At 41.4% G+C, this 60,948-nt stretch overlaps 1 protein-coding gene and 1 pseudogene across 8 annotated transcripts; one reads left to right on the top strand and one right to left on the bottom strand.

Moving 5' to 3' along the window:
* Positions 1-3,026: 3,026 nt before the first annotated feature.
* LOC147458745 (uncharacterized) lies at positions 3,027-26,899 on the bottom strand. 8 transcript variants are annotated; one of them, XM_086510181.1, is made up of 5 exons: positions 26,816-26,899; positions 26,612-26,689; positions 24,946-26,496; positions 4,027-4,079; positions 3,027-3,873 (listed from the first exon to the last, which is right to left on the bottom strand). In XM_086510181.1, the coding sequence occupies exons 1-5, from the start codon at positions 26,882-26,884 to the stop codon at positions 3,618-3,620; spliced, it is 2,007 nt and encodes a 668-aa protein (XP_086366307.1). In that variant the 5' UTR covers positions 26,885-26,899; the 3' UTR covers positions 3,027-3,617. The 8 variants fall into 8 exon arrangements, 4 of the variants coding, with proteins under 4 accessions (XP_086366307.1, XP_086366306.1, XP_086366305.1 ...); XR_015187793.1 differs by lacking the exon at positions 26,816-26,899 and adding an exon at positions 24,785-24,865 and having other exon boundaries at positions 3,791-3,873; positions 24,946-26,809; XR_015187795.1 differs by lacking the exon at positions 26,816-26,899 and adding an exon at positions 24,785-24,848 and having other exon boundaries at positions 3,791-3,873; positions 24,946-26,809.
* A 30,685-nt stretch (positions 26,900-57,584) lies between these two features.
* Positions 57,585-58,324, top strand: LOC147458744 (oxygen-evolving enhancer protein 3-2, chloroplastic pseudogene; annotated as a pseudogene).
* The last annotated feature ends 2,624 nt before the right edge of the window (positions 58,325-60,948 follow it).

The raw sequence follows: 60,948 nt of genomic DNA, 5'->3' as shown, positions 1-60,948 counted from the left end.
TTGAGACAAATGTTGCAATGAACTACATAAAGAAACCAATGTGACTATTTCAATATATATTGGGATTTTAGAGTTAATATCGACATTGAAATATGATCAAATGACATAGATCATTAGATTATAAAAGCATCTCTAAGAAATGATAGGCCTAAGTAATTTTGTGTGAAAATTTAAATTATTAATGATAATATTTCATGAAGATGGCACTAATTAGTCTTATTTTGCTTCTTGCACGTTCTCTTTATCAAGTGTTACTTGTGACGTGTATATATATATTTTTTTAAAAATATATATTTTATCAATATTTGGAATGTCTAAGCTTAATCCCTAACAATAATACATATTACACTATTAAAGTAACAAGGTGATATTTGAATATTAGAACCAAAAGTCAAAAAAAAACGTTGTGAAGAAATTCTTTCATTTAAGGACAATTTATAATCTTTAATTTAAAAATTATTTGCAAATGAAAGAAAAAATTACAACTAAGTTTGTATGTTTTAAATCAAAAAGTTGAAAAGAAAGTCGTTAGATTCTTTAATGAAGGGACCCATTTACAAACTAAACAAAGACAAAAGAACAAAAATCAAGCGAGTATTGAATGAATTGACCGAGTTACAATGATGTAAAGACCCATTTATATTATAAAATGAAGATATAATTTTTACAAAACTTTTTTTAAGGAAGAAAACAAGGAAGTCAATGAGCATTAAAAGAAAGGGACCAAATTACAATGATGGAAAGACCCATTTACATTATAAAAGAAAGATATAATATTTATAAAACCTTACTTTTAAACCAAAGAGGGCACATGTCCACCATTGGCAACCTCTGCATCAACGGCTGAAAATTGTATCATTTTCCCACCACAATCTTATGGCCTTATATAGGCCAAAATAAATTCACTACCTCGGTATGCAAAGTGCATGGTGCAAAGAAACTCTAGAGAGCAAAAAATGCTAGAGGAAAGGAAAACAAGAAGAAAAGTACAAATATATGAACGCACATTCCAATCACCTCTTCATATGGATATGAAAAGTCTTTTGACTTTTTAGTGTCGTGGATACCCTTCCCTTATTCATTTGAGATGTTTGAAAAGGATTTTGTTTTTCAAAAATTGGGAGACCCTACTAGGTTGCTTCAAATTTACAACATACAAACATTTCTTACAAGGCAATCAAAGAAAAAAATTTGCATCCGTCCATCGCCTTCACGGCGTTCTACTTGGCTACCCCCATGTGCATGTCTTCTTACTTGACTACCCCATTTGTCCATACGTGCCCGCACTCCCCGCTGGCTGCCTACTACCTAGAGGCCACCTTCCCACAATGGTGCTTGCCTCAAAAGGCCTTTGGCCTCAAGCTCTTGCTTAAAGCCCTATCCCCAAAGCAAAAGAACCAAAGACTGCTTATCAAGGAAAGGCTTCCCACAGCATCAGAGAAAAGCTTTGCATGTGTAAAATATGTGATATTTTAGCTTCAAGTCTAGAAGAGCTTGAAGGTAAGAATAGTTTTGCATGTGCAATGTATGTGATGTTTTGCCATAAATGGAGCCACGTGTAATGCCAATAGACGAGGGTGGAATCCACAACTTGGAGATGCAACTTTATCGTGCATACATGTGCAGGCAACTAATATTTCCTATTTCTACCCTAACTCTACTGAGCTGTGCTACTAACAGTGAGGCCAATATAGCAAAAAAAGACCTACATGTGTGGTCAAGGAAAAAAGAAAAAAGAACAAAAAAAAGGAACATGTCCTAAACCCTAAACCCATTTATGTAAGCCTCATAGTTAGGCATCCCTTTGTAGATCACAACTTGGGCTTACTCCAACAATTGCCCCCTTCCACCAACCATGGGCCTTTTTTAATTTACCAGCTAGAGTTTTAGGTGTACTCTCAACCATGAGCTATTGGTATACACAAACTGTTGGTTTTAGGTTTCCCACAAAGAAGGGTTTTAGGTGTCATGGCTCTTGCCCAACAACATAAAAATGCATAGGAAGCTAGCTATTATTTTGCGTAGATAAGGCTTGTGCCTAGCTCTTGCCATGATTGTATAGAAAAGTAGCTATCAATCTTTCTATGCCTGTCTAAAAGCAAGGCACATTAAACTAAAGCAAACTAGAAGCTTTACCTAAATATGGTATCTCGACAAATAAACATTAATCTAAACTCCACCTATGTTTGCTTATAGTCCATCATTTAATAGCTTGTAGTTACAAATAGGGGGTATTCAATTGTTTTTAATACTTAAATAGTAAGATGATGTTCGGGGAGATTTAGAGGAGGGTGAGACGGGGGTGTGACAAGTCATGCCTTTCTCTTCCCAACTTGGGATCTCTCTCTCTCTCTCTCGCTCCCCCCCCCCCCTGCTTGGTCGTCGTGCCACGCCTGCTTTGCCCCATGTTCTACCCGCATCTTGCCATGCCATCTCTGCTCACTCTTGCTAACACCACAGATTCTATGGGGGGTGTGGGGCGAAGTGGAATACGTTGCCATGAATTTGAAAGAGGCATGGCACTGGTGAATGCAACAGTAGGCGATGGCAAGGGTATGGAAGAAGGGAAGCAAATGGGGGTTTGCAAGAGCAAGCCAACGAGGAGAGGGGGCGATGGCAGGAGTATTGAGGAACAATGTAAGAGGCGTTAAATGACGCAAGAGAGGGGGTACTGAGGAAAGGGGGCATCGGGTGATGAAGGCCAGCACATGTGGGCCGTTGGAATCAGCGAAGAAAGTAAAGTCGTAGCAGGATCTCAGCTTGTGATTCTTATTTCTCTCGACTTAGCAAGGAAGCTTGACATTCTTTGTAGCGTTAGCCAAAATGTATCAAGTCATGAATATCGGGTTTGGTTTGAAAATGACAAGAAAAGATTTTTAAAAAAACAACAAGAGGAGGTTTCCGTTTCTTATTATTTTTAGGGCAATCAGCGATAAAAGCAACCAATCTTTGATTTGGCCGTATCCAATTCTTACGTCTTTTTGGTACCAAACAATAACGCCTTCAGCCTTGAGTTGCCATGACACTAAATTTCAATCATTTTGCAGCCCTTCCAACTTGGAAAAGCATTACCAATCTTTGCTGAACCACACACAAGAAATTAGGTCGGCATCACACAACGCAACATAAAGCACCTGGTGCGCCTCATGCTTGTATGATACTTGAAATACATTATCATGTCTCCCGCCCACGAATTGGGTCGGCAACCTACAAACATTCTGAAAACCCTAGTAGTATCAGGCTTGGTTGTTTGTACTTGAAGGCGTTTCGCACTAAAGCAGGGGGGGGGGGGGGGTAACCCCTGCTGCGCACGTCACAGCTGAAGGTCTCTAGAGATCCCCGCCCTCTCTAGGTAGCTCTGCCAAAAGACGCGGAGTTCTGCGGTTCCATCCGTAAGAAGACAAGGGAGATGCCGTCACCTCTACCGCCACCCTGCTGTGTGCGAAACACCCCTTATATTTCTGTACACTAGAACAAAGTATAGTTTTTCTATTTTGGAACTTGGGACAATACAGATAGTAAGGAAAAGGAAACAATAGAACCCCTGGTCCCTGGAGGCTGGGCCCGATCCCATACGAGTGTAGATATTTGTCTTGCTTGCAAATCCTGAGGAGGAGTCAGACATGATCCCACCCAGAAAATGCTGTTTCCGCTCGGCATTTCTCATTGCTCAAGCACTCTAAACTAGACGACCACAAAAATGCCAATTTACTTAACGTGGAGCTTGAACTTCGGGGTGAATCCCCTTGGATTAGTGTACAACCTTCTTCACTAGCTGCGAGTGTGTTATCCTTATCAATCTTTGATTGAGGAGAGTCCAATTCAGCGTCTGCTTCTACTAGATTTGAGGCTTTTGTGAGGCAAATCACAAGTCTGAAACAGAAGATATGACAAAAACCAGTTTAAACTTTATTCAGAGAATAGGATCTCCATAAACATGCAGTCAGGTAATGACAAAATCTTCAAGTTCCATTACAAGTCCATTAATATTCTTGTGATTGAAAACAGAAACCATCAGGTACTCACTCGTGCAAGATGTCTAAAATGTCACAGCCCAAGCCTGTAAGGAACAAAAATTCCTAAACAAAACAAACTGTAAAGTAATTAGTGACCAATCCAGTAAAAGTAGGGACAAAGCTTCAAATCTTCTTCAACCTATACTATAACAAACTTGTGTTACTACTACTTCAAAATCTCTCAAGCAATTTTCTCACGGAGTCATGGAGATCGATTACCACCACCGCCCCCACCCCCCAGAAAAAAAAAGATCCTAAAGGTCAAAGTGGCCCTTTATCGAAATAAAACCTGTACAGATAATCATCATGTCCCAATGGATACTTAATAAATACAATAAGATGCACTACTCTGAAGGATGAGTCCTCTGTTGGGGGGAAATCAATGAACAAAATAACTATGTGGATTAATTAAAACAAAAAAGATGAGTGAGGAATAAAACCATCAAACTCCATCGGTGTAGAATCTGTCACGAGACAGGCACCACGTGCCAACGGAAAAGAACAGACTGAACAGACTTTTAGCACTTCAACAACAACTGAACTGAAAGAGAGAGAGAACAGCGCGACACAAAGTGGCGGAATCCCACCCCAGAGAGTATTGGCCCCAAACCTTGGTGCCCCTTTCTATATTTCTTTATATTACTTGAACTCAGCACAATGCAAGGACTCACACTCTACACCTTCACCCAAAAGAGTGCCAGAGAATGAGCCCTCTGCACATATTTAAAGGCCCTTGGCCTATGAAAAGCAGTTTAAAAGCTATCAACTCAAAAGCATCTTGTTCAAAAGCAGATGCCCAAAAAATGCCAACGCAAAAACAGAAATCCGTACAGCTCTACCACGTAATAGTCAGCGTAAACGCGGAAATCCGTATAGATCTACTACATCAGCATGTCAACGTAAAATCCGAAAATCCGTACATTTCTGTCAATGCAAAATCCGGGACTCCGTAATGCTGCTACGTCATCACAGCCACGCAATCAAGTGTGTGTGTGTATGGGCTTGCTTTACTTTAATGTTTTTGGGTCACTTGCGCCCCATCGGACGGGGTCCCATAAGTTGGTGGGAACTTCTCTTAAAAAATAGGCCGCTCGGTAAGACTTTGCAAGTTGGTAAAACTTCTTATGTTGCTTCTACTTCTTCACTTAGGGTTTAGGCCCTTGAGCCGGGATCTGCAGGTTGGCTCCGTTCTTCAGTAGCTTGACATGTCAGTAATTTGTGACATCCTCCCTTCTTTAAAAAAAGTAATTGTCCGCAATTACAACAAATCTGCAAAACAACTCAAGTTAGCTCAAAATTTTTTGAGGGTCATTCCAAAAATTTTAGTTTTCTCATTCCAAATCCGAGCTCTTGATTTCCTCGGTTGTTGGCTTCCCAGAAGAATCTCATCCAATAAGGAGTCTCATTCCATATCGGAACTCTTGATATCCTGGGTCGTTGACTTCCCATAAGTATCTCATCCAATAAGGAGTCTCATTCTAGATAGGAACTCTTGATTTCCAAGGTCATTAGCTTCCCAAAAGAATCTCATCCAATAAGGAATATTCAGTGGTTGGCACATCACAAATGCTCACATATGCATGTTACAAGACATAGAAACATAAAGTCGCCGATGAACACTCCTCCCGCATAACCTAACAAAGTCCGGGCCGAGAGATATCAACGACTCCCTCATCACTCCTCCTGCATAACCTAACAAGGTTTGTGGCGGGAGACATAGAGGCCTTTTACAACCAAACGCCCCCCAGACTATAGCCTGCATTGTTTGGAGGTGCTGAGAGTAACCACTGCTCAGACTTCTTAATACTCCCCTCGTAAATAACCATCCAGGTCCGGGCCATGAATTAAAAAACAACACTTTTTAAACATTCAATAATCCCCCCACAAGTAACCACAAGGGTCCGGGCCATGAGTATGAACAAGCATTCTCAAACGTCATTTCTCACTACTACACCCGGAAGTAAAAATCACCCATCATTGAAACTAGTATTAAAACTAGAGTCAAACAGAGGTTCAAAACAGATACCTTCCATTTCAAACAAATTCCAAATAGCATCACCAAACAAGTTCTCAAACAGATTCAAACTAAAAAAGCAATCTCGACATCAATCGAGCTCAAAAAGTCGAATGACTTTCCATCCTAAAACCTGCACTAAGAATTAGGGTTAGGAACCTTTTATAAGGTCGTAGCCGATTGTAGCATGGTCCATTAGCTCTTGGATAGACTGTCCCCCTGTGGCGGTAATGATAGTCCCAAGACATAGCAATCTCACTGGACCTCCAAGGTTATCAGCTCAAGAAGAGACACCTACTAAGAGATGTCGAGAAATTTCAAATTAATGTGCTAGGGTTTCCATGGCAAGCATTTCAGGATACCCCACTCTACCAGAAGTTGCACTACGAAGGAAGAAGTCAGAAACCATATAACTTCTGGCAAAGATTTTCTTAAAAGCTTGCCAAGTCCTTCAAGCATCCAGCTTGGTAGCTATAAAAATCCACCACTGCATGACACTGCCTCTGAGAGAAATGGCAGCTCGAAAAAGAAGTTTTGATCCTTCTCTGCAAGTGATCTTTATGGCTTATGCCCTGTAAGACGAAGCGATGAAGACAGAAGCGCCCCGATGCGCGATGAAGTAAGGGCGGGAGTGACTAATAAGTCCGGGGTCTGGACTGAAGATACTTCAAATAAAATTCTTAAAATTCCAGTAGACTTTGAAAGCGCCAGTTTTTGCTCTGTCTGCTCTTTAGTGGGACCGATATGTTTTCAGAAAAGCACACGCCTAAAGCTTTGATACCACTGTCACGAGACGGGCACCATGTGCCAACGGAAAAGAACAGACTGAAAGGACTTTTAGCACTTCAACAACAACTGAACTGAAAGAGAGAGAGAGAGAGAGAGAGAGAGAGAGAGAGAGAGAACACGCGCGACACAGAGTGGCGGAATTCCACCGCAGAGAGTATTGCCCCAAAATTTGGCGCCCCTTTCTGTATTTCTTTATATTACTTGAACTTGATACAATGCCGGTACTCACGCTCTGCACCTTCACCCAAAAGAGTGCCAAAGAATGAGTCCTCTGCACATATTTAAAGGCTCTTGGCCTATGAAAAGTAGTTTACATGAAAAGCTATCAACTCAAAAGCATTTGGTTTAAAAGCAGATGCCCAAAAACTCCCATCACAAAAACAGAAATCCGTACAGCTCTGCCACGTCAGCAATCAACGTAAAACGCAGAAATCCGTACAGGTCTACTACGTCAGCATGAAAAGCGGTTTACATGAAAAGCTATCAACTCAAAAGAATTTGGTTCAAAAGCAGATGCCCAAAAACTGCCATCGCAAAAACAGAAATCCGTATAGCTCTGCCACGTCAACAATCAGCGTAAAACGCAGAAATCCGTACAGGTCTACCACGTCAGCATGTCAGCGTAAAATCTAAAACTCCATACAGTTCTGTCTGTGCAAAATCCGGGACTCCGTAGTGCTGCCTCATCACAGCCATGATTGAGTGTGTGTGTGTGTGTGCGGGCTTGCTTTACGTTAATGTCTTTGGGTCACTTGCGCCCCATCGGACGGGGTCCCATAAGTTGGCGGGAACTTCTCTTTAAAAACAGGCCTCTCAGCAAGACTTTTCACGTTGGTAAAACTTCTTATGCCGCTTCTACTTCTTCACATAGGGTTTGAGCCCTTGACCTGGATCGGCTCCATTCTTCAGTAGCTTGACACGTCAGCAATTTGTGACAGAATCTCAGGCGTTGGATGCTGAGCAAGGTATTTCCCACTCTGTTCTACAACAATTTGTGGTATCTCAGCTATACGCTATCTCCTCAAATCTCGTCATTTTGAGTCCAATGAGTTATGGTGGTTGAGGATGTCTTCTCGAATGAAATTCCCTAGTTCTATCGATCTTTATCAGTCGCCTTGCTAGTAGATGTGATCATCACAAATCAAGAGCCAACACAGCCTTCCTAAGTAGAGTAAAAGGAGCAATTTCTGGCTGTCATGTCGTGTAACTCCTGTTGTAGAGCCCACTGTTGTAACTGGCCCCATAGGAAGAGCTGCATCAACAATGAGAATGCTGCATTACTCCAGCAGCCAGAGTCAAATCTCTTAGCAAAAAGAGATTCACAGCCTTCCCAAATCTTATGATAAACCCATGTATGTGTTGGTAAATCTGGAACTGACAAGGTTTCAAGAAAGTAATGTTCTGTAGCTGTGAAGTTATATCTCCTGCTGTAGAGGTACTGCTCCACCGCAAGGCTCTTCAAACATCTCCGATTAGGACGATAAGTGTGCCAAAACACTTCCTAGAGGGACATTGATATGTCCCCTACCTTTCCCTGCCCTCAATCTTATACCAAGCAGTGGATTAGAGTATATGTAGTCCTCCAGACTCCAGAGTCCAGCTGCAAAGAAACAGAAGTCTGCCAATGCCCTTCGCCCCACAGCATATGGAGCCCTCTGCAGTCCATCTGCAGAGTGACAACAGACAGGCAAGAATAAAGAGTCAAGGCTACAGTAGCCACACAGGGCACACTAGTGGAATGGACACACCCATCCTGATACAGCGCTCAAGACTAACTAGACTTTCGGGGAGATCACTGCACTGATACTGCCTACTGAGAAGGATACAAATATCATTGCCAGAGATTAGGGGAGGCTTGCAAGCCTCTTTACTATGAAGGAGATAGATACCATAATGCAGAGACCCAGGCAACAGTTCATGGGATGTCCCCCATTGTTACACCCAATGTAGGTAATGTATCCTTCCTGGTTTTAGACCATCTTCCTTCCAATTTTCTTTTGAACAGTTGTATCACATATGATGGTTGTACTCATTCTGTCGAAGTGGCAGTGGAGAAGCGAATCAGATAATGAACACAGCAGCAATTGGTGCTAACAAACCTCTCTCCGAATATGGACAGCCACCTAGACTCAAAAAAATTGCGACAGATTTCTCTCTGAATCGGCCCCAAACAGTGGGAAACCCTCTAAGCTTGTACAGCAACAGTCGTCGGCAGCCTGTATGTGGAGAGGGTCCCTCTAAATCTGCAAGTACTAAAAGATACAGAAGAGAAAGAGAGATGATCAGAGATAAAGAGATCGCAGATAGTGGTGGGTGACAGTAGAGAGAGAAAAAACGTTGAGAAAGAGAGTGGGAGAGAAAGATCAACCCAAAACCCAAAACACTGGCAACTCTGATGAGTAGAATGTGTGGAAGGGCTAGCTCTAGGGTCCCTGAACTCCTATATAGGGGAAGGGGGAAGAAGGGGGGGGGGGGGGGGGGGGGGGGGGGGGGGGACTATTATAATGCCATGAAAAGGCAATGATCCAATAGGAAGGGATCCGCCTCTAGCCAACCTACCTGATAAATATTCAAAAGGCTCGCTACCTCACATATAGAGACACACAGCCACAAAACAGCCAACTCCCTAATCTGCTCCTAGATGATACCAGATAGGAGGTGAATTTCTTAATACCCCCTCTTGGCTCTTGGACGTGGTACAAATCCAAAAGAGCTGGAGTGAAGATTTAGTGCCTTCTCAAGAAGAGGGTTGGGGAAGATAACAACAACATTCTCTTAAGTCAAACAATAAACAAGAATAGTCCACAAGTTGAACAATACCATCAAGAGTGATATTTTCACTCTATATGCTTCATCCTGGCATGTAACACCTATACAACTCTCATTGTTCCAAGTAATTCATGGTCATCGCCAGTGGTCTTCAAAAACAATCACCTCACACAAACAGACTGGAATGTAGCACAAGAAGCAGCACGATACTCCTCCTTTGTAAAGACAAGACTATAGTGGGTTGCTCCTTATTGCTTCACAAAACTGCTCTTGCCCGCATTCGTGAGACTTGTACAATCCTAAGGACGTCCAGAACGCGGTCTTGTATACATCTCCAGGAGCAATCCTAATCTGATGATAGCCACTTTTCAGGTTGATTTTGCTAAAACATGTAAAACCCTGTAGCATGTCCAGTATATCATCGATCTTGGGTATCGGAAACCTGTTCTTGATGGTGATTTTTGAAACCACCCGTAGACTCGCTAGAGGGCATTAGACTTTAGCTTTCACCCGAATCTTCAATTGGATTTACGACACAAATCAAATACTCAAGTTAACCTGTGACTGGAACTAACACTTCAAACAAACCACAGCTTGGCACACAATGACATTGCGTTGGCCCCAAAGGTTAGCGTCCCTTTCGGTATTTCTTTATCCAAAATTTGGAGAAAACCTTTAAATTCCTACAAGCTGTCCCACTTTTAACGGGCTGAAAATGACCTACTCTAGCCCAATTTCAGTAGCATAACTACAGTAGGAGGCTTCACAGACAAATCCTCAAGCAAAAGGTGACTTTCCCAACGCATTTGAGCACTTTTCCAAACCTATCGAGAAATTACAGCACGCTGAACTCTCTGTTTTTAGCCCCAAAAATTCACCAGAACACCTGTACAACGATCCCCTAGTTTCCCCGAAGCTCCTAGGGGTATTAGGGATCAAAAAAAGTGTCAAAACCCTTAACATATGAAAATACACAGCAAGCTGTAATTCTTGTTCTGTTTCGCCTACCGATCGCATCCGTAGCAAGCCCTCGAGCGCCCGCACCTGTATGGCTACTTGCCCTTTGAATTGGATGAGATTTCTTGCGTTAAATCTATCCGAGTTTGCATGTACCTACGGGAGGTTAGCATTTAACTAATCCAGTACCAGTGGCAAATGCGCATGAACCCACACAATTGTACATACAAATGAAAAGCCCTTGAGCTGGGCATTATGTTTCTCTATTCAAAGGGGGAGACAGGTCCGCGAGAGCAGAATCATCGTGCTACATAGAGCAAGGGAGAAGGCAAGCTTTTCATTAAAGCTGTGATCACCTACACCCACTAATCACACACACTGGAGTTCACAATGAGTCAAAATCAGCCACTCCACTCTCCTAGATCGATGTTGGGCACCCCTTGTTTATGTTGAGTCTGGCAAACTGATCTGGTGCTGCCATGTGTCCCATTTGCTTTTTTGAGTTGAATTCCTAGTACCCACCAGCTTATAAAGTGTCGCGTGGGGCCCAAGTGACTTTGAAATGAGCCTAGACATCCTTTTCCAGCTCGGATTTCAGTGCCGATTGGCCCTCCAACTCGTGGAGACTTGACCTTCACTACTGCAGGTGAAACTGTTGGCCATCGCCCATTTCACACTAGCCATACAATGTTCAGCCTTGTGACTTCAAAAAGAGGGTCCCAAAAATTAAATAAAAATCATGGGAAAGAAACCAACAACTAAGGTTAGTGGTTGCCAAAGCCTTGTGACATACCCCCCTCTTGAAATCGCAAACATCCTCGATTGCATGCCAAATATACATGCCATAGATGATTTAGTGTGATTAGCACCCTTTTATCATCACATGGATCCGCAGGAAAGGCCATAAAATATAGATACAAATAACTTAATGAAACCTTCATACTTTTGTCATTTCTGTCTAATATAGAATTACACTTCTAAGTTCTATGGCACTATATCCGTATATACATTTGATGTGCTAGCTCCATCATCAACCCTCTTTTGAGCACGTTGAGTTGGGGCATACGTAGGTTGTAACCCAAAGGCCTAAAGGTAAAGCTGCAATGCATTCGGTGACTCTAGCAGGTCGTTCTCTTCCATCCACTTTGCATTCATACGTGGATAGTTCTTGAACTTCACCAGATACCAGCGTGCAACTTTCCCTTAACTTTTCTTTCCTTATGTGCCAAAATCTGCTAAGGTACCAAGCTCTCATCAAGTTCCTCAAATTTTGGTCGATCCTCATCTGCCACATCACCCACGAAGGGTCTTAGAAGACTCACGTAAAACGCATTATGAATCTTCTAAGTGTCGGGCAATTTTAGCCTATAAGCAACATCGTTGATCTTGTCAAGTACTTGAAAAGGCACATAATAGCGCATGCTGAGCTTAGAAAACAACCTTTCCTTGCCCTTCATTTTCTTTAACCTTGCCTTTTCAAACCGCAAAAGAACCCAATCACCAGGTGAAAACAACAATTTCATCCATGTTCTCAACCTATTGATCTGCTTCAAAAATCTTTTCCTTCATGTGCAAAATGGAAAGAACCTTTTTGCCACCCTCAAAAATTTCAAAAGATGCCTTGCTTGTTGACGAATGCACCGTATTATAGTATGCATACTCAAGCATAGGTATATATTATTCCCACTTGCCCTTATTATCTGACACACAACATTTCATCAAATCTAAGAATGTCCATCAGTTTGTGGATGAAATGAGGAAGAAAACTTGAGCGTAATGTCCATGTTTTCAAACAAGCCTCTCCGAAATAGGCTCGTCATACGAGGATCACGATCACTGACAATAGATTGTGGCATACCATAGTACTTAAACAAATTGTACATGAATAACCGTGCCATCTGATCAGATTTTATCTTTTTTCCTAACAAAAATAAAATGGGCATGCTTGCTAAACCTGCAAATAATGGCCCATATACCATCATTCTCTATCAGCGTTCTTGGAAGGTCAAAGATAAAATCCATAGGAATACTCTCCCATGGCTTATCTGGAATCGACAGTGACTGTAACAACCCTGGTGCTTTTGCCTGTCAAACTTCACGCATGCTCACACAAAGGCATCCACATCTCCTCAAAGTAGGCCAATAAAAGAATGTCTCGATCGCTTTCATTATCACATCTATACCACAATGCCCTGCATACGGTGGGACATGGCTTTCTACCATAGCTATATGTCGCAATGACCTAGTGACACATAGTCTACCATACTTAATGATAAAATCGTCCCTGAGGAGATAGAGCTCATGACGTTGCCCATCTTGCAACTGTTCAAAGATCCTTGCAAATCTTCAGCAGTAGCATATTGTTCTTTCATGTCATCAAGCTCATGATGATAAGGAATTGACACAGCTAAAATTTGTGGCTTTCTTGATAACGCATCAGCCACAACATTCTTCTTGCCTTCCACATGCACAATCTGAAAGTGGAACATAGAGAGAATGTTTGCCTATCGCATATGCTTTTTGGATAACTTTGATTCTGTCAAAAAATATCGCAAGGTCTGATAATCTGTCTGGACAACAAAATCAGCACCTAGCAGGTTGTGTTTTCAACTCGAAACTGCATGAATCACGATCAGTAGCTCTTTCTCATAGATTTGCATAGGGTCCTTGTAAGATTCTGCTTTCATCATCTACTACCCGACCATCCTGCATTAACACTATCCCAATACTATTACCACACGCATCGCTCTCGACCACAAATGACTTCCTGAGATCTGGTAAAACAATTATTGGATCCGAAGTCATCTTTTTCTTTAAGAGATTAAAAGCTGAAATCTCTTTGTGTCCATTTGAAAGTGACCTCTTTCTTTTGCAAAGCCTGTAGGGGTCAGCAAAGTTCCTATCATAAAATCTAATATCTAACCAACCCAAATGATTTTCTCGTATTAAATTGATCACTGATATGGGAGATAAACGGGAACAAGGGTTAAGATATAAACATGTGCTTATAGATCTATCTCGACACGGGCTCAATAATAAAGGGGCCCAAATAAGAGATGGTCTATCAAAGAGCAAGGCTACCAATGGAGCTTAGAAGACCTTAGGGTTAGCTTCATTAAAGACCTCCAAAGGTTAGTGTTTAAAGTCCTTTGACCTAAGATAGGGCTGAGCTTGAGGTAACCCGACCCAAGCTCGAGGTGCTTGTCCTGATTGAGGTGCTTGTCATGCTTGAGATACTTGTCGTGCTTGATTAAGGTGCTTGAGGTGCTTGTCATGCTTGAGGTACTTGTCGTGCTTGATTAAGGTGCTTGTCCTGCAGGATGATTAAGGTTGATAAGTGAGGAACTAATTCTTTCTCCCATGAAATGTTTCTTCTTCCTCTTCCCTACCCTCATTCCCTGCTAGCTCTCTCCACCTTCGAAGGTGTTTGAGGTCTTTGGACTGAGGCTTAGGATAGTTAAAGCTTTCTTCAAAGTTTATGTTATGCTTGTGATGCATGAAGCTTTCCATCTTCATTGCATCACCTAGGTCACAAGGAACACAAAGATTGTATTGTAACAAGTCTGTCTTTTATTGGGAGAAATCATAATACAAATGTCTATTGAAGGGGGGACCAGCTCCACATAAATCCGGTCCTCAACTGTTGTCATGTTCTTTAAATTCTCTCTCTTGCAAAAGTATTGTTCATGCCAAGTTAACTGATTGCTATGATTATGTTGCTATCTTCAATTATGTTCACCCGCTATGCTCACAAAGTAATTTCTCAAAAATACTCTCATTAATTTCCGCTACTCTCAAGTTAAATAGGCCAACTCCATTACATTGGTATCAGCGCATTTGGTTCACTTTTCTTGCTTAAAAAGAGAGGCCCTTAAGTAGCCTATGAATGGTTGGTGTTGTTAATTATATTAGGGTAAGTGGAACTGGGATCTATTATCGGCTTTGTTGAGCCCACTATGTGGGATATGGTACACACCTCGGGAGCTTTGGCCTTAATAATGGAGTCTTTTAAGTTTTTAGACTTGCCTACGGCTTTACCATTATTGAGCCATAAGAAGTCCGAAAGGAGCTGGCCCTCGGCAACTCTGCTATGTTAGACTTACTCCACTACTCTCTATAATTAACCACTTCGAGCTGTGGGTGTAGATACTTAAGCGCCGATTTTCAAAGGCTAAGAGGAGTGACAACTAAAGTTTTGAATTGCCAAAGCATACACTAAGTACATACATAAATTTTGTTAACATGGTTGACAATAACCAAGAGAGTAGAATGAACATTGATAGCTTTGATTTTGCACATGAAGGTGCTAATAATGATGTTTCCATAAGGAGAATCTACTTCACCTACAGGGGAAAGAACATGTATATAGATGCTAGTGAGCGTGGTTGCACCATTCCACTTGTAAATTCTCCTGCTTTTGATAAATCAATGAAGAGCTCAGTTTCTACGTACATGATTTTTGTCAAAGAGTCTCTAAAAGATCCTAATGTTTCATCAAATGTAAATGGTAGGAATCAAGAAGAGTTAGACTTGTTTAATTTTCTAAAAGGATTTCAAGATGTATTCATCGATGATATCCCTATGGACTTACCTCCAAAACGAGGGGATGATTACCATCGCATTGAGCTCCTTCCAGGAAGCTCACTACCTAACAAGCCTCCTTATCGAGTCTCACAAGCTCCACAAGAGGAGATCATGAGGCAAGTACAGGAATTGGTAGACAAAGGGATGGTGAGGCCTAGTTCCTCTCCCTTTTGTGCTCCAGTCCTTTTAGTGCAAAAGGAAGATGGTACATACCGTATGTGTGTGGACTATCGAGCACTAACCATATCACTATCAAAAAAAGATTTCCCGTGCCTCGGGTAGAAGATCTGTTTAATAAGCTACAAGGCTCTATCTACTTCAGTAGGATTGACCTTAAAAGTGGCTATCATCAAATAAGGATAGTGGATGAAGATATCCTAAAAACCGCGTTTCGCACAATGTTTGGTCTTTATGAATATCTAGTCATGCCTTTTGGCTTGACTAATGCACCACCTACGTTCAATCGTCTAATGGGAAAAAAAAATTAGACCTTACCACAAATTCACTGAAGTGTTCTTTGATGATATCATCATCTACTCCGAGTCTTTGGAGGAACATAAGCAACATCTCCAAGTGATTTTTCAAGCATTGAGGGAGAATAAGCTTTTTCCAACCAAAAGAAAAGCGAATTTTTCCTTCAAGAGATTCAATACCTAGGTCATATTATCTCTCAAGATGGTATCCGTATGGATCTATCGAAGTTAAGAGGTAATAAATATGGCCTAATCCAAGGAATCTACATGAGCTAAGAAGCTTTATTGATATGTGCGCATACTATAGACGCTTCATAGCAAAATTCTCTCAAGTAGCAGGACCACTACATGACTTAACTAAGAAGAATGTTAAGTATGTATGGACTGCTAAAGAGCAAAATGCTTTTGACAAGCTCAAGGAGAAGCTTACCTCTCAACCAGTCCTCATGCTTCTCGATCTCTTAAAACCATTTGAGGTCCAATGTGATACTTGTGGTGATTGCCTTGGAGCAGTTTTGCTTCAAGAAGGGCATGCCATAGCATATGAGAGCCGAAGGCTCAATACTGATGAACGAGTCTTGGGCATTTATGAGAAATAACTTTTAGCTGTTCTACATGCCCTAGACACATGGAAGCACTACTTATTGGGGACTCCATTCATTCTACAAACCAATCACCAAAGTCCCAAGTATTTCATGACGCAAACCAAACTCTCTAACAAACAAATGAGGTGGGCAACTTTTCTTTCGCAATTTAATTTTCATATTGCTCACATTGCTGGTAAGCACAATCAAGTGGCCGATGCACTTTCCCAACGACCAGAAGTTAATGTGGTGTCTACAGCTACTCACAATGATTTATCTTCTATGATAGATGAGTAAGCTACTGACCCTCACTTTAAAGACATGATGTCAGCCCTCGCTTTGGGGAAGAAAGAGGAACCATTCACCTTGCACGATGGTTATCTTCTCCACGACAATAGGCTATGTGTTACCCTTCCCTTCGTGAGACTGGAGAACGTGGTTGATGCACGGATTGCTCAGCTTTTCGACGTGCAAAAGAAGGACAAAAAGCACGGAAAAAAGCAGAAGAAAGACACTGACTTCCCGGGATATTTGGGTCGTCGATCGACATTTGACAAGGCAAAGAAACTGAAGAAGCGCGTCAAGTTTGAAGGCCTACCCAGTTCTTCTAGCTCTTCAGACTCGAGCGAAGAAGACAGGAAAAGCAAAAAGCGAAGCAAGAAACAAAGCTTCGGAAAGGGTAAGAAAATGGCAAAGAAGGCTACATCTCGCCCAGAGACTGACAGTTCTACTGAGGACTCGTCTACAGACAGCTCAGATTCCGATGACGGAAAGTTTTATGCGAACAAGAAGAATTTTTACAAAGCCAACCAGTATGACTTTCTCGAAGATGAAAGCAAGAAAGTCCGAGAGTTTAAAGAAGGTGGCCACTCGATCAAGTTTGATACTTTTTGAGGATACTGAGATGCTTCGAAGGCTTTGTCTTTTATACAGCAGTTTGACATCGCTTTCATGGGAGGACGCTATTCAAAGCACTCCAAGATTCGGAGAGCTGCCTCTTATTGTAAGGGGAATGCTCGCACTTGGTGGTCCACGCTTCTATTAAGCAAGACTGTGCCAGTTACATGGCTGAAATTCAAGAGGCTTTTTATTTCTTCTTGGTTGACTCAAGAGTTTGAGCGAGATATACGAGCTGCTTGGAACCATCTTCGGATGACCAAGAGCGATACAGTAAATACTTACTGCGAAAGATTCTCGAGCTCTTTTGTACCCGCCTCTTCATTCAAGAAGATCTCGTTCAGAGAACAGATTGAGCGATTTACCTTGGGTCTACCTACAGAGATCCGAGATCACTGCTTGGAACAGAAGTCAACTTCTATTCAGGAGTTGATAAGTCATGCGAAGCGGGGCTTTGCCATTCTCTCTGGCAGTTTGACCTACCCCACAGATGAGGCCATGACACAACAAGCCGAACAGACTTCTGGGAATGAAAGTAAAAAGAAAAAGAGCAACCCAGCGAAGAAGGATGCACGACCCAAGCTTACTCCTAAGGAGAGAGCTCGCTTCATCAGAGAGGGGAAGTGCTTTGGATGCGGGGAACATGGACATATCTCCGCGAAGTGCCCTAATAAGGCACAGAAAGAACAGAATGATAAAGACGACGACAGGTCTGAGAGTTCGAGAGCAGTTGAGGAATGTGGCAAAAAAGGCAGATAGAAAAGCAGAACTGGTACCACATGGCGTGGAACCTGCACCGAATCTAATGATAAAAGTACAAACTTTGCCGCTTTTGGGACAAAGTGAAGGATCAGGAAGCCCTTTTGAAGGAGCCAAGGCCAACTTCTTTTCACTTGGAATTGGCGGCTCGATTTGGAACTACGCCCGACAGACTGACGCCACAGGCGGAGGTAGTTCGACTGGCACCCGGATGGGATGTTGCCATTACACCGAGCATTGGCAAACTTCGTTTGCTATGACAGGGGTGTTCAGGGCACACGAGTGACGTTCTACTCAGGATCCCTTGGTACCACAAGAACTACGCCGTGGTTGACTACCGGGCCGAGAAAGCGACTTTGATAAATGAAGGGCTTAGAGATTGTACTTGATGAACTTCAATTTCTTACTCATTCTTTTGGAAGAGAACTGAACGCTGGATAAAGGTAGAATATGTTTTGACCTGATCAAAAGAACGCCAAGATTTTTCTCCACACTCATGCCGATTGCTTTTCAGAGGGCCTGAAGATCAAACCATTGATCTGATACCTAGAAGCACGCCACTGAACCGGCCACCCTACCGTGTGAGCCGAGCACAGAATGAAGAGATTATGAACCAAGTGAAAGACCCCTCTTGGAAAAGGGTCTTGTCCAACCTACTACTTCAACGTATTGCTCTCCAGTGTTGTTGGTTTTGAAGAAAGACGGATCTTGGAGAATGTGCATCGATTATAGATCTCTCAACAAAATCACCATCAAAAACAGATTTCCGATTCCTAGGATCGATGATATACTCGACAGGTTACAGGGATCCTCGTGCTTTAGCAGGATTGACTTGAAGAGTGGATATCATCAGATCAGAATAGCGCCGGGAGACGTCTACAAGACAGCTTTTCGAACGACTTTTAGGTTATTTGAGTTTTTGGTGATGCCTTTTGGCTTAACCAATGCTCCTGCGACATTTAACCGGATGATGGATAGGATTTTTCGAGAGTACAAGCTATTTGTTGGCACTTTCTTTGACGACATCATTGTTTTCTCCAAGAATGAGACAGAACACAGAGATCATCTGCTTCAAGTCTTTCAGGCATTACGAGATCACACGTTAGTGATTAATGCAAAGAAAAGTGAATTTTTTCCTACCAGAGATACACTTTTTGGGACACATTGTGTCAGCAGCAGGAATGCAAATGAACCCGGCCAAGATAGAGACTATTCGTGATTGGCCCGATTTGAGGAATGTCCATGAAGCTAGAAGCTTCTTGGGACTGTGTTCGTACTACAGGCGGTTCATACGAAAGTTTGCAGAGGTTGCTTCCCCTTTGCATACCTTGACACAGAAAGGAGTACCTTTTTCGTGGGGACCCACAGAGGTGACTGCCTTTCGGACATTGAAAGAGAAATTGACTACGAGACCTATTTTGACTTTGCCGGACTTGCAGAAGTCATTTGAAGTATATTGTGATGCTTGTGGTCGTAGTCTGGGTGCGGTCTTGATGCAAGAAGGCCATGTCATAGCTTACAAGAGCCATTTGTTCTCTAGGCCGGAGATGATAGCACAGATCTATGAGAAAGAGCTTTTGGCGGTTATCCATGCTCTTACTTAGTGGCGGCATTACCTACTCGGAGCGGATTTCACTGTCTTTACAAACCATCAGAGTTGGCGCTACTTCTTGTCACAGAAGCAGCTTTCGGAAAAGCAGATGCGGTGGGCGAACATCTTGTCACAGTTTCACTTCCAGATTGTCCATGTGCAGGGACAGAAGAATGTGGTGGCAGATGCTTTGTCTCGGAAACCGTTGGTTCTGGCTATTTCCGCGATACATCATAGGAGCTTCGAGGATATGGTCGATCAGTATGCCACAGATACAGATTTTGCAGATTTTCACACGGATACGGGATGGGGAGACAGTAGCGGGATACTCCCTTCAGAAAGGCTACTTGATGAAAAAGACTATGTTGTGCGTTACACAGCCGTTGAGGGAAAAGGTTATGACTGATTGCCACTGTCCACCTTTTACGGGTCACCGCGGCATTGCTACCACCATGATAGGGGTAGAGAGATATTTCTTTTGGCGGAGACTCAAGAAGGATGTGGAAGAGTTTGTGCGCAGTTGCTTGGTATGCCAGAAGGTCAAGTTTGAAAGGCATAAAGCACAGGGATTGTTACAGCCTTTACCCATATCCACCCGCCCCTGGGAAAATATTGAAATGGATTTCATTTTTTTGATCTCCCGAGAATACAGAATGATCACGATGATTTTCCGATTACATGGCACGTCTGAGACGATTCTCTCCGATAGAGACCCCAGATTTATGAGTTGGTTTTGGAAGGCAATTTGGGAGAACATTGGCACGCAATTGTAGTTCTCGTCATCGTTCCACTTGCAGACTGACGGGCAATTTGAGATTGCCAATTCAGTGATTTTAGATTTATTCAAGTCTTGGATCTCGGATCAGAAGACTCAATGGGAAAAGAACTTACCTTTGGTGGAATTTGCCTACAATAACACGATACATTCTTAGACGGGGAAGACGCCATGTGAGATTGTTGAAAGTGCTGCGAAGGTTCCATCCTTCCTGAGCACGAAAGATTAGATATTGGAAGTGGATGAATATTCGCGAGATTTGGATGCGGCTTTTGCCAAGGTTCGCGAGACTTTACAGGAGTCTCAAGAACGACAGAAAAAGGCAGCGGATCGCCATCGTCACCACTTGAAATTGAAGGAGGATGATTGGGTGCTCTTACTTTTGAGAAGGCACGCCTGCGAAAGAAAAAGGGAAAGGAGAGGCTTTTTCCAAAGCTTAGTATGTGATACTTTCCAGATTACTGAAAAGATAAATGATGTCTCCTTCCGATTGAAACTGCCAGATACTTGGAAGATTCACAATGCATTGCATGTGAGTCTCTTGAACCTTGTTAAGGGTGATGTGCCTGATGATGGGGAGCCTGATGAGCAACCCGCATTGGAAGAAAACGAGGAGATCGTTGTTCCTGAACAGATTTTGGCACATAATGATACAAAGAAAGGTAAAGTCCGAAGGCGGTTCTTGGTTTAGTTCAAGAACTTTCCTGCATTTGATGCGAAGTGGATGGAGGAGGAGGACCTAGCAGATACTCCTCGGATTGTGAAACTTTACCTCGATGTTTTGGTTTAGCATAGTCTACTCCAAATGGAACCCAGAATTCAGCTTGGCCGGAGATCTAGTGCAGTGGGATGCACAAGAGGGGAGTCACTCCACTCCTTTGTCAACAGATGCCTTGATTTTGATACTAAAGTCACTGATGTCTCTTTGAGCTTCAGGGATACTGAGAGCTGACAGTATTCTGCTGGATGACTTTATGAAATGGAATTCCTGATTATGATACTGATTTGTTCTTGACTTCTTGTGAGTGCAGGAACTGATAGACGAAATGACTGCAGCATTTTGGTCTACTTGATCTCGAATAGACATGGTTGCAATAGGGGTTAGTCAATCGGACATCGATGAGGTCCCGATTGGACCTAGATGTGATTGCTAGCTACATTGCCGATAAATCATGGTCTAAGATCCGAATGAATGTTGAATGTCATGTGATGTGACTGTCGATTTTGTACATGTGCTAGATGTGTGTTCCTAGTACGTAGGCACTAAAAGTCAGTGTCTGCTAAGACGGTTTATGGCTTTTGTCGGTTTTGCAGGTGTAATCGCGATCGATTACAATGCTTTCAAGAGGGGGGTATGTCACAAAGTGATGACGTGGCGGATAGCAGAAACCCTAAAATTCCTGCAAACCCTAATTTCTGCCAAAAACCCTAATTTTCGAAAATCGCGGAGGCGGAATATTATTTTTTTTAAAAAGCTTGCTTTTTACTGACTCTCATTGAGAGAGAGAGAGAGAATCTGCTTTTGCTTTCAAGCTTTTGGGGCTCTGCTTTTGGGCATCCCTTGTAACCTTTAAATTAGTGGTGAGGGCCTCACTTCTCAGAGCATCTAGACGCAGAGTCTGAGAGTGAAACCCTAACCACTCTCTTGTACTTTGATGATTGATCAATACAAAAAGAAATACCGAAAGGGGCGCCAGTCTTTGGGGCCAATATCTCTAGGCACGGAACTCCGCTGGGCCAATGCAAATCTATTGTGATTTGTGAATTGTTTGGAAGTGGTTATTTGGTGTTGTCGCGGTTGATTCTTGACTTGGAGTGTCCAAGTCTGTTACAGATAGTATGAACCTTGTCAATGCTACATTAGAGTAAGCAAATGTACAAATTTCTTTTAAATGACCAATGTTTTTCTCTTATAAAACTAATTCTCTTTTTATTGTGCACAAATTTAAATAGTATGCATGCTTAGAATCATGTTTGTAATGACGACGTCTCTCAAACACCAAGTAGCCCAAAGCAGGCTGAAAACAGCGAAAAACAACAGTGGAAGTATGGCTGAAAATTGTAGTAGATGTAGAGGAATCTCGACGGCAAGGCATCGGATGCCGAGCCATGTAGGAAAGCAAGATCCAATGAGCAAGGCCCAACGCTCCCCCTCTGTGCAGCAAGCGTTGCCTTGTTGTCCAAAAACGCAGCTCCCCAAGAAAAACGCAGGGGCAGCAAAAACGTGAATGGATGACGGGAGTTTCCGGCGAGGAAAAGGGTCCCAAACCCTAGCGCTAGTGGAGAAATCAGCAGATCTGTAGGTTCTTGCAAAAAACGGACGTAGCATGAGCATTCCGTCGCGAGAAATAATGTCCAGAAGATGGCGCCACCCCCTCTTGGAGAGATCGCTGGCTGGTTGCAGAAACGCTGGCTAATCTCATTGTGGAAGGAGTAGTTGATGCGGATCATGTAGCACCCAATCCATGAAGAGCCTGAAGCTAATGATACCATGTGAGAGTGCGCGTGTGCGGAAGCGTGAGAGAGAGAGAGAGAGAGAGAGAGAGAGAGAGAGAGAACACAAACGCTAAGTGTAGGGAAGAGGGGGCAATCAAACCCCCCCATGACTACCATCAACCACAAGACCTGAAAATACAACGTATGTCAAACTGTGTAAGTGGGTACCCCCTGGCTCCCTATATAGGTGCCCAAGGGGGAGGTAGGGCAATGCATAGGAAAACCCCACGTCCCAGCATAAAATGATATAGAGAAAATATATGTGGGCGCCTGGACAAAGGTGGGCGGACAGCCCGGAGTGGGCAACCAGACAATGCAGTGGGTAAGTGAAGCAGCATAGTGGTGTAAGTCTAACAAAGCTGACGTAGTAGGCCGTATGGAATTTTTGCATTTTGCGTTGCTAGTGCCACGTGGCAAACTGTACGGATTTTTGTGATTTGCGCAAGGCTGATGACGTGGCAGCTTTAGCGCTAGCTTTTGGGATCAGATGCTTTTGGGTTGAAGTGCTTTTGATATGATGCTTTTAGGGCTCTGCTTTCCAGCATCCCTTGTAAGAATAAAACAGCCCTTGGGCCTCTCACTCTGCAGAGCATCTCGACGCAGAGTCTGAGAACAGAGGACCCTCGGGAGTTGTACCTTGATGTGATCAATAATAAAGAAATATTGAAAGGGACGCCCAATCTTTGGGGCCAGTGCTTCTGGGCACGGAACTCCGCCGTGCCATGTCGACTCTCGCTCTCTCTATTAAAGTTCCATGATATTGAACTTTCTGTTCATGTGTTGCTATTGATTTCTCGCTTGGAGTGTCCAAGCTTGTAACAACCATAAAGTATGACCCCCCTCTCACTTGCTTCTGCCAGATTCGGCACGTGAGAGCCAAAGGAAGGGCAAACTGTTGCTCCAACCGAGTTCCTGGAGCACTGATTCTTTTAAATTGACAATTGGCTGGCCTGGTGAGTATCTTGGACAACATGTGTTGGAAGTCTTTGGTACAAGGCTGAAAAAGAGCTTGAGAAACTGATGTATTCGTGAGACGCTGGTGGATGGCTTGGGCATGATGCATTCATGGTTCTTGCTATCAGATTGATGGAAGCAGGATGTTCACTATTCTAGTAACAAGTAAACAAGATGTGTCCAAGATAAAGGAAACAAATGTGCTCACTATTTGTGAAGGCGGAGGAGGTGTCGACGAGCCTTAATTTATCATCAAGTGTAGACATGATTGATTAAAGAACGGTCAAAAGTTGCATTCTCCGAGGTGTGTCAAATCTGTTGCGCTCACGGAGCTCCCAAGGACTCAAAAACGTGGTACACCTGCAAGTGCTCAGAGTTATCCTCTTGGTATTGTCGACCATTCCTAAATACTTAAGAAGATAAGTAGTACATATACATTGGATCTTCCTCATAACTTAGCATTTATCCTCAGCCATCTTAAGGAGAGTCTATAACAGATGAACGAACAATTTTGCTTAAGAAGATTCCCAACTTCAAGGATACTATATGCCCATTGCCACCCGATTCAAGTTGGTCCCTAACCAAAGCGTGAAGGACTCCAAAAGGGCTTCTTACTCTGAATATCGGATCAAGCATCATCCTAGCTAAATACAAATTGGGAATCGTAAGGTTTCTATAGAGTCTCCACATGGATCACAACGGATATTACAAAGAAAACCAAAAATGGGGAAAGTGTTTCATCCCTAGACATGAGGACATCTAAGAGTCTCCAACTAGTGTTAACCGGACCTTTAGACTAGGATGCTTATAGAATCCTCTAAATAGGACCCTAAGCTGACCCTTCACCCTAGGCACTGCATGCCTGAAAACCCTTCTGAAGTAAGTGTGGCTGGTACTATAGCATGCCAGGCTGGAGTAGATTGCAGATGCACACTCCCCGGCTCGAGGATGAGCTAGTTAGGCTCTATGGCTTGGAGATGAGTCAGATTTCTATTACTTATGTTGCCTCATGTGCGACATAGGCTTGTGTCTTGTCTGAAGGCAAATTATTTATATCATTGTAGAAGATAATTTGTAGATAACGACACAAGCGGCAAGTGTCAAGAGAGGTAGCAACAAACCATACTCAATAACAACGTAGTATTGTGCAGGTTCAATCACTCCTTAATGGCCAAATGGAATTGTTCCTCCTGACAGTGCACCCAATCTGCAAATGACTCTTTTGAAACATATGCCTTAGAAAAAGTTCAAAATCCACAAGATGCACTCACACTAAAATTACTTTACCTTTAACATATTTGATGCCTTCAGCATGATATTTTGAATCTTCCACTTGTTTTCATTCATCAAGATTGCTGCATCTACCATAGCCCTCTTGGTAACTTCAAGAGCATGCAATCTGCTTTGAAACATTGCAAATCTCTCCTCCAGGTTCACAAGACAACTATCAATCATAGCCATTATTTCACTCCACGAGTCAATGTGCTTAAGGACAGCCTTTTCTTGTTGATGGAGTTCATTACAGTCTTTGGAAGATGCACAAGATATGCCCTCTCCTTTCCCCACATTTCTCAAGCCAGAAACATGTAAACAAGAATCCAACAGCATAGGCAGTTTATTCTCTCCACCATCCAGACCTTGGGGCAGGAACCTTTTCAAGAACCTGCACTTTTTCGTGTGAAAGGGATCCTGCAAACATGGAGCAGCCAAAGATTCCCAGCCAGTATCTATACGTATACCATCCTTGTAATTCAGACCACAACCTTGATAGTTGTCCCATGCATGATGTGCTCCAATCTTTGAGAGGCCTAAGGACCATATCTGATTTTGCAAGTTGGAAAACTGAATCAGAATCCCGAACCAACACTCTCTAACAACCTCATCAAACCAGTTTTCTTTGTGTACAACCTTATCAACTTCCGACTTCAAACTCCTAAGTTGATGATCGCTCATTGCTGAGCATGTGCCATGGCTCATTGCATAAGCTCCTGAAGCAATGTCTTCTGCGCTCGTATTGAGTACAGGACTACTACTGCTAATAGAAACCACATGTTTTGTCTTGGCCTCTTCTTTAGATTCACCAGAAGGAACCGACTGCATCTGTTCTGCACCTTCCACAAAATGCACACTGTTGGAATCATAATTTTCCTTCATCAGAATTGGTCTGAAGTGCCCCTTGCAAATCTGTGGTTTTGCAACTGCACCCAATTTTTCCTGTCTGGCAGTTGGAGCATTGGCAGTAGCCTCAGAAATTTTGCAACAGTCCTTACCTTCTAGATGGCCAACTTGTCTGTCTTCATCCTGCATGTAGTTTGCGAATATGCGCAGAGCTTGCTTGCATTCATCAATCTCTCTTTCCAGGATAAGTCTATCTGCTTCCTGGCTTGAAATGACATCTTTAAGCTGGGAAATGGTTGCTTCATTGTAAAGAGCTCTGGCTTCCAAAAGTTCTTGATAATGTCTAGCTTCCATTTGGAGAGCTGCCTTTTCTGCCTGAAGTCGCACAATCATTGAAATTGCTTCCTTTGCGGCGCTCTCAGCAGCAGTCCTCTCTTGCTCTAGCTCATGATTAAGAAAGCACAACACTTCTTGCTTAGACATGAAATTGTCTGAGAGCTTGTCAGAGTTGAGGCCGTGATGGCAGCATAGGATTGAGAATCTTGAACAAGTGTTCGTGGACGCTTCTTTCTCATCTGCACCTCCACTTCTTTCTTTGTTGCAGCAGCACCTGTAGGTGTGAAGACTAGTCTTTTCTGAAGGGATTGGATCCAAAGTGGAATAAGAGAGAGAACCAGAAGAGCTCTCTCGTATCTGGGCGTCTTGATGGTCCTCGTCCAGCTGTAAGGTGTTGAAAGCAGTCATCGTTTCAAAGCACCCGCTCACTCATGAAGAAAAGGGCGGGCCCTTCATCAGCCCGTGGCAAGAAAGGTGTTGAAGCAATCATCGTTTCAACGCACGCCGCTCGCTCATGAAGAAAGGGGCGGGCAATGTCTGCACCTCCTTCATCAGCCCGTCGCAAGAAAGTACAAAACTGCAAACAAAAATTACAAAACACAGAAAGAACTTTCAGATAGCTTGAGAACATTAGGCCGTTCAAGAAATTTGGCCTCGTGGGTGTTCAGCGTGCAAACTTGAGCACATAATCACAGCCGCTCACATAAACACAGTCGACATATTTGTGTTGAGCAAGAGGAAGAAATGGCCTTGTGAGTTGCGTATCCTTCATCCTTTTGGCCGATCTGAGATGTTGCTTAAGGGTTGCGTATCCCTGTCATCACAATTTTGACAACCAATATAGCTAGTCCATCTGGTAGGGACGTTTCCTGGTTGAGGACATGATACAGCTGAATGTGTATCACTTGTCGTTTGCCCCTTATGTGGATGAAACGCCCGTACTGCTCCGCATGTGGGCAGGCGGGTAACCACGGTCTCTTTTTTGCATCTATGAACAAGTCCTACAACAGCACCAACCCTCATGAGAATTTGTGTCAAGTGGCATACATTTGTCATTCTATTTGGGTGAACCAAATTGTAAGGTGCTACGGGGAGAGGGTGGACCCACTGCTGCTAGGATGCTCAAGAGGAGAAGTTTCGACCTCAACCATCACTTCAACATTAGTCTCTATGGTTATTGTCGAGTGCTTACACTGTCCTTGGATATCCACGCCCACACCCTCATGCCATTGTTTGTCGGGTGGGTAAGGGGAGTGTTTGTAAAGGATAATTCAACTTGACTGCACAGTGCAAAGGTGCAAGTTGTCTAGCTATGACAAGTGCAAGATGGACACTAGATAAAGAGTATTAATTGGGAAGCTAGGGGGAGGATTGATGTGCTCTTTGCAAATGAAGAGGAAGAATGAGCTCAAATACCCGTAGCTATTGAGCTTTAAGGAGGCAAACAATAGCTCTCTTTGATTGAAGCTCTAAGCTAGTTTCCAAGGTAGGCATTTCAAATTGCAAGTTGATTGTAGAAGCACACAATCATTGCTTTACCTAAGGTGTCTACCTTAGTGTAGTCTAAACCAAAAGCCAACTAGTCAACAAGGAGATTTTGACCAAAGCAACAATGGGTGATTTTCACTTCGAGACTGATGGGAACCTCATAAATGCAATTGTTTGTGTCCTATCAATGGCCATCCATGATGGAATCCTAGGAATGGATCAAGTGCAACAAGTGATGACTTTCACCTCTAAGTAGGGTTACCTTTGCCACACTAACATGTATAACAAGAAAGCAAAAATTATAGCCTCTTAAGGCTAGAAAACTACTTAAGGGTCTTAGGAAGAAGCAAATGAATTTTGAAGCAACCTAAGAATCACATCTTAACTTGGTTATAGGAATACCAAGACTTCTTTCTCAAAGAATTGACCCAAATGCTACCAAGATGTGAAGTGGACCATGAAATTGAACTCTTATTAGGAGCCAGTCGAGAAGCTAAAAGCCCATGTAAGATGTCAATCTCAAAAGCTGTAAAGGTCAAAGAACATCTTCAATTACTACATGGGCAACATTTATTTAACCTAATGTTTTACCATAGGGCGCCCTTGTCCTCTTTCAAAAGTTGTTCACTACCATGAACCATGTCATTCTTTCCCACCATCCATAGCCTCTCTCACTCTCTTTGTGGATACCCCAGCTTATATTCCTTGTCTAGGACCCCTAGCAATTCCACGTCCTCTGGGGCCATGGCTTTTTAGAAGAACCCATTTTGCTAGACTAGGTCATAATTTGTTGTACTGAGTTGGTGGTGCTTAGGTAACAAAGGCAATTGTTGCTATTGTGCACGTGGAGTTGGTGCACTTGAAGTGCCTTAAGGTTGATTTTAATAGTATTGAAGAGGTCTTCTTCTCACATTTGCCACCATAGCTTGGCATTGTTAGTGAGTTTATAGCTAGCCAGCCTAGACTGATTTTTGGGGTTGTTTACACAAGGATAAAGTAGTCATTGAGGGCTTTGATCCATGCCTTGGTATCTTTAGCACGTCACTTCCTTCCCCAAAGAATGAAGCCGATGTCACTTGTTTCAACAACATTTTTTGCTCGTCATCCCACCCTAGGGAAACAAAACGTTCTTAAGGAAAAAATCTTGGCTTGAACCGGTGTTTTGAAAAGACAACACATAAAAAGACTCAATTGGTTTCTCAATTAAGAGTACTCAAATTGCAATGTCCAAGATTTGGAGATGTACAATCTTAAGAGTTGTTGTAGCCATTGTTTGTAAGGAAGATTATGAAACCTCAACGATTGAAAAACTATTAGTTTTGAAATATTGTTACAAAAAAGTATGTTATTGCTTTAAAAAATTGTATTTACATCAATGCAATTTGAAAATCCGTGTTTGTAAGAGATATGGGTGAAAGAGTGGATTGCTATCTACTAGGTCAAAATTGGGCATGCACACACACGCGCGCACGCGCACACACACGCGCGCACGCGCACACACACACATGCTTACTCACATATAGAGGAAAAAGAAGAATAATAAGAGGAAGGAAATAGCTAATGTTGGAGCATTAGTACCAAGAGATCTCAAAGGTCTATTTGACAATTCTTGAGCTTGAGAGAGAGAGAGAGAGAGAGAGAGAGAAGAGGAGGAGGAGAAGGAGGAAGATGAAGAACAAGAAGAAGGATGAAAGAAGAATTTTAGTGTTGTAGGAGTAATCCCAAGAGATCGCAAAGATTCGTTTGATAAGCCTAAAACTCAGCTCTTTGTGTGTTTGTTTTGGAATTTATCCCTATATTCAATACCCTGAACTAGAATAGAAAATTACAGTGAGAACACCATGGATCATAACATATAAGGAAATTGGGACACTGACTCTCTCACTTTGTGTGACACACGTACCAAACAACACCACGACGATGAAGTAAACATAAGCAACAAAGCTCTTGCAAGGGCATGCAAGGAGCCATGCAAATGTGGGTACCAAACGATATTCTCTAACATAACCCAACACATCTTTGGATACCAAAGAAGAAATCGTGAATCTATGGTGGATACACACAAGAACCATTCATGGAGAAAAATGACATAGTAGAGCTTGATTATTGAACTTGAAACAACTACAAAGGTGCCTCTTATATAGGCATAGGCTAGAGCTTGTTGCTTACATCATAGATGAGGTATGAGAGAGCTCAAGGATCAGCACTCCAAATGGGGAGAATCAAGTGGAGAACCCATATGCACCCTTTTAAGGGTTGTTTTGACTTATCTCTTGGCTTCATATGCAAGTGGAACATGTGTAGAAAGACCCATGGGCTATCTACCTATGTATTAGCATCATCTGGGATGGAAAACATGCATAAATAGCTAGATAAAGGCTCCATACTTATGTGCAAAATATGTCACACACTCCACCCCGAGTGTGTCATATATAGAACTCAACAAATAAAATTTGTCCTCCCCTAGAGAGTTTAAACAATAGGGTGTAGGAATTCAAATGTCTATCTTAGAGAATTAACAATAGGAATGGATGCAAATGCCTCCCCTTGACGAGTGTATTCCATCAAGTTTTTGGCTACAAAATGTTGGTGCTTTAGAGTATGCCATCGATGTAGCAAGTGTTGGCCTCACCATCTTTGTCATCACAATCTTGAGATGCCATATTGATTTTGCTTTTATTGTTGGAGTTTCTATCTTGATCTCTATCTTTGAATTTGCTTCTACTACTTGTGCCAATATCTTTGTTCTTATAGAAACAAAACTTTGATGAGTGTGTGTTCTTCCCACATATGTTGCATGGGTTGATCTTGTAGCAATCCTTTAACAAATGGTTGTCTTCTCCACAATGTTTTTCTTCTTGTTATTTGTGATTGTGTATGCTCCATTAGAGGTTCCGTCATCGGTGCTTTTTTCATGCTTCTAAAATTTGGTCGTATTCATCAGGAAGATCTTTAAGTAGAACCACTACTTTGTCTTCTTAATCAATTGGTGCTTTAATGTAAACAAGTTCTATGCAAATACTCTTTAGACTATTGATGAGGCTAGAGATGTCTTCTTCTTCTTTCATCATTAGCCTATATAATTGCATTTTGAGTGAGCTTTTAGAGTGCTTTGCTTTAGCACCAAACATACGTTCCAATGTTTGCCAAGCTTTGAGAGCAGTGGTCGCTTCATCCAAGTAGTGCACAAAATTATCGTCTACTGCGATGAGAATTCCTGAGATAGCCCTTCAATTCTACTTACCATGTATAAAAACCTGTGCAGTCAAATTTGTATAGGTTTCCCTTCCCCATGGTGCACCCTTTCATGTGTGAGGAGAAGGAGTTATTGCTTTTGGTGTTGAAAGGGCATTGTCTCCGTTTACCAAGGATAATGAAAAAGGGTGATCTCTTACAAGAGAATTCACATGCATTTCAAAAATATTTTACATTGGATTCGTTTTATGTGGGATGTTGCCTTAGCAAATTTAACCTCACATTGGGCTTTGGAGGGTTTACTTCCGTGGGAAAGTATTCTTAGCTGTGAATAGCAGGGCTACTACCAACATGAAAATAGCCCCTTAGGTTGGGTGGTTCAAAAGGGGCAAAAAAGCTTTTTGTAGTGCTTGTCCCAAGGGAAGTTGCCATTGGGCAGGTTGGCATGGCTACTATCACTCAATGAAAATCCGCCCTTGTACGGGGTTGGTTGTGGACGACCGAAAGCAAAGAGCGAGAAAGCTCTCAACCAAATTGTTTGGAAACTCGATTGGTGCCTTGGTCGAAGCAAATCCAATTAGACCATTTAGACGCAGTCTGGTCGGCATAGTTGGCTAAGGAGATCCGGTCGGCCAACAGGCCATTCCAACCCAACCCCATAGTAATCTAAATTTGATGTTGAGCTTGGCATTCACCCACAATCCCACATGCCAAAAAAGGCAAGTAGAGGACTTGAGCCCGCGTTGATAGGGTCAACACTCCATGTATAGTGGGCTAACCACTAGATTCATTGCACTTGCATGTGGAAGGCCCTGAAATTCGGCATGTAGACTCGAACTATGCAAGGGTTCACACACATGGAATCTTCCAAGATTAGGATTTCAACTTTAATATGCTAATAACATTAAAAAAGTGTGATTAAGGACTCATGTGAAAGTTTTAACAAAGTGCTTTAAGCAAAGCTTTTTTACTAATTGAAAGTGGCAATAATTGATAAAGGCTAATAAAATAAAGTCACACCTAAAGTGAAGAGGATTAACCTAATGGATAATGAGAATGGGCACTTATTCTACTCAACATTAATCCCCAATCAATAGACATACCTTTAATGAGCTGATCAAGAGTTAATTAAGGATTATTCACAGAGAGAGAGAGAGAGAGAGAGAGAGAGAGAGAGAGAGAGAGAGAGAGAGAGAGAGAGAGAGAGAGAGAGAGATTGAATGGAAACCAAAAGATTGTGTGTGTCCGGGTGCGCATGCACAGACTAGTCTAGCATAGATAGGGGTAGGTTAGGATCAAGAGGGTGATTAGGAGGTACTAGCCACACTAATAGCTTTGATACGAATTGTGAAGCTATGATACACACAAGAATCATTCATGGAGAAAAATGACATAGTAGAGCTTGATTATTGAACTTGAAATGACTACAAAGGTGCCTCTTATATGGGCATAGGCTAGAGCTTGTTGCTTACATCATAGATAAGGTGTCAGAGAGCTCAAGGATTAGCCCAAATGGAGAGAATCAAGTGGAGACTTATGTGCACCATGATAGGGGTCGTTTTGATCTATCTTTTGGCTTCGTATGCAAGTGGAGCATGTGTAGAAACACCCATGGGTTATGCACCTATGTATGGGCATCATTTAAGATGGCAAAACATTCATAAATGGCTAGGGAAAAGCTCCATACAGAGGTGTGAAATATGTCACACACTCCAACATAAACAACCTTCATGCACAATTATAACATGACCATTGCATTCAAATCAAAGCTAATTTTTGAGACAAAGGAACAAACTACACAAACCCAAAATAAAGCCCTTCCGCCACCTAAACCTCAAAATTACATAAGAACTCCACATCAAACCTACATTTGGAAGCCTAAGTATAAGCCAACCTTACCAAAAGGTAAGCGGCTATCTAACAAAGTTGGGGATAAAATGTTGCAGACATTTATCTTTGAGCCTAATTCATTGTGAAGACAAAACTCTTTAGCAAAATTCCTTTGGCAATGTGCTCAATACCTTCCTCTTGCACAACATTTCGCTATCGTGTGCATTGAGTGTCATTTTGCTATTGTGTTCATTGATTGTCATTGCATGGTAGAGCCAACCAAGGCTATGCATAGAAACGACTTTTCTTCTCATACACGTGTACAAGTCCCTGTGGGGGGGGGGGGGGGGGGGCAAAGGGAATCCATTGCAAGGACATTCTCTCTCTCTGTCTCTCTCTCTCTCTCTGTCTCTAAATGATAGCATTTTAAAAAAACGTACTTTTTTAAGTGTAGAGAAAGAGAGATGTATATAGAGAGAAGGGAAGGCTATTAAATTTTAGCTCTCTCAGAGTTCTCTTGACACTTATGTCTCTTTATCTCTATCCCTCCCTCCCTCATGTCTGGGGTAAATCCCTAATAATTTTCCTTTCTAAAGTTATAACTAAAGGGGTGGGATATAAGTTTCACTAGAGGGGAGAGGGGGAGAAGAGATAGAGATGTATGGAAGAAGAGGAATATATATTCCCTCTTTGAAGTCTATCACCAATAGCATATATTTCATTGACATATATAGATATATGTTTTTATGAATACATAAAATGCAAACATTGCTAGCACAATGTATGTAAATTCCCATCTAATGTCAATTGCTAGTTTGTCTTTGATATTATGAGACTTAGAACCTTTTCAATTAATTCATATCAAGTTTATATAAACTCACATGTTGCCATCAAGAAATATTTGATGAGTACTTGATTTTTGTTCCCTCTTATGGTGTTAGGTTTATTTGAGGTTTATAAACAAGGAGAATCACGTAGGGTATTTACATAAAATAATGAAAAAAACACAAAAGAGAGTTTTACTAAACAACAAATTTAGCCATAGTGTGTTTTCAAAAAACCTTGAAATAACTTATATGTAAAAAAGTGGTATAACAATTTCATTCATTGTAGCTCTTCTAAGTTTAAAAAGGAGGGTCATAATTACCATACACTGTAAGTTCTGAGATTCTTTACTTGCAAGTGGCATATCTTTTTCGATAAAGAGTGGATCTTCCAAGAAAAAAAGAATGCAAATTTTTGTATTCTCTTTCTTTGCCAATGGAAGGGAAGAATATTTTGAAAACTTCTTCTTCTCAACTCATAGTTGATATATGTGGGGAAAATTTTTAGTTTGTAGTATTGTATCTATTTACAAGGGAAAAACAAAAAATTGTTCTATTTGAGAAGTTTATCAGAGCCATTGACAAGAGGAAGATGAAACTTAAGACATGAACCTTTTCTTTTCTTAACTTGAACAAAGAGACCATAATTTTGAGTGTAAGACTTGGATTTTGAGTTCTAGACTAGTCTAAGGCACTTTTGATTGAAGATTTGCATAGATTTCATTAGTTTTTTGTTGTTTGCATAATTGGATTGTGCGTGTATTTGTGTGTTTGCATGAGAGAGAGAGAGAGAGAGAGAGAGAGAGAGAGAGAGAGAGAGATTTATCATCCTTGAAGGTCAAATATGATATATGGGACCAAGAGAAACATATCATGTGGGGTGTGTGGAGCTAATAAGTGATTCTTTCTTCCCAAAAATTGTAGATATGAGTGTCATAGTTGAAAGTCTACATTGTGGTTGGGAGAGGAATGTGTGTAAGCAAAGCTTCATGACTGAAAATGTGGGAAAAGCAAGCTCTCATGCGATCAAAAGCTGAGCTAGATGGTTGTGATAGTGTGGAGGATTGCACTCAGTAGAATTCACATGCCATCGTTTTCTTTTCAAAAAAAGAAAACCATTTGAAAAGAAATTGCTAAGTGAAATGAGATCTGCAGAATGAAAATTTGCACAATAGGAAAATTGTCACTGTATTGGAGAAAGAATCTAGTAAATCTAAGCCTATTACAAAGCAACGTAGAAGCAATAAACACCCTTCACTGCAAGTTCATGCATGCTTTATGTGTTGTCGTGTGGTTCCACACACTTAGATAGCAACTTGAGCATGTAACGGTGGGCGTGGCTTCCTCATTCCAAGAAGAAGATCGTTTTGTAGTTAAGAGAAACATATGTGGTGCGATGTATGAAGCATGAACCCCCGTTCTCCCAAGCCGTGAAATTGCTGCTATAAAAAATCCGCGTTCATCATAGAGTCTATTAAGGAATCATGATGCAAGTGTAATGCATCCCATCTTCCAAACCACTTCTTGATGTCTTGCATTCATCTTAAACTTTGATATTTTTCATCTTTTGAATATTTTTACTCGATTCCCATGCAATGCTTCAAATTTGATGTGAAGGGTTTTGTTGTTTCTTGATCGTGTATGGCTCTTTCCATACCATAACCTCATAGGGAAGTGATCCCGCCTCAAAAAGTAAGAAATTGTATGGTGTTTGTGATGATATGAAAAAAAAAAATCTTTTGGACATTGTCAAAATCTTTCCAAGTAGACTTAGAGATGCTACCACCCCATTCTTCAACTCCATAAAGAAGTATTGGTGTGATCACCAATAAAAAAGTTTGATGGCACAAATTTTACAATTTGGAAGTAGCATATGCTTATGTTTGGGTCAACAAGGGCTAGGCAGTGCCATTGAAAGAGTAGAGGGAATGCTTACACTAATGATTAGTGGGAAGAGCTGGATGCCCATGCTATGGCCATGATTAGATTACTTCTTGGCAAGACCATATTCTTCATCATTATGAACAAGACTACAACACGAGATCTTTGGGACACTCTATGTGCAACTTGGGATGGAAAGAGTGCTTCCAACAAAGTCTTCTTGATGGAAACTTATGTGTTTGAATATGATGGAAGGTAGCAGTGTAAATGCACATTTGAATGAGTTTAATAGCACATTTTCTCAGGTGACATCAAAAGGGTTGGGTTTTGATGATGATGAAATGAAATCCATTTTCTTGTTGTCCTCTTTGTCTTCTTCTTGGGATACATTCAATATTGTGATTAGTAACTCCGCACCAGGCGGTAAACTGAAGTTTGATGACGTTATTAGTGCATTGCTTCACTAAAGAGATTATATGTCAATCTCTTGATAGTGGTGGGCATGGAGATGCATATATGGCAGGTGGCCATAATCACCATAGGTAAAGAGGTGGACGTAGTTGCAGCCACGATCATTCACAGGATCGTAAGGATTTACACAATCGTAGCAAGAGTTGAGGCCATGATTTAAGATATATGGAATGCTATCATTGATATTATAGCCCATCCTCTCTAGAGTTGAAGGATATTACCCGAGTGAAACCAGAAATTTGTTCAGAGCCAAACCCTCCTCCATCGGAAAACAAGCTTCGTTGTTGTGACCAAACGAACATATACTTTGACCAAAATAGTCGTAGATATAGAGGAGAGTCTAGCATCTATGATGCCTTGGGTCCTGAAACCACAGAAGCCCATATCATAGGAGACCCATGGGATATAAAATATCAGGGCAAAGATAATGCTATCTACAACTTGATTGGGGAATAATTTGTCATGTTTCAAGGAGATACATAGGAAACTATGCAGAAGGTTTACAGATGCCAAATGTCAACAGTGCTACCCAAAGTGTACCTTCACAGTCCCAGAAGGTGAGACTAAATTAGTGCCAAACAATTTTGAACTCTTACAATGAAGCAGGCTATAGTGATCACCCTAGGAAGGGGGGAGCTGCAAATCCATCAAGCTCAGCTTATGTACCGGGAAATGCTACACCAGTTAGAAGTCCTAGAGCTTCTAGCCAACAAACCCCTCCAAAGCAAAAACCATTGGAAGATCATATGGTTGTTGGAAGTTTCCCACTGACCTAGATCCCATCAAATTCTGTAAAAAATTTCTTCTTCGAAGATCATCGAGGACAAAAGTTTCGGTTGATCTCCACAAGTCAAAGTCAAAAGCCGAGAAATCCCATAGTGTTCAAACAGTTGCATGAGACCAAGCTCGCATATGTATATCAAGATGCACATGGTAACGAATATCAGCAAGATCCTGACCTTGTACAAACCCATGTGGATGGTACGACTGAAGTCAAAGACTATCTGAAGATGATACAAACCCTCAAGTTTTCAGAACAGGTGACAGAAAAATCAAGATCAACGAAAGCTAAAGTCCAGAAAGATACACAAAGGTCACACCAAAATCTCTTCGGAAGAAACAGATTCTGCAAGAAAGTACAATGGATCTTCTAAGATCAAAAGATACTCAAATGCAGGCACAAATGCTCAACAATTGCAAGAAAAAGGTGCGATATTACAACAAAACGAGCCAACATCAATTGAAGCAGGTGATCAAAGCAAAGAAGATGCAAATAAAGCTCAAGCAAAGGACGCTGCCATAACAAAAGCAGTCAATAAAGAAAGAAATCCTAAGATGATCAAGTGCAACATTGTTGGTGAGAATGAAGAAAAGCTGTCAAAAGAAGTAAAGCTAGATTTTCAGCTAGATAAGAACCTCATGTCCTTTCGCACATGGAAAAGATGTAGTCAACCACAACTAGAAGATGCTCCTGAATTTGTAAGCATATCTGGACACAAACGAGCATAATGTTGGGGAATCATCTCCACCACCATTGAAGTAAGTTCATAGATCATTGTAGCTCAATTCTATGTGATCGTAGCAAAAGATATGCCAGACGACATCATAATGGGAATGCCAATGGCCCAGAAGATGTTAGAGATAAAGGATGTAAACAGGATGCAGTCTTCAAAGACAACAAAGAATGAAGACCAACAGACTGGTCACCCGCGGACGACAGTACAAAAGTCCTCAAGCACAGTTAAAATGGAGACTGATGCCAAAGCAAAGCTTATTGAAGATGATTCATCTCCATCATTTAGAACTTCAAAAGAGCTTAAAGCAAATCAGGCAATAGCAAGTGCATATCAAACAGAACAAAAAGCAACCACGATAGGTATTGAGCAAAGAATGCCACCAGAGCCACAAGTTAAAAAGAACAGGGTTGCAAAAAACCAAGAAGCAATAGGAAGTCCAAAGATCAATCACTCATTGCTAGCTAAATCAGCTGATGTAAGTCAATTTGGAAAATAGAATCTCAAGCTACTCTCCATAGAGACACAATCAGATCAAGATGAGACCATGGAAAAAGAAAAACAAATACAAAGATCTTCAATAGAACCAACAATGAGAATAGCTATAGTTCTCTATAGTACAAAAGGAGCAAGTGTCAGATGCAATGCTCTACTGGATAAAAAAGCAAAATATAATATGGTTGCAGAGAACATCCAAAGGATCCTCCAGATCTCTCCATGCAAACATGATAGTAAAACAATGCGAGGTTTGCATACAAGTAAAAAAGAAATAGTTGCCACCCTTAGCATCCAAAATCATGAAGAGCAGGTGAAGTTTTAGGTGAAGTCTTCAAAGGAAATGCTTGCAGATGTCATCCCTGGACATAAGTGGTTAGACCAACACAAGGCCTACAAAGAAGATAAAATGCTAATACTCTCTTCTCCAAGAGGTGGCCAGCAACAACTACAGGTACCGTTAATGCTAGATTTAGAGTTGCAGCAGTTACTAGAATCGAAGACAAATCGTACAGACAAAGGTAAAGCTAAAGTGGAACTTCCACCAATTAGCAAAGAAGGTGTGAAAGCATATGTCTCTACATCAAAGAACCCTCATGGATCAGCTTCTTCAAGCAAGTTAGTCTTTCAAAACTTCAAGTCAATTGCTGACCCAACTGAAACCTCAATGGAGACACCCGGAAAAGCAAAGGTATATCAGCCAAAGTACTCGAGAAAGCAAAGCAAAGTTAGGCAAGTGTTCGTTCCGAGCGGTTTACAAAGTCAATGACCGATTTGGGTTAAAGACGGAAAATCAACACAGAAAGACAAAAACATGGGATGGATAGCATCACACTGGAGCTTAAAGGAACAGGAGTACTATGAAGGTAACAAACAGATATGGGTGCCAAAATCGCAGGTTAGGACATATGAAGTAACTTCAAGTCCCTCCCAAGAAAGAAGGTCCACAAGGTATCAACCTCAACAATATCCTAGGATACCTAAGAAGCAGGTATACAATAGAACAACATCGGAATATGCTAAAGTCTACCACAACTCTCAAGAGGATACAAAAAAAAGATGGATCTTAAAGAATGTTCCTTTTAGACAAAGATTTTACACAAGGTATACAAAGATTTGGCTACCAATCAACCACAACACAACTGCAGCTACACTAGACCTACATAAAGATCTCAAGAATTCAACAAAACCTAGAGCAAAGCAAAGTCAACAATGGAGATACAATGGTCATCAAGAGATTTGGATTCTTAAGTCTTCCAATGCTCCTAGTCACAAGCCAAATGCCGACAATAAAAAGAGGCTTACGACAACATCAAAGACTTCTATCAACAGGTCTAATTAGAGAATCAAGATAATGGAGTCTTCACAAACAAAGAAGGACAACCCAACCAACAAGAATGCAGATTCAAAGATGATAAAACAGGTATGGCAAAAGAAACCTTCAATGCCAACTTGGTCCTTTACTAATCCTCTTTTTGAGGATTCAAGATTACTTTTACCTGAAGAAATGTTTGTAGTGAGCACAAGAATGTAAAAAGTCAAGTCGCCAGGGTGCAAAAAACACTCTTTGGCATATTCAGAGTTGCATTGTTGAGCCATAAAATGAGCAAATCATTAGTTCCAAAGCTTCAAGTCATATTAACCTCTGTGCTAAGAGTCGTAGTTATTAGGCTTACGCTCAAGCTGGAAGAGTTGAGCATATCTAAGTCATGTCGCTCATGCTGAATGAGATGAGCATAAGAGTCGAAGTCTACTAACTTACAGTCGGTGGTGTGTCGTAGAGTCCAACACTCACACACAATGCACAGTAAGATGAGAGCACATATCCTCGTCAACAAAAACCATTCTTAAAGGGGTGCCAGCTTGCAAAGCCATGTCATATGCTTTTATAGCTACACCATCTTTCTGAAGAACCCCTCAAAATCTTTCTTGCACAGCATATTGTTTCCCATGCATTTCTGTGTATACATAAATAGGATGTCCCACCATTGGATATATGCATTAGACACTCTTTTTTGCTTCCACCTATGTACCTTGAGTGGACTACAACAGGCAACAAATGTTTCATCATGCTACCCTTTCATATTTGTTGTCTCTTTATTTCCATATCTATCTGGACATAATCCCTTGAGTACTTTATTAAAATTTCCCATGCTAATAAGTACTTCAATAATGCACGTATCCCAAAGGCACTTTTTTCCCACTGGGTTTTTTCCCTTTGGTCATCCAGGTATTAGACCCTAATTTAGAACCTATCATTCTACTTCCCTTGTACATACTTTTCATCAATAAACAACAGCCTCATCATTATGCTATTACAATGGACGAATGCAACATCATCACTCACAACCGATATATTTTGACCAATGAAGATGCTGCAACAAATTGAACCTCATCAACAAATTCAACGACAAATGAAGACAATCAGTACATCACCAATCAATTAAAAACTTCCACAGCCTCCATGGACACTTCTCAACAGTGCCCAAGGACGGGCACTAAAATCGGAAGGGGGGAATGTTAATTGAACCGAAGTCAGTTAACAGGAGCTGCTAAAGATCAAAGCCTTATGAATGCACATTGAAGATGAATATGAAGAAGCAGTGAAGATTGGAGTTACACACTTTTCACATTTTTCAGAAAATGGCCATGTATTGTAATTTCCCAAATTATTTAGCCATTGTGATAATTGTAACGTGTTACGGGCTCAATAAGAGTTACAAGGTGTAAATCATAGGTCAGTTAGTGTACTTAGGTTGCAAAGACAATAAGTGTGGAGCCTTAAAGGTCTTGGGCGTCGGACATTACACATTTTAAACCTTGGTTAAGGTATAAAAGCCAACTTTGTAAAGATTTTATTAAGTTTTGAATAATGAAATACATAGTGTGACCTAAAGGTGCTCACTCCTCTCCTTCTCGCGCTTGTCACATTGCAATCGCGGTAAGAGCTCTACGCATTGACGTAAGCAATTTACAGTATTTTGTAGCGTTTGGCGTCGCCGACCTGCGGCCTAATTTCATCATAACTAGGAATTTACACTTTCAAATCAAAAGCTAAGCATAGGCGAGGTATTGGGGCATCATTGTTAAGCACCGAAATGCATTCTGGGTCGAAAATGACTAGGTCAAAAATCCACTGTTGTTAAAAATCGCAATTTTGGAACTTGACCTAAAGTGGGGTTTGAGACCATAAGCATGTGTGCTTAGGTCTTATAAACATGCTCTAGAAGTTTCGTCACGTTTAGATGTCATTTGATGCTATAACGGATGTGATTTGTTTGCGATGAGCGATTGGCTTTTGGTGATTTCAGTCACTTGAGTGTAGCTTGAGTTAGATGCGAGTTGTTAGTTGTTTTTTGAGAGATTGACAACCTCTTGTAGCCTCTATGCACTAGACGATTCAGCTTCATCCCATGGATTGACAATTTAATCGTGGTTCTCGCTAATACTTGAATAAGATAGGATGGTGAGGTTAGACATGCGTTCCACATTTGGCGCCGCTGTCATTACCCATCTTTGGTAGAACTCCCAGATTATTAGTTTTGACCACCAAAAACCTTGGCTAAGGTATAAAAAACAATTTTTGTAAGTTATTATTAAGTTTTGGATAATAAAATATACAGCGTGAGCTAACGACGCTCACTCCTCTCTTCTCGCGCTTCCTACTCCCTCCCCGGTTGTCACATTGCAGTCGTGTTTATTGCATTGCAACCGCAGGTAAGAGCTCTACGCATTGACATAAGCAATTTATAGTATTTCGTTGCGTTTGGCATCGCCGACCCGCGGCCTAATTTTATCATAACTAGGAATTTACACTTTCAAATCAAAAGCTAAGCATAGGCGAGGTATTGGGGCATCATTGCTAAGCATTTAAATGCATTCTGGGTTGAAAACAACTAGGTCAAAAATCCATTGTTGTTAATAATCGCAATTTTGGAACTTGACCTAAAGTGGGGTTTAAGACCATAAGCATGTATGCTTAGGTCTTTTAAACATGCCCTAGAAGTTTCGTTACGTTTGGATGTCATTTGATGCTGTAACGGATGTGATTTTTTTGTCGATGAGCGATTGACTTTTGGTGATTTCAGTCACTTGAGTGTATCTTGAGTTAGATGCGAGTTGTTAGTTGTTTTCCGAGAGATTGACAATCTCTTGTAGCCTCTATGCACTAGTTGAGTCAGTTTCATCTCATGGATTGACAATTTAATCGTGGTTCTCGCTAATACTGCAATAAAATAGGATGGTGAGGTTAGACATGCGTCCCACATTTGGCGCCGCTGTCATTACCCATCTTTAGTAGAGCTCACAGATTATTAGTTTTGACCACCAAAAACCTTGGCTAAGGTTTAAAAGCCAATTTTTGTAAGTTATTATTAAGTTTTGGATAATGAAATATACAGCGTGAGCTAACGATGCTCACTCCTCTCTTCTCGCGCTTCCTACTCCCTCCCCGGTTGTCACATTGCAGTCGTGTTTATTGCGTTGCAACCCCACAGGTAAGAGCTCTACGCATTGACGTAAGCAATTTATAGTATTTCATAGAGTTTGGCATCGCCGACCTGCGGCCTAATTTCATCATAACTAGGAATTTACACTTTCAAATCAAAAGCTAAGCATAGGCGACCTATTGGGGCATCATTGCTAAGCATTTAAATGCATTCTGGGTTGAAAACGACTAGGTCAAAAATCCACTGCTGTTAATAATCGCAATTTTGGAACTTGACCTAAAGTGGGGTTTGAGACCATAAGCATGTGTGCTTAGGTCTTATAAACATGCCCTAGAAGTTTCGTTACGTTTGGATGTCATTTGATGCTGTAACCGATGTGATTTGTTTGTCGATGAGCGATTGGCTTTTGGTGATTTTGTCACTTGAGTGTAGCTTGAGTTAGATGCGAGTTGTTAGTTGTTTTCCAAGAGATTGACAACCTCTTGTAGCCTCTATACGCTAGTCGAGTCAGCTTCATCCCATGGATTGACAATTCAATCGTGGTTCTCACTAATACTGCAATAAGATAGGATGGTGAGATTAACATGCGTCCCACATTATTGAAGAGCTTTTCAATTTGCATTTTTTCATGCAAGAATCATGGGTTATGGTGCATATGGAGCCGAAAGACGAGGAGCCCCTCGTTGAAAAGGCCTACTATATGCGCTATGGTTGATGAAACAGATGTTTTGTGTATGAAATACTTGTTGCAAAGCATATGAAGAGAGAAGCAAAAGGCTTAAGGAGCTATCTCATGAAGCAAAGTATATTCACAATGCATTTCACATAAGTCTTTTAAAACCTTTTTTAAGACCCTTACCTTTTACACCCTATTTATGAGTATTAACCTTCACTTATAAACCAAGAAGAGCAATTCATTCATGCACAAATAGTCGATCATGAGACCACAACTACACACACTGGCATGGTTTACAATTGCTACATCTTGACCTTTAAGGGCAACTCTAGAGAAGATACCAAATAGATGCGTGATTTTTTTGTGCAATTTTCTAGATTTTCTCCACACTTTCCATCACTCACGGTCCATTTGAGTCTCTATTGAGTAAGTTAGAAAGTTGTTATCCCTGGAGGGAGCTTGTTGTCTTTATTTTGAAGCTTATGGTGAGTGGATGCTATGTAGATTAGAACATTGAAATTGAGGAGAAGGAGTTGACAATAAAGCCAATAAAGCCTTTTGGTCATTTATTTATCATAATTATTTTCTCAATGAGCCTACACAGCTCAATTGTACATAGGTAGTGAGAACAGACCTCACGATGGTTCATGCAATAAGTGATGAGAAACACACATAAATTGAAGTGTAAAAAGAAACAACTAATTTTGAACACCAACTTATTTCCAATAAAGAAATCAAATACCCAACACCAAAAACTATGTCATGGAGTTTTGGAGTTAGAACTTTAGATAATTGATTTGCAAGATTCTCTCTCTCCTTCTCTTATACTATGTTGTGTATTGCAATCTTGTCTATATCTTGCTCTTACAAGATTTTACCATCTAGGTTTAAGTGCATATGTGTGTATGCGTGTGTGTAAATTGTGTTGTCCTTGTCTACCTATGTGTGTGCACTTAAAAAAGGAGAGAGGTGAGAGGTACAATGGGTGTGTGTGTTTGTGTGTAGAGAGAGAGAGACTTGAGGATTTTGACAACCGTTCTCCCAATTTTCCCATCATCTACATATGTGCAATAGCACCAGAATGCTCATTCCCAATGGTATACATCTATGGAATGACACCGATGGGTTCATGTGTAGAAAACATAGTGTAGATAGAGTGATTGAATATATGTTATTTTTGAATGTCATTTTGGATTCCATACAAAGTTTTACACGTGACCAATGGGCTCCAAAAACGGATCATAGGATCTAAAATGTGCGAAGAGACCCAAGCATGTAAACTCCAACCATAGTGAGAGAATCATCATCTTCAATACAAGGCATGAGTAGACTAGTGATGATTTTGACACCTTTATAGTTGGCATAAGTGGTCAGATAAGTCCTTGGTTCATCATATTTGAGCTCTTTAAGGATATCCAACATTAGCCCACGAAAAATATTAAAAGCAATTTGAGCAACCACTAGTTGTTTGGCCTATCCTCCCAACCAAGAACAAATGAGGGGTAAATGATAGTCCATCGCTTTCTCGGGGAAGATTTGGTCAAGGTGGTTGAGGATATACCAGATAGCATGGTCAAACCACATGATGTTGGACTCACATGAGGCTTTGGGGTCAAGAAATTTACAGGAACATTTTAGATAAGGACAAAACACATTCAAGATCAATTCAGTGTAGAAGTCAGGATTGCTTTTAGCAAACTCCATGTTACCTTTTGTCCAAATGTATAACCTTGTATTAGAGGAGTACTTATAATGGTCAATAAAGTTAAGGTTGAAGGGGGCTTTGATGAGTTCCCCTTTGTCTAGGAACTTTCCTTATTTCAAAATTATGAGTCTTGGTCTTCAACTGTGGATGCTGGTAGCTTAGCCAAATAAACCCAAGTTTCACTAAGGATAGGTGTCAAAAAGGCTTTGTTAGGTAGAACCTAGAGCTGATGGTCCACACCAAAGGACTCAACTTCAATTTGTTTAGCTGGTAAAAAAGGAAAAACTTTGAAAACTTTGGGTACCATTATTAAAACGTTAGAGTCGCTTAGGGAGCAGAGGTTGTTTTGAAATTCCTTGACGGCTTCTAGAGCATCTAAGCAGGAATTATAGATAGTGGGTCCAACTTAGCACTATAATTCAAGCAAATTCCTAAAGTCAACGTCTTGGTTTTCCCAAAGAATTGGGAAAGCCTTATGTATAGGACATGTGTGTAGCTGCTTTACTTATATAATAAAACATAAATGAACATTTAGTTCAAAAGACAACCGGCTTTAGACAAGTGACAATGACCATTACAAAAAAAAACTTAAACTTGAATTATTTTTGTACATTGCTATAAGGATGAGGTCTCATTCTAGTGTATAAGTACATTAGATGATCTAAAATGTATGTTCCAAGAAGTGGTAAGAGCCTGGAACGTCGAGGACAGACATTTGCTTGAAGCCAAAAAAAAATCCAAGAAAGAATAGAGTCCTCACCTGCATCCATTCAAACAAGACAACAAATATGTTAGCCTTGAATGCATTTTACAGGAGTCAATGGACTATATCAGTTGTTATCCATGTCCAACTTACAACTTTTCTAACTTAAAATTAAGGTCCAAAGTTTTCATGTAATCCATAGTTTTTTTATTCGTTTTAATGTTTGTAAAAGAATGTTTTTCCTTTGATTTATAAAAATAAATATATATATGGATTCTATATAGCCCCAATTTTTATTAGACCTTAAATAGATATTATCATACATATCATTTTGATAAGAAGGCCACCACCTCTTCTGATCAAAGTGTCTTAATACCCAAAGTCAGCCCTTCAATCACTTTGCAAAAATTGTCAAGCTCTTTCTTTAAATAGTCAAGCAACTCATCCAAATCTCTCAAGTGCGGTAAACCTTTTATTGCTTTCATTCATAAAGCCATTTAAAGTGACCTAATCTTCGACATCAGATACTACCCATAAGAAATACCTTTGCTTGGTTTAGTCATCAGACTTAGCCTAAGTAGATCAAGCAAAAATAAACTTTACAGCCCCAATTGGGTAAGAGGCATCCCATCATACCTTAGATTGTATCAAAGTGTCATACCTAAAATGAAGAGATTTTACTTCATCGAGTCTACTCAGCCATAAAAATTAGAGTAAAAGGTCGACCTCTAATGAGCCATATAATACGAAAAAGAGGCATCCTTATTTCGCAAGCAGGCCGACAGTTAACTCAGTAACAGATGCCATCCAAAGTATGTAATCAACAGAACGCCACATGCCACCAACCCCATGCCATAAATTAGAGATCAAATACCTGACACCCCTTGGGGCCAGGAGCATCAACACTTCTCATACAATACTGCATTGATGTCCCTTCAAATGCCAAGGGTATACTATACCAACCCTCGACCTCACTCCCCTTTTCTTTATATTAAAAAAATTTGTCAAGGCAGTATTATTACAATATAGAATTTACAATCATTTTTGCAACATTACGATAGATGTTTGCTTAATACAGAAAAAACAAATTGATGCAAGTTTTACAGGCAAGTCTATTGTTCATGGTAAAAACACCATTAATCCAAAACCTCCCATCAATATTTTATGTCACCGATCGGTATAACATACCAAGAGTACTAAATAACAACTCATAGAAAACTTAGAAGGTGCAGAATAATGTAAAAAATGTGGTAGAAGAACCCAATCTATTCTGGCTAAGTACCAGCTTGTGAAGCCTCCTTATGTTCAACCATCTCCATAGCCACATAGTAAGCAGATGTTCCAGCCCTCAACAAAACTCTCTTTCTCACACTCACAAAACGCAAGAGCCAAGGCTAAGTGAGGGGCATAGAGCAACCCTCACCTAGTTTTAAATACCCCGTCAGTAAATGTTTTGAGGAGAGACAGTCTTGGCAAATCTCCATTGATCTATTATCGTCACAAGGTATACGCTATGCAGCAGCAGCCGCCATGGTTAATTCAGTGTTGGGGGGGGGGGGGGGGGGGGGGGGGGGGGTGGTTTGGTGTGTTTTTGGAAAGAGATCACACACAATCAGAGTGCAGAATGGATACGGCCACTGGTTAAGGGGTAGAGAGCAAGGCATAGACTGGAGAGTGATGCCAGAGTAAACACGGCATGCTTGTCATAATAATCCCAAGTATTTAGAATTTTCCCAAGATCAAGGGAAGGCACACTCATTAGATAAATTTTCAAGAAATGTGAAGGGCAACCATGTTGAGAGTTTTGGTGACTTATGGACATGTATATGCATTATAAGAGTATATATGAGCAACCAAGTGTAGGAAAAATGTTTATGTAATGGTCCTCTTTCATGATACTATGTTGGATTAAGAAATTGACCACTTGCAAGGTTGGAGCTCTTCAAGGTTTCAAGCCTGAAATGCTGAAATGGACAAGGGAAGAAACACATAGTTAGATACAGGATATGTTTAACCTTGCACTTTAGCATGACATGTCTCATGATTAGAGTATAAATTGAATCAAAACTTTACCCCTAAAGGGGGACATGTCAACAATGTAAACCGCTACTAGACTTGGCTAGTTCTCTTATGGCAAAGTTATTTGGAGGTATAATGGAAATGAAGATAAGTGAATGGCCTAAAAAGATAAAAGTGTGCAGGTTGTTGGCATCATAGCACCATTGATAATTATGTCACTCTTTTGAGTTCTCATAGAGGAAAGCAGGAAGAAAGGTAAAGGATTGTTTTTTTTAAAGTGTCTAATTCAAGCAAGATTTTGATATGGCTCCCTAAGATAATCTTTGGAGAGGTATGGCAGAACTTCAAGTGCCAAGTGAATTTCTTGTATTACAAGAATGTGATATGTTGATTGCATATAGAAGAGAGAATTTCAAAGTACTATTGATGTTAAGGATGCCCGCTTTCATCAACCCTCTTTGGGTTACTCATTGTTGAATTTGAGCACATGGCACTTAAGTTTATGCAACAAGAAGACATTGAATGTTGGGGTAAAGGCGATGTGCCTTTGCCCGGGGCCGGACATCCGGTGTTTGACCCACACATTGCACTCTCCTCCTCTTCCCTCTCTTGCACTGCACCACGCACACATGCATTTATGCACACACACTATTTCCAATGGTATTAGAGCTACGACGATCGCGACAGTGCATCCCCCCCCTCCCCCCCCCCGCCGTCGATGAGTTCTCAGCGGTGGCTATGAGAGCCTGAGGATCGAGCTTGGCCCAAATCCAGCAAAGAGAAGGTAGATCTAAAGCTTGACAAAGCTCTAGCTTTGAGCGAATCTCGTGGATGAAAGACCGACGTGCACAACCCCTCTTGGGCTTGGAGGATTTGGAATATCTGCACAAAATCAAACAAGCAAGGAATGAAGCAAGCCTTGGGGAGAGAGGAATCAAGGATAGTTTGCAGCTTAGAATCAAAGATCTGCATAAAATTGGCATGTAGCAGAGAATTGAGCAGTATTGATCGAGAAAGGTAAATCGACCAAGAGCTCATGGGTAGCAATTCTTGGGAGCATTAGAGAGCATCGAGAGAGCTTTGAAATATGCAAAGACAAATCAAGCAAGAACTACTGCAGAAAATTATAGGCAGTGCTTAGGAGAAAGTTGGTAGAGATTTGGAGATCTTGGAGAGAGCAAATCAGAGCAAGCATGATCACGCAGGTCAAGCATCAAAACCTCAAGGGGTAGAGCTTGAATTTGGCGTGCGGGCAAGAGTTCCAATATCGGCCAAACTTGGAATCTTGAAGAGATGAAAATTGGACTCGCAATCGAGTAGGAAATTGGATCTTGAGAAAGCATTAGGAAACATTCTAAGAGTTGTTGATAGCGTTGTGTTGAGAAAGACATAATGTTGCAACAAGAAAGGCAAAATCGAGCATCGATATAAAGCCAGGGGAGTAAGCAATTTGAGAAGACTTGCAATGCTAAGTACCAGGGTTTAAAGAATAGCAAGGGAAGCAAGGAGAAGAAAGGTGTGTGTGTGATGCACACCCACACACATACACAAAGCTCGACAGGGAGCAGGAGGATTTTTTTTGTGCTTCTTCTCCTAGTGTGTGTGTGTGTGTGTGTGTGTGTGTGTGCGTGCACACACACACACACACACACATTCACTACAAAGCAAGGAAATAGTGGGGGAAGAGCATAGCAAAGGCAAGGGTGTGTGTGTGTGTGAGGGCACATTCACACACACACACACACACACTCGTGTAGAGCATCGATGAGGGATTTTAGGAGCTTCTTCTCCAACTCGTTGGCCTTTGAGCCATTCTCGGTCTTGTGTGAGAGAGAGTGTGGTCTTAGGCTCTTCTCCAACAGTGGCAAAAAGCAAACCAAGCATAGATAAAACGCAAGCGGCGGGTAGCACACATGCGAGTAAGCTTCGGTATCCCCCAACATTGACCCGACTTCCAGCATGCATTCGGCATGGCATCGACTATGGCTTTTTGGTCTTTTCTGTTATTCTCAACATTGGTAGCTCAGATCGGATTCCATCAGCATTGGCTAGCGACTTTCGTCCGGCTATGGAAGATGGAATTGTCATGCTTTTCTCGGCTTCAACATAGTGAGAGCGAGAGAGAGCAATTTGGCTCTCCTCCAGCATAGCCTCGTCATTGACTCATCTCCCACGCCCATTTCAGAGCGGTTTTGCTATGACATTCCCCCCAAAAATCTTGGCCTTTACACAATAGGAGACATATGAGAGAGAGAGAGAGAGTGGCATTGGCTCTCCTCTAGCCCGCGGCGGCTTAGCTTTGCAATGTCTCCTTAACGTTTCATCTTCGACATTTCTCCAATTATTTTTTCTTTCAACCACAAATAACGATGCATAGTGGCTTCGATGGACCATTTTGGAGGGGATTTCCCTTGAGCAAGTTTGCCTCTTGGATGAAATTTATGACCACGAGCTGCTAGTTGTTCTATGTGTCTGGTTTTCGATCGACAAGATTTTTTAGCACGAGGTAGTGTGCCAGATTTCAGGTGCTTCGCTCATAGTTTGTGCATTCTTTCTATTGCTAATTATGCAGCATAGGTGTTGTGCTCATGTATGATTATGTGGGTCAGGCATCCTTAAGAAGTGCAATCTCATCTTTAGACTTCCCGACTATAAGCGTGTCATCCAAGCACAAAATGAGAATGATGAGGGAACCATCTTGGAGAAAAATCTCATCAAAATCTATGCCTTTCTTCTGCTTGAAGCCTTTAGCACCCAATCGAGCCTTATTTAGGCTTGTGATCTTCTATCGTGTACTTCTTCTTGTACACCCATGTGCAAGGCAATGCATGTTTACCCCTTGGTAACTCTGTCAATTCCCAAGTTTCATTGGCTAAAATCGAGTTATACTCAAATTGCATAGCTTGCTCCCACTTCACGCTATCTTCTATTTGAATAGCTTCTTTGTAGAAAGTGGGCTCATCGTAGTCAGTGACTAACACATAGTCCAATCTTCATGCAAACCACTCAAGGACACGAGATACAGAAATAGATTTCCTCACTGTCTGACTGCTGAATCCCACTCCTTGTGGAGCACTACTAGTGGTAGGAACTTCACTAGTAGACTAAGTTGATTTTCCCAAATTTGTGGAGGTTACATCTTCAAATCTGACTTTTTGATATTCGACCTCTTTAACAAGATGTCTATGCATCTTAGACTCATTGAATATCACTTGTGAGCTGCAAATAACCTTTCTAGATTCTGGCTTCCAAAGACAACATCCCATCTCTTCATCTGCACCAAACCAATGAAGATGCAGTTGTGTGACTTGGGATCTAGCTTTTTGCAGAGTTATTGGAAATGTGTAAAAATGATTCACACATTGGGTGTGAAAATGATTCACACCCAAATACACGTAATCTATCATAAGTTGGCTTCTTGCAATTCCACATCTCCTGCAAAATCTTGAAATTCAACGGAGTACTAGGCAATCTATTTATGAAGTGTACAACTATTGTAACAGCCTCTCCCCAAAACTAACGAGGTAGACTCGCCATAGATAACATGGCTATGACTCTTTCTTGGATCGTGCGATTCATACACTCAGCAATGCAATTTTGAGCAGATGTGTACGGCGTAGTAAACTGTCACCAAATCTTTGTTTACTACAAAAATTCTTGAACTTTGTGGAGACATACTCTCCACCATTATCCATTCAAAAAGATTTAAGCTTTCAACCAAATTGGATCTCAACCATGGCTAAGAATTTTTGGAATGTAGCAAACACTTCTTCTTTCCTTTTCAAGAGATAGACCACACCTTTTGAGTAGAATCGTCTATGAATGTCAAGAAATACAATGCTCCCCCTAGAGATTTGTGTGGCATAGGACCACATAAATCTCCATGAACTAAGTCTGGAGGGTTTCCCAGCTCTCGATGTAATGGCAAGGAAGTTTGCCTAGTTTGCTTGCCATAGATGCAATGCTCACATTTGAAATCATAATAACTTAACACAAGTAAGTAGCCCAAATGTTGAAGAATTTTCATTCGTTACTGGCTCATATGGCCTAGCCGGCTATGCCACGACTCAGTAGAAGGCTTCTCGGCTACATAGATAGAACTCTCTTTGATTGAAGAGACATATAAAGAGGACAATGATTTGTGACTTTTATGACAACCAAATTTTCCTTACGCACCATCCAAGAACCATTGCTAAAAACAATAGTATAGCCTAGAGCATCAAGCTGACCATTTGACACCAAACCCTTAGTCAATTTAGGAACATGTATGACTCCACGAAGCATAAAATTTAGTGCCATTTATCATGCATAACTTGACATCTCCCATACTGCATATATCAAGCTGATAGGAATCTCTAAGCTTGACTGAACCATGCATCACAGTATATGTGAACCATTCCCTATGGGGAGTAACATGGAAGCTGGCACTTGAATCAATGATCCAATTTTGCACATAACACTCATCATGAACCAATAACACATCTAGACTCAAACCGGAAGTGAAACAAGAACATCTAACTGCTATTGCACGCCAGAAAAAAACTCTAGAGGTGGAGATTCAACAACATTGTCCTCAATCCTTACACTACTATTTGGGGCTTCAGACTTTACAATAGCATTGTCCTTTTCACATTGCAAAACGTGGAAATATTTCTTTAAATGGCCTTTCTTATTCTTTCCTCTGAAATGAACCATCCTTTTGGATCTATCATTGGACGCACTTCTATGAGTTGGTATGTGGGCTGTTCAAACACTGGTTGATCCTTTTTGTACAGTTTTCCTTTTTGGTCTACATAGTGTGCATATGAATTATTGGTGCCATACAATGCTAACATCTTTCTGTTTGACGTATCTCTTAGACTCGTGAATGATTGCACACTTGTGTCAGTGGATGCAAAATCATTTGCAAACTTAACAATTTTCTCAATCTTTGGTGATATCTCGACACCTTTACTAAATTCATGCAAGAATTTGTTGCTCAAAGAATCAATTTTAAGCTTTTCAGGTGCCTGTGCATCTTTATGCTGGTTTTGAATTTGCATTACTTTTACTGGTGCTTCTAATGGTAATGCAGAATCATTTGATTGCATTAAAAGTGACAAGTTAGATGCACTTACATTGAGAATCGCATTTCCAATTTGCTCTGTGCCTTGCTTGGCGGTTGATGTATCCCTGTTGTTAGGATTCCTTGGTCAATCTTCAGCAAAATGTCCACCTTTTCGTCGACAATCTGAGCAATACGCCATGACTGGTGGTATTTTAACTGGCTCTGTCATGTCAAGCTCTAGCTGAGAAGTTTCAGCTTCTATGCTTGCCAAGTTGTTGGCATCTTCTTTTAGAACACTAAGCATCAAGTTGTAGAATGCTCCGTCTTGACCTTTGTACCGTCTTTGGCTTGATTCTCCAATTAGATTGGCTTCTATTGGTTGATCTGTTGGATCTTGCAATTCTGGCCCTCGACTATATATCTGACCACTGTAATCCATGTACAATGACCCTGATTGCATATGCACTAACTGGATGCTTTGCGGACTTGTGCAAGTTTCTAGATAAACACTTGGGTTGATTTTTTGCACCTCAATCTGCACTTCATCTTTGAGCTTGCAATACCTGGCTCTATTGAAGTCTATGAATATCTGGGAGTTCTCTGAATCTAGTTTTACTCTGATCAATAGGATCTTGGCTCCTGTGCTGCTTTTGCTGTTCATCAAGTATCGATGGCCTTTTGAATCTGTATACAAGACTTTATCTCCATTGTAGCCATAAAGCTGTAAAATGTGCTCTGTTGCACTTGTACCTGTGTTACCACTACTATTGGCTTGCTCTGCTGTACTTGAACTCTCAGCTCGAGATGAGTCCATGTTGACTGGTTCTGTAAAAACTATCTCCTAGCAGATTTTGATATTGATCAGCAAAATTTTTTTTGCTCGGGTTTGATAAGACTGCTTTTGCCAAAGTACTTTTCGTAGTTGATTTCTCTTAGACTCATAAGAGTTGATTAACTCTAGCTCGAAACTGTCATATTTGATTGCAGCCTTTGAAATGATGAAAATCTAGACCTTGAATAACCTAACCTGCAGATTAGATTGTTATCCGTTTTTTCCACTTGACTTGAATTCAACTCTTGTCAAGCTCCCATTCTTTGCCTGCAACCCGGTTCTTCAATCTGAGCTAAGTGAGTCAGCAATTGAGATTTTCAAATTCTATCCTTGCAAGGAGCTAAAGGACTAATTTGCAACTTGAAAACTGAGTTATCATGTATTAATTTTGATCCGATGGAACCCAAACTTGGCCAATGGCCTTGTATTATGTTGTTCTAACACTGTACAAGCTCGAAAGTCCAAAATCTTGTTTCTAGGACTCGAAAGTAAATAATCTTGATTATTTACTTTTCTCAGTTTCTCCACTTTTTTGTTTTGCCAAGTAATTACCTTGTTGTGGTCTCTGGACAAGTTTGGTTGAGTTTGATCAAGATTTGTCCAAGTTATCAACTGTTTAGTGTCCACAGACTCTGATTCAAGAATCTGGCTTAAGTCTCAATTTTGTGATCCAAATTTCACCAAATTTGATTTGTGGAGTCTACTTGATGTGCTTGACCCTGTGGTATATTCAGTTGGGCAAAATTTCTCAATTTTGGAGAAAATGTAAATAATCACGAATATTTACTTTTAAGAAAAAAACATCACAATACCCAGAATGCATCTAAATGCATAGCAATGATGCCCCAATACCCCACCTATGGTTAGTTTTTTATCTGAAAGTGTAAATTCCTAGTTATGATGAAATTAGGCCGTAGGTTGGCGATGCCAAACGCTACGAAATACTGTGAACTGCTTACATCAATGAGTAGAGCTCTTACCTGCGGTTGCAATGCAACAAACGCGACCACAATGTGACAACCGGGAGGGAGTAGGAAGCACAAGAAGGAGAGGAGTGAGTGCCGTTAGCTCACGCTGTGTATTTCATTTTACAAAACTTAATAATAACTTACAAAAATTGGCTTTTATACCTTAGCCAAGGTTTTTGGTGGTCAAAACTAATAATCTGGGAATTCTACCAAAGATGGGTAATGACAGGTTGATACAATCTAGAAGCTTGTAGCCGCGGCTCATTAATTAGGGAGTTTATCCGAGAAATTAGGAGTTACAATATTCCCAATTTATCAAAATAATAAGTGTTTTACAATGAGAACTCCGAAAAATGGTATCTGTGTTAGCTTGTTGCTAACATTCCCCCCCTCCTCGCCTGTGTCATCCCTTGACACAGCTTTATGGACTGAAATAGTCTTCGGGCTGGCGGCTAGCGAGGCGGTCTTTAAGCGCATTCAATGCCTTTTGGTATCTGATTTTCCTTTCTTTATCTGGCACTTACAAAAACTGCATAGTTACTTTGTTCTTCAACTCCACTGTTGAGTAGCCTACAAATCTTGATGTGAGGTTGTTGATCACTGGCGCAAATATCTTCGTTCGCCAAGTGAAGAATACCGTGTAGAACGCTTCCTTGAACACCAGCATATTGTGTGAAAGTAGAAACATGCATCTGGCGTAGAAGCCATAGAGGACTTCTTTGGAAGGTTCGCCACTGACATCATATCACAAACCTTTATTAACCTCGAGGAATGACATCCAAGGGGTGCCTGCTTGCTCTGGCTCATTGAATACTTCGATGCATGTGAGCAGCATTCGGTAGATCTTATAGAGCATAGCATATGACAAATCAGGTATACTTTTCACCATGTATTCTTCAGTCGTCGCTGGTCCCTTTTCTGGAGCAGGCAATCTGGGGTAGTTTAGCCAAGTTGGCCGCTTCTTGAGTAGTGCCTCATGGGCTATCCATGTCCTTACTATTGGTACATGACAGAAAGTCGGATCTTTTTGCAGGGCCACAAGTGCTCTCGTGAATAAAATCAAGTATCTTGGGTTTTTGTTCAACCAGCTCACCCTCCACTTCGGGTGGTCTTTATCTGCGCCCTCGACTTGTATGTCTGCATAAAGCCTTTCTTTTACCTATAGTAACTCCACTTTTATCAGAGGATATGACAGGGACTGTTGGTGCCATTGCGCATTGATTTGATTGGGAGTGAGTTGTGTAACGTTGACGGAGTCCCGGGGGATTCACTATGGATTTCTGTATGGTATCACGTGAGTGTACAAGAGGGGGGGTTTTAGAGGTCAGACATAAGCGTATACAATAGGGGTAGCCCCCCCATTATTTCATGCTCGTATCGTATGCATAAGGGAGGGGAGGACCTACCCCGTGGGGGGGAGGGATATTAAGTGGTTATGCCATAAAACACATGCCCTAACAAGCCAATTAAAGAATATTTCACATGAGGGTGTTGTTCTTGGTATTTCAAAGAGTTAATTTACTCCATTAGCAAACTAAGATAGCTGTACCAATGAGAAAATATGGTACCTCATTGTCCTCTCCCTTAGCTAACATCTGTAAGACTTGTTCAACAAGCTTCTAGATTTGTTGGGGTCGATGCTACCATAAACTTGACTAATCTTCTTCTATGTAGCCACTAGGCATCAATATCTTGGACATTCAGACCCTCATTAGCCTCTTCAACATCATCATCATCAATACCACCATCTGCATAGCCTTTGCCTCCACATATGTACCCTCATTTTATTTATTGTTTTCTTCTTGCACATCATCCAAGTCACTCTTCTCTTCTTCTTCTTTGTATGCAAACTCAATAGCAACACCAATGTCATGATCAAGAGCTTCTCCTGCACCCACAATACCAGGTTTACAACCATCACTGTAATCAACTCCTATTTGATACACATACTCGTTTGTGCTTTCTATGACAAAGGATCAAAAAGCTAAGCACACCTTTTCCAAGTTCCGCCCAGGCTCCGCTAGGTCAGCTATGTCCATTGCCTTGGTGAGATATGGGCTTATATGACAAAATGATAGAGCTTTATCTTAGGCCCGTGCCACACACGAGCGATTAGAGATGGAGGAGGAGAGGAGGGAAGGAGGGGACGGTGGGGAGACTAAAGCACAAGGGGGGGGGACGGGTCTAGGCAACCTTGGCAGAGGTGTGACATGATCGGCCTGCATCGAACGCAAGAGAGAGCTCCTTTTGGCCTGTATCACGTGCCATAGACAACCTCGCTTCACTCCCAACTCTTGCGGGCCTTACCTGCAATCATCGCAAGGGGAACAAATGGAGGGGGGGGGGAGAGAGAGAGAGAGAGAGAGAGAGAGAGAGAGAGAGAGAGAGAGAGAGAGAGAGAGAGAGAGAGAGAGAGAGAGAGAGAGAGAGAGAGAGAGAGAGAGAGAGAGAGAGAGATTCTCTGCGTGCTCCGAAAGGAAGGAGAGAGAGACAAAATCGTTTGAGAATCCTATCTGCAATCAGGACACCTGCTCCCTACCTGCCTCATGCTCACGTGTCTTCTTCTCCCTTCGTCCACCTGGCTGGCTCCCTGCTATCTCCGTGCAGCCTTCCCCTTTTCCATTTGGTGGCATCTGCTTAGATACCCATTAATAAACCACTTCCAAAATTGACCACATATGAGATACTTGAATACCCATACTAATAGAGATCAGTTATCGCTGTTGTACTTGACTAATATACTTGCTCTTCTATTCAATGTTCGGGAAAAATGTGTGTCAGCTTAATATCTTGCCGTTTTCAATTTCAAGTATGCCGGTGAAGGGCAAGTGGAAAAGGAGAAATTCTGCCTCAAAATAGAGAAAAATAGTGTAAAAATCCAAGAAAAAACCTAATTTTCTAAAATCTCCTCTTGACAAATTTAAGGAAAGATATTTTGTATGTTTGGAAAATGATTTTTCCCAAACACTGCAGGTTCTATTGAATAGAGATCAATTGTACAGGCTCATTTGGTGTTTACCTTAAACTTGGCAGGCCCCGTGACTTTGTCACTCGTTCCCTAGGCGCCAGAAACCGAGTTCCAATTTCCAAAAGCCCGAATTTTCCAATTCATTAAAGAGTGAATGGATGGGGTGCTGCTCATTTCCAATTTCTAGAAAGGAAGAGAGAAAGACTGAGCTGGAGCATGAGAGGCTAGAGCTAAATCCAGGAGTGAGGAGTAAATTGTTGAATGCCCATTCCTTGGGCGTATCTATAGAGAGAGAGAGAGAGAGAGAGAGAGAGAGAGAGAGAGAGAGAGAGAGAGAGAGAGAGAGAGAGAGAGAGAGAGAGAGAGAGAGAGAGAGAGAGAGAGAGAGAGAGAGAGAGAGAGAAGAAGAAGAAGAAGAAGAAGAAGAAGAAGAAGAAGAAGAAGAGTGATCGCAACAGCCTAAGAGGGGGGGAGATGGCAAGCACAACAGTAGCCATGGCCGGCATTGTGTCGCCCACCACTTCTGCCTTGAACTCCACCGCCAAGGTCTTCACCTCTGTGGCGCCCGCCTTCAAGCCCGCTATGCTACCATCCGTGCCAACAGCTCTTCCCAACCCGCCGATTAGTGCTCCCACCGCGCCCTCCTCTCTCTTCTCGCAATCGCCGCCCCTGCTGCCATCTTTGCCAAGGAGGCTCTCGTTGCTGCTACCAACATCAAGGTGGAAGGTCCCCCTCCTCCCTCCGGTGGCCTACCTGGTACCGATAATGCCAATCAAGCCCGAGACACGGACCTTCCATTGAAGGAGAGGTTCTACTTGCAGGCCCTCTCTCCATCAGATGCAGTTGCAAGGGCCAAGGAATTTGCCAAGGACATTGTGAATGTGAAAGCCCTGATTGACAAGAAGGCATGGCCATATGTGCAAAATGACTTGCACCTCAAGGAATCCTACCTTCGCTTTGACATCAACATTGTGATTGCCTCAAAAAGCAAAGCAATGAAGAAGGCTTTGAAGCCCCTTGTGGACAAGCTCTTTGATGAGATTAACAATCTTGATTACGCAGCCAGAAGTAAGAGTGTCCCCAATGCAAACAAGTACTACACAACGACTTTATCATCGTTGAAAAACATGTTGGCAAAACTTGATTGAGTGATGGCCTCAAGAATCTTACACCATGATGCTATTGTAATTGTGCGATTATGCTTTCCTAAGGAGCTCATACTTTTGTTCAAAAGAGAGAGAGAGAGAGAGAGAGAGAGAGAGAGAGAGAGAGAGAGAGAGAGAGAGAGAGAGAGAGAGAGAGAGAGAGAGAGAGAGAGAGAGAGAGAGCATCCCCTGGACAGTGAGCACTTAGACCAAAGCCTGCAGTGGGACGTCCACGAAGCCTGCCTTGCAAGGTTGTTTCGCAGTCCCCAGCCTGAGTCGGGATTCAAGAGGGTTGGAGAGAGAGAGAGAGAGAGAGGGAGAGAGAACAAAGGGTCTTGAGGATGGTTGCCAGATCTTAACAATTCATAGCTCGTTCACTAGCAGCCAATATGGAGGTGGACCTCGAGCTAGATCACTTAGGCCTCTGTCAGACACATCCGGATACCCATTTGCTTGGTGAGCTGGAAGCTAGGTCAACGGTTGCGTTGATGGGTTTGGTGTTGGAGGGGTCTGGGCTGCCAACCCTCGCCCATCTTGCGCAGGAGCCAATCAACGTGAAGGCAAGTAGGTTTTTGGTAAGGATTTTTTTGGAAGTGTCACTGCCTTGTGTGACTGCAATGAAGGTTAATGGTAGAAACGTGTGTGGGGGGTTTGTTTTTATTCTTTTCTCTTGTGCCCTCTGACAAAGAAATGACGCTGCAAGAGACGTACTGCAAGAGAGATGATGTAGCCTTACAAAAGAGGCCATGGCCTTCTTCCTCAACAATATAGAGTTGCAATTGAACACGCTGAGCAAGGGGACCATGTAGTCTTTCGCAATGAGGTAGGCTCCTTTTCCTCCTCGACCATCAATTCTACATTCTAAGCTTTACACACAATGTACCACTTTGTCATAATTTTACTGGTTTTTACACCAAAATCCTCCAAATTTAGCTGGTTTCCATCAAGATGACCCTCCAAACTAGCTGGTTTAGAAAGAAGCTTGGACATGTTAAAAAATCCATCAATTGAAACTAAAAATCATTGCAACTAATCTGAAACTTAGATGTTATTAAACTCTTTAAAGAGAAACTGTTCAAAACTCTTTGATTTCTAGAGGAGTTGGAGGAAGAGAAAAGTAAGACTTGTGATTGTACAAAGTATAAGGTTTATTTGCTCTTGCATGATAGTGCTTATATATATTGGCTCGTTTCCATTAGCAGAATCTTCCACGGATTCCATTTGTAGTTGTCATTACTCTTGCGATTTAGCATTAAAATAGACATACATAGGCCATGGCCTTCTTCCTCAACAATATAGAGTTGCAATTGAACACGCTGAGCAAGGGGACCATGTAGTCTTTCGCAATGAGGTAGGCTCCTTTCCCTCCTTGACCATCGATTCTGCATTCTAAGCTTTACACGCACTGTACAACTTTGTCATAATTTTACTGGTTTTTACACCAAAATCCTACAAATCTAGCCGGTTTCCATCAAGATGACCCTCCAAACTAGCTGGTTTAGGAAGAAGCTTGGACATGTTAAAAAAGCCATCGATTGAATTTAAAAATCATTGCAATTAATCTGAAACTTAGATGTTATTGAACTCTTTAAAGAGAAACTGTTCAAAACTCTTTGATTTCTACAGGAGTTGGAGGAAGAGAAAAGTAAGACTCATGATTGCACAAAGTATAAGGTTTATTTGCCCTTGCATGATAGCGCTTATATATATTGGCTCATTTCCATTACTATTAGCTAGAATCTTCCATGGATTCCATTTGTAGTTGTCATTACTCTTGCGATTTAGCATTAAAATAGACATACAAAGGCCCATCGATCGAGTTCATGGTCTTTTGTCTGTGAACAAAATCTTCGCCCTGAGCCGCTTGCACGGATGTAGTTTGCTGCAATTGTTGTGAGTAATTACATATTAAAAAAAACAATTTCTCATCCCTTGCCTCAGCGCAACATCAACCTTGGCACTTGTCTTGCACTCACCATCCGTCCCTTGCACCTAGCTGCTTGCCCTACCTTGCATGACACTTGCCCCTTCTTTGCCTTTCCCATTTCATCACAAAGAGGAGTATCCCGTGAGATTCCAATTCAAAAAATTGTCTTAGAATCGTTAGCACATACTAGCTATAGTGAAATTAAGGGTAGTTTGCTTGTGACAATATAAGCGTACGCATAGACAAGGGCCCAAGCAAAATGAAGCTTCAAACCTGGAATTGGACAATGGGCATTCCCCTCATCATCATGGACATGAAAAAATTTCCTTTTTTTTTTGAAATTTTAATTGTTACTAATTGTTAATGTCTTTTAATTTGTTTGAGTCTCATAACTTGGCTCTATTGTGGGCCATGTTGGAAACTCCAAAAGAGGGAGGGGAATGGGTCTTCATCATTGATCATCAATGCCCATCTCTCCCCTCTCACACACAGTCTCTCTCTCTCTCTCTCTCTCACACAAACACACTTTCTCTCTCTCTCTCTCTCTCTCTCTCTCTCTCTCTCTCTCTCTCTCTCTCTCTCTCTCTCTCTCTCTCTCTCTCTCTCTCTCTCTCTCTCTCTCGCCACTGTCAAAACCCTAACCCTACACTTTTCCCTTCCACAGGTCTCCCCGGAGGCAATGGGCAGCCCCATGGGGGGG

Source organism: Adiantum capillus-veneris, chromosome 4 (assembly GCF_014529385.1).
Source record: "Adiantum capillus-veneris isolate H3 chromosome 4, ASM1452938v2, whole genome shotgun sequence".
NCBI classification, from domain to species: Eukaryota; Viridiplantae; Streptophyta; class Polypodiopsida; order Polypodiales; family Pteridaceae; genus Adiantum; species Adiantum capillus-veneris.
Note: the sequence above shows the minus strand (reverse complement) of the source record. Positions and strands in the feature narration are given on the sequence as shown.

Coding starts and splice junctions, on each gene's coding strand:
- LOC147458745 (XM_086510181.1), bottom strand. CDS start 26,884: ATGAAGGATACGCAACTCACAAGGCCATTTCTTCCTCTTGCTCAACAC. Junction 26,690..26,815: donor AATATGTCGACTGTGTTTAT/GTGAGCGGCTGT, acceptor TTTTGTTTGCAG/TTTTGTACTTTCTTGCGACG. Junction 26,497..26,611: donor TTCATGAGCGAGCGGCGTGC/GTTGAAACGATG, acceptor AACACCTTACAG/CTGGACGAGGACCATCAAGA.